At 54.3% G+C, this 62,594-nt stretch overlaps 1 protein-coding gene across 1 annotated transcript; it reads left to right on the forward strand.

Annotated features, from left to right (window-relative positions):
* The first annotated feature begins 25,542 nt into the window (after positions 1 to 25,542).
* RET (ret proto-oncogene) lies at positions 25,543 to 57,163 on the forward strand. The gene is made up of 20 exons (XM_030335203.2): positions 25,543 to 25,797; positions 27,559 to 27,846; positions 29,870 to 30,114; positions 31,332 to 31,527; positions 32,889 to 33,088; positions 35,123 to 35,381; positions 36,117 to 36,242; positions 36,726 to 36,836; positions 37,457 to 37,579; positions 38,451 to 38,707; positions 41,660 to 41,807; positions 43,249 to 43,356; positions 44,346 to 44,560; positions 44,643 to 44,765; positions 47,028 to 47,098; positions 48,403 to 48,540; positions 49,646 to 49,745; positions 51,671 to 51,818; positions 53,161 to 54,331; positions 56,858 to 57,163. Exons 1-19 carry the CDS (start codon positions 25,599 to 25,601, stop codon positions 53,316 to 53,318), a joined length of 3,213 nt encoding a protein of 1,070 aa, XP_030191063.1. The 5' UTR covers positions 25,543 to 25,598; the 3' UTR covers positions 53,319 to 54,331; positions 56,858 to 57,163.
* Positions 57,164 to 62,594: the final 5,431 nt, after the last annotated feature.

Here is a 62,594-nt window from a genome sequence, read left to right on the forward strand (position 1 = left end):
CCCACAACATTGTGGTCTTTTGGGGCAAGGATGCCATGGCCAACTCCTAAACCTGGGCAAGACAATGGCCATGATTTCTTGAGCACCTGCCACTGAGGTCTACCCTCAGGTGTACTCCCTCTTTTTATCCTCACTCTTCCTTCTGAGAGGGGGATGTTTACGGTTGGGGAAACTGAGGCTCAGAGAGAGATGACTAGGGGAAGCCAAGACAGGGAGCAGGAACCTCCTGCAGGCTCTCCCAGGCAAATGTCCCAGGAGCCCCTGGGACAGGAAGTTAAGAGAAGGACTTCCTGGGAAATCACAGCCTGGCCTCTTTGGATTGTACCCCAGTGTGACCTCTGACCTCCCCTTGTGGGTCCTCAGGGAGACCACATCTATTTCCTCTCTGCTGATTGAGGAAGCTCCTTCCTGCTGCTCTGATATTAGGGATCCTGAGCCAATGCCCAGGCCCAGACAGGGCTGAGTCACTCCCTCCCTGCAGTTCTCAGGCTAGCAAGACCAAGCCTTCACCTCTGCCCTCTACTGGATGCCACTCTGGTCAGGTCCCTGGGCATGCAGCGGGAGACGGTAGGAATGTCCATCTATGTGAACACAGGCATATGCACATATGTATAAATGCGTGCATATGCACCTCTGTACAGGAGTTTACATATGAAACCTCCCAGGCCTTTTTCTAAGAAGAGGGCAATGCCCCACCATAGTGTCAGGTGAGGCACTGTGAGGTGGCCCAGGCAGGACCACAGCCTCAGCCCTGAGACAGTCACACAGAGCACAACCAAACATCCAGCCCGTCCAGTGTCAGCTATGGCCTAGCCAGAGTGGTCCCTGGGAGGTGTGGGGGTGAGACTGTTTGAAAGAATGCGCCAGGCCACCCCTCTCCTTCTGCATTCTCCTGCCATGGGAGATTTGTAATGAAGAAGTCCCCCTCAGCCCCTTCCTTCCTGCTCAAGTCCCTTCCCTGGGAGGATGCCTGAGTATACAGCCTTGGCAGTCATTAGCACCAGAAGTAGGGCCTGTCCGCACCCAAGAAAACCCTCCCATGGCAAACTCCAGCCCCGTAAATCCAAGGGCCCCGGGGCTCTGGGTGGGGGGTGTGGCAAGCAACACAAGGTCTGGTGGCCACAGGGTGGCTCTCCTGAGCTGGCAGCACTGTGCCCTGGCCTCCCGCCAGCAGGCTTGCTCTGGACATCTCAGCTGGCAGAGCCCCCAGCCAGCTTCTGTCTTGGCAGCTCCTCCTGCCTGCGAGGGTGACTTCACTTTGACTTCATATCTGCAGAGTGATGTGCGGATCTCTTATTCAGCCCTGAAAGGGGCGGGGCTTTGTGCGCAGCAGGCAGAAGAGACCCTGAAGTAGGGGCGCCCCAGGCCCGGGAACCCTCCCACCCCAAGGCTCCATGGGTTTCTATTCCTCTTCACCTAAGTGGAGACCATTCCTCAAAAGACAGCGAGGAGTGGTAGAACAGTGGACCTTTCCCACAGAGACCTAGAATCCAACAGCAACCTCACTCCAGGACCCCCATGTTAGGGGCCCAGAGTCTCCCCCTTTATGGGATTGGATGTGTTCATGGGTCTCATTTATTTGGGCAAAAATTAAATTACTTTGGGCTCCAGCTCCTTCCTTCTACTTGCTCTCCTACCCCGTCAGTCCACATTCTAAGAGTTCTTCTGTTTGGGAAAGGACACCTGCCCTCCAAACACTCCATTAAGCTGCCAGTGCCAGGCCTCTCTGAAAGGTGTGCCCAGACCCAGTTTCCTGCTCCCATTGGTTGAATCAGTCCTAAAGAGAGGGGGATCACAAACTAGCCCCAGGAAACGTTACCCTATCCCTCAGCGCGACCTCGGACTTTGTAAGCCATACGCCAGGCTCGCTCCAGGAGTGCGCAGAAAGCGCTCAGGTTCCCCTTCCCTTGCCCAGGCTCTTCCCCTCCTCCCGCCGGGCCCCAGGAGAGGCCGCGCTCCCACCGCGCCTCCCCCCTCTGAGAAATGGCGGAGGATGCGCTCCGCGCCGAGAGCCTGGAGGCGGGGCGCCCGCCTCGTCTCCTTGTCGGATCGGGCGCACCCCTACCCAGTCCGCCCTGGCTCCTCATCCCCGCCGGGTTTCCCTGCCCTCAGCCGGCAGGCGGCCGGAAAGAGCGGAGCGCAGGGACCGCAAGCGGGCGCACAGGCTGAAAAGAGTGGCTGTGCGTGCAGAGGTGCGCTCACTGGGGCTGCGGGTGGCAGGCCCGCACCCCGCGTCCAGCACCTCGCTCCTACTCGTACCGGGCCCGGCCAGCATCCCGCGTCCCGCACAGGTTTCCTCTCCGCGCCCGGCGGGATCCCCACCAGGCGCCCGCTGCCGGTACCCCGAGCCCCGCCCTTACCCCCGCACCCCGCCGGCACCCTGGCCCCGCCCGGCCCGCCCCTGGCCCGCCCCCCTCACCGCCCCGCCCCGCCCCTGCCCACTCCTCCGGCGCAGTCCGCGCCCGCCCAGCCTCAGTCCCGCGACCCGAGCCCGGCGCGCAGCATCGTGGAGCAGCCGGAGTCCGCGCCCCGACGCTCTGCGCCCGCAGTGTCCGCCGTGTCCGCCGCGTCCCGGGCGGGCATGGGGCGGCCAGGCTGACCGCCGCACCCCGCCGCCGAGACCCCCAGCCCCAGCCAGCAGCCCTCTTGCTGCGGCCCCGGCGTGCGCGGGCCATGGCGAAGGCGACGGCGACGGCCGGCGCCGCGAGGCTGCGGTTGCTGCTGCTGCTGCCGCTGCTCGGCGAAGGTGAGTCCTGCCGGGGACCGGTGCCCGCAGCGGCCGGGGCGAAGTTGGCGCCCGGCGCCGAGCGGCGGAGTGGACGCGCTCGGAAACGCCTTTCTCTTTGCGGCGGGCAGCGCGCTGCGCAGTTGCCGGCCGCCTGGGCTGGGCCGGGAGCGAGGTGGAGCGGCCGACCCGGCGCCTCGAGGCCCAGACTGGGCGGGTCTCCGGCCAGAACGGGACGTGAGCCGGGCCGGGCGGCCGGGGTCGGTGTGCAGGGCCCGAGCCGCAGCGGCGCGTCCCAGCCTGGTTGCGCCCCGCGCCGCGGCCGCGTCTTGGAGCGACCCGGACGGATCTTGTCGAGGTTTTCGGCGCAGGTGGGGGAGGCCCGGTGAGGTAGCCCCAGAAAGCCCGCGACTTGGCGCGGGGAGTTCTGTCTTTGCAGATTGTTGCGTCCTGGTTTCCTGTCCTCGCTCCACGTCGATGCATTCCTCCTTCAGCTCTGATATCCTGGCCCGCCAAGGGTTGCGGAGGGGATCTGCTCTTTTGTAAAAGGTTGCTTTTCCCTCGTGCGTTTTTGCCGCCCTAGTCTTTAAAAATTCGAAAAGCCCATGGTTTCTGGGAGGCTGCCCTCGAGGGCCCGCTCTGACTGGCCCAGCGCAGCCGACTGAGGCCCCGCCATGGCCAGAGTTCCAACAGGCAGCATTAGAGCCACACGCCGCTGCCAGGCAGGGCCACCTAAGGGAACAGCCTTTGGGACGGAGAGACTGCTCTTGGCCAACCTTTACCAAGCGCTTTTGATCATCCTAGAGTGGGGCAGGGCTATGTGCCGCCAGCCAGCGTAGGGGCTGAAAGGATTAGATGTGGCCTTGCAAAGGCTGGGCACCGCCCCCAATGCCAGACTGACAGAATGAATCCTAAGGCCATAGAATCTTTGATCCCCTTGGCCATACATTTTAGTGTCCCTGGAAGAGTCCTGATTTGATCTCCTCCTTCAATGCTTTTGTATGCACCAAGTTTCTCTCTGACAGGGAAGCCTGCCCGCCCCCACTGCTTACAAAGGACTTTCCCTCCTTGTGGCCTTTGGGAACAGAAGAGGCGGTGGTCCCTTGCCTCTAGCCCCTGGTCTTGCTGACTCTGGGTTCACAGGCCTGCCCCAAGGCTTCATTTGTGTGACTGGATCCTGGGTTCCACTGGTAAATACTGTAGCCAGAATGGGTTCCCAGCCTGCCATGGGGAGGGCAGGGGAGAACCTCTTTCCTTGCCCTGAGGAGGAATGTAGGGGAGGGAGCCTGTGTCCGGTATTGGGACTCTGGGGTCACTGGGTTGCAGGAGGAGGACCCCTAGGAAGCTGCAGTCAGGGCAGAAGTAAACACAAACAGAATGTTCTGAAGACTCTGAGTTGCAACTTTGTACGTGCTCTTCCACAGCCATTAGCTTAACTGGGGTGCCTGGAAAGGCTTCAAGGGCTAGACTGTGGGGCCCAGGTTGCAAGAGTCAACCTGTGGCACTTGGCATGGATGTAGTTGGCTTTTTTACACCTCTGGCCCACGCAATTTGGTGGCCAGACTCTCCAATCCAGGGCAAGTGAGCCTCCCGCCCCGCCCACCTTTCCCTTGGGATGACCAAGGTGCCATGATTGGCTGGTGCTGAGGGTGGAGAAGTGGGCCTGCAGCACCCACAGGAGACATCTGGGACCTTTGGAGAGGCACATGGGCACCCTTCACTTGAAGCAGCACTCCTGGAGCTCATGAGCCTGGCTCTCGTTGAGCTGCACCGGATGAGCCCTGATGCTGCTCCAGGACCCACCCAGGCTGAGAGCAGCTCAGCCTCTGGGCGCCCTCTTGTGGATGCAGCATTCCGGTGACCAGGCCTATGGCTCAGGGGATGTGCTGCGTCTCTAGAGGATGAGACCTTCCCCCTGTGGCCAGACAATTCCCCAAGGCAGGAAGCTCTCTTCTGTGCTGGGAGACGGACAGGATGGGAGCAGGGAGGTGACCCAGATGAAGAGGCAGTGGCCTAAACCAGAGCACAGCGGAAGGAGCCCCACTGCTTCAGGGCTGGCCAAGAAACAGGGGGCGGGGATGCCCGGAGCAAGGCCATGGGACATAATAAACAGACCCCTGAAACTTGTTCCCCTTCCACATGTGCACAGTGTCATTGTGTGTGACCGCATATACCTTAAGAGAAAGGTGCTGACACAGACTCCTCTCTCACATCCTGGTGTCCATGCATGGGTGCACACCCACAGGGTGTCTCTCTCTCTCTCTCTCTCTCTCTCTCTCTCTCTCTCTCTCTCTCACACACACACACACACACACACACACACACACACTCATAATGCTCATCACTAGATACGCTCCTGCCCTTTCTCAAGGATATGTGATCATGACACCTATGGACACACACACACTCCCACAATGAGTGAGGCCTAACCCCACTCGTACTCCACCCTCACCCAGGGAACCCAGCCCCTGTCACTCACACGTACTGGGACCCCACGTATATACATAGGAACCCCTGCCCTTCACCCCCTCATACACTCAGGGACACAGCCCATTGGCCCCAGGGATCCTGGAACCAGAGTTGGGAACTTCCATCTAAGACTTGTTCTTAGGAGAGTCTCTGGCACTTTGCTGCTCAACACAGGTGCAGCCACCCTTGTGGCATGGATGAGCAGTTAAGTCCCAGCCCAGGGCTCTCCCAGCCTGACTCCCCTTGTAGCACCATTTCCCCGACTCTTGGAATTCCTCAGCAGGCCTCACATCTCTCGTCTTTCTGGCCTGTCTCCTTGGGTGCCATTTTGCTGAGCACCTGTGGCGTCAAGGACGGACCTGCCCTCTCTCTACCTGCAGACCCCTGGGACTTTCAGCCCCTGACACCAAAGAAGGAAGAACTTGCCATGACTTGGCATGCTCCCCTCCAGGATGCCAGGCCCAGCCCTCTGTAGTGTGGCCTGGGCAGGCCACTTAGGCCTGGACCAGCAGATGTCAGAGCAGCCATGCTGGGAAGGCTGCCTCACCTACTTCTTACTTTCTTTTGGACCCTCCCTCTTTTGGGCCGGGGACTAGTAAAAGACATGTCCTCCTTCACCAGCTGACCTGGACCCCTGCCTTCTGTCTCTTCCACCCTAGCCTGCGTCCCCACTATGCCTCTCTGACCTCTGGGAGCTGCTTGCATCCCACAATGCCTGCCCTGGGCCCTACCAGGGCCCAGCCTACCCAAGAACACAGGGGATGGGCTAGCTGGTGGGCTCCTAAGGGTGGGGCCTGCAAACAGCAAATGAGGAAGTTTATTGAGCCCATCGCTAAATTGCCTTTATTCTGCAGAATTGCTTTAGGGATGGCTAAGTAAATCGCTGTTTCCTTGATGGTGTGAAGAAAATGGGATGCATTCACCTAATGGGGAGCTAATGGCCTTTTAGCCAGGGGAAGAGAAAACTAATTAAAAATTATGGTATCTGTTAAAATGGAGCCCAGGGTGCCAGGGGGAATGGAAGGCCCCGGAAGCTTCCACTTCCCCTGTGGCCTTACCCCTCTCTGTGACCTGAGGGAGGACTCCTCTGTCCTTGCTCTTAACTGGGTAAGGCTGAAGAGGAGCCACCCCCAGGGAACTCACAGCCTGCTGGTCCTCTGCAGAGCACTGCCTATCTGCCAGCTTCCTGTAACCTCCCGAAACCCTGAGGGACATGGCCTTGGTATCCCATTTCGCAGGTGAGGAAGATGGGCCCCACATCATCTGTGGACTCCAGCCTATGGAGGAGATTTAGTGACTCCTCACCCCTAGTCCTACGCCTTTTGGCAAATGCCTTCTCTGAGCCAGTGGTGGTGGGGACCAGGGATGGGGCTGAGGAGGGCTCCTGGGAAGGGAAAGGAGCCCTGAGCCTGCTCGCCTACCAGTGACTCACCTGCTCGGGGCTCCAGCAGGGAGGGAAGTGGCATGGGAGGGAAGTGTGGCACTGTGCTCGAAACAGAAGATCATCTGGGTCGTGGCAGATTTCTTTGGCTGGACCATTGCTTTAGCTGATGTCTGGGAGTCTCATGGGTCTAGAGACAGCCACCAAGCATGGCCCTGTCATAGCGGCCCCAGGAGAGGGGTGTGTATGCTCTTATGTGGCAGAAGAGGGTCTCTGTGAGGGTGCAGCCTCTGCACCCACCCTCTGCCTGGGGACGCAGTACCTGACCGAAGCTACTGTGCTGAGGTGGGGGGCGGGGGGGTGTGGGGCTTCAGGAGGTGTGGGTACAAATGTGTCTCCATATCCAGGACGGGGCCCTCCTCCCCAGGGCTCCAGGGCTCCAGGGCACACTGGGAGGAGAAAGTGCCCAACCAGTACCCAGGAAAAGCACAGAGTTGGAGAGGCACTCCCCCACTCCCATAGTAGTGCTTCCTTCTGTCCTGTGGAAGTGGCTGCATTTCTGCTGCGGAACCATTTCCCCCTTCCTGTGGGTGTGTGTGGGGGGGTATGTTTCCTGTGTGAAGGCCGTGCTCTGGCTCCTGACCTTGGCAGCACTCAGCTCAGGTCCCCCATGTCTTCTTCCTCCTCCTCATGTCCTCCTCCTCCTGTGGCCCTCCTCTTCCCTGTGTCTTCTTCCTCCCTGTGTCCTCCTCCTCCTCATGTCCTTCTCTCCACATCCTCCTCCTCCCCACATCCTCCTCCCCATGTCCTGCTCCCCATGTCCTCCTCTTCCCCATATCCTTTTCTCCATGCCTTCCTCCTCCCCCCATGTCTTCCTTCTCCTTCCTACAGACTCCTCCTCCTTCCTGTGTTTTCCTCCTCCTCCCTGTGTCCTCCTCCTCCCCACATGCTCCTCCCTGTGTCCTCCTCCTCCCTGTGTCCTTTTCTCCATGCTCTCCTCCTCCTCCCCATGTCCTCCTCCTCCTTCTCACATCCTCCTTCTTCCCACATGCTCCTCCCCATGCCCTCTTCCTCCCTGTGTCCCCCTTCTTCTTGTGTCCTCCTCCCATCCATATCCTTCTCTCCATGCCCTCTTCCTCCCTGTGTCTTCCTCCTCCTCCCCGTGTCCTCCTCCTCCCCGTGTCCTCCTCCTCCCCACATGCTCCTCCCTGTGTCCTCCTCCTCCCTGTCCTTTTCTCCATGCCTTCCTCCTCCTAGTGTCTTCCTCCTCCTTCCTATATACTCCTTCCTGTGTCCTCCTCCTCTCCACATCCTCCTCCTCCCCACATCCACCTCCCCATGTCCTCCTCCTCCCCGTGGCCTCCTCCTCCCTGTGTCCTCCTCCTATCCATGTCCTTTTCTCCATGCCCTCCTCCTCCTCCCCGTGTCCTCCTCCTACCCACATGCTCCTCCCTGTCCTTTTCTCCATGCCTTCCTCCTCCCAGTGTCTTCCTCCTCCTTCCTATATACTCCTTCCTGTGTCCTCCTCCTCCCCACATCCTCCTCCTCCCCACATCCTCCTCCCCATGTCCTCCTCCTCCCGGTGGCCTCCTCCTCCCCGTGTCCTCCTCCTCCCCACATGCTCCTCCCTGTGTCCTCCTCCTCCCTGTCCTTTTCTCCATGCCTTCCTCCTCCCAGTGTCTTCCTCCTCCTTTCTATATACTCCTTCCTGTGTCCTCCTCCTCTCCACATCCTCCTCTTCCCCACATCCTCCTCCCCATGTCCTCCTCCTCCTCCCCATGGCCTCCTCCTCCTTCTCACATCCTCCTTCTTCCCGTGTCCTCCTCCTCCTTCCTGAGTCCTCATGCTCCTCCCCATAACCTCCTCCTCCTCCTGCTGTCCTCTTTTTCCCCAGTGTCCTTCTCTCCATGTCCTCCTCCTCCCCATATCTTCCTCTTCCTCCCAGTGCCCTTCTCTCCATGTCTTCCTCCTCCTCCCCATGTCCTCCTTCTCCTGTCTGTGTTTTCCTCTTCCCCATTCCCTCTCCTTCCTCCTGGTGTCATCCTTTGCCTCATTTCTGCAGTTTCCCCTAGTGAGTGGTTTAATAGTAATAGTAATAGTGATCTACAGACACTCCCTGAGGGACCGCCTGCTGCCTAGAGAGCTTCTCCAGGGCTGGGGATGCCCCTGGGGAGACAACAGAAGGGCTCTTTGACCTCAGAGCTGTCACTGTGCAGGGAGGGACAGGGAGTAAAGGAAGCACTAAGCTGTCACTTACCCCAAAAGCATGTGTGTGATTTCAGAAGTGCTCAGCAGGAGCACCCTGCCCCCTGAAGGGCAGGGGAGGGGGGGGGCACTGGGCTGCCAGGCAGGCAAGTGACCCTCCCAGCTGTGGGCTGCAGTGTGGTTATGACAGCAGGGGATCATGCATCCCTGCTGGGCTCCCTCCTCTTCCCTGCTCCCTCTCCTCAGCTTCCCGTAGGTCTCTGAGGCCTTTCTTCCATGCTCTGTGGGTCGGGGTGCTTCAGCCCCTAGAAGGCTGTGGGGTCAGTATGACTCAGAGAGGGCACACCCAGGGTGGCCCTCTGGTGGCCTGGGGAGGGCGCTCCTGAGAGGCTTGAAGGGGTGGAAATGCCCGGGCCTCCCAGAGCCCACCTGACTTTCCCTTCCCAGCCCCAGAGTGGCAGTCCAGGCCTGGTGTTTGAGGGTTTAAGGGAGACTGTGACTTCTGAGGCAGGGCTCCACCTCACCTCAGAAGACCTTAGAAGACCCCTCTTTGGACCAACACTCCAAGATGCTTGGGAGCCCTGTAGACTGGGCCCTCCTGCCCTCCTGCCCTCCCTCCCCGCCTGATCCTCCTACCATCCACCTTTCCTGAGCTCTGGGACCAGATGAGGGCCTGGGCTCCCATCAAACTCAGACTTCACAGCTGTGTTTTTGTAGGGGCCCCTGGGACCTCCCTTTGTCCCTGAGGCTGGAGGCTATGAAGCCAGTGCACCCCTGCACTGTCCCCTCTGAGACTCTGGGCCAGGAGGGGGTGGGACAAGAGGAGGCAGCAGTGTGCCATTGTTTCCTCAGCTGGAGCTGATGCCCCTAGAAAATGCGGTTGTGGGGGTAGGTGACACTAACAGGACCTTGACGGAGACAGTTTAGGCACCACCTGGGCCCCCAAGGAGAGCAGGTGGCCAGCCGCGAGCAAACACCTCTGTTTGCCTTTGCCTTATGAGTGGCTCCACAAAGTACAGCAGCCCGGGTACCGCTGCGGAGAGGTCACCTGTGCACTTGAACAGATGTGTGCCCACCTGGTGGACTGGCTAGTGCAAGTTGTCCATGACAATCAAAGCCGGGGGGTGGGGGGGTGGGGGAGGGCAAGGCTAGAGTTCTGTGTTGGGCAGGGCTCAGCTCTGGGCCCAACTCAGGGAAGGTGCCGGTACCCCCGTAGGCCTGGGTCCTAGGGCCCCAGCCCTCTTCCCAAGTTCAGGTGCTGGCGGCTGTACCTCATGGCCATCTTGGGCCTTTGCTCCTATGTGACATGGGGTGCTGATGTCTGTGATCTGCAGGGCCCAGGGCTCCAGAAGTGCTTAGAGAGCAGTATGGCCTGGGGGGCCGGGGCGGGGGAGGGGGAGGGAACGCAAAGGTGTCGAAGCTCTGAGCCCTGCCCCAAGCACCAGCCAGATTGGAGAAAGGGTTCTGCTGCTAAAATAAGTTAGAAGGCCCCTGGCAAGGTAGTAGCCACCAAAGCTGGTTCCACTGTCCCATAGGTGGCTGTGTGATCACCAGAAAATTGCAGTGACTCTCACCCTTCCAGAAGGGGGAAAAGAAAAAATGTGATTAATGGCCCCAAATCATTAATGACCTACAAAATCCTGGGGGAAATGTGCACTCTGTGTGCCAGGACCTGGGGGTGGGGTGTGTGAGGGTGTTGACCTGGACCTGTGCAGAGTGATGGGGCCATCCAAGAGTCTAGAGAGTTTGTTCCTTCAATTTCTCTTGCTGGTGAAACCAGCAAAGACACAGAAACAGTGAAATGGTTCAAGACAGAAGCTGGGGCTGCTCCTGGGTGGGTGCGGGTTTCTCCTTGCCTGCTCCCCCGTCCTGCCCTCCCAACACTGGCTGTGGGGCATCTTCTGCGTTCTGTCCTTTCCGGGGAGGAGAAAGGGTGGAGTCAGGGAGCAGGGCACCATTCCAGCAGCCACTTAGTGGGGTAGCCACCCTCCATCTCCTCACTTCTGGAGGCAGGGTTAACATGCACTTAGCCTTGTGGAGATGGGTGTTGCCACCAGAGGGATGACCCATGTCAGGTAGGCAGCCTGCAGGGTGGTCTCTGCAGGAGATTCATCCAGCAGGACCACAGACATGACTCCACAGAGCCTTGAAGGCTCTTGAGTGAGAACCCACTCGAAGATTCTCTGCTTCGCTTCCCAGCCTCCCATCGACTCCTATCTTTGAGGGCAGGTGAGACTGCACTTGGTAACAGAAAGCCCCACAGCCTCAGTGATTCAACACAGTCAGTTTGTCTCCTACTAATGGTCCCTCCTGGTAACCCCTCCATGCCCAGCTGTGTGCTCAAGGAGGGGCACAGAGCCAGGCCTGGAGGGACCCGCAGCACTCTGCCCATGTTCCACAGGCTAGAACCCCATCACATGGCCCCTCTCTCCACAAGAGAGGCCCAGAGTACAAAGGAGGGCATGGCGGGTGGGAGGGCACACACTGGGGCACCTGCCTACACTCTCGGGGACCCCTGCTCCCGACACGGCATCCCTGCTCACGGACTCTTCCATGGCAGTTCTCCTGGTCAGCACAGCCAGGGCCTGTGTCCTGCCCAGCATCTGCGGGAGGGAAGTGTAGCAAATAATTACAATTTGCTTCTTTTTGGTGAGGTAAAATTCACATAACATGAAATCAACCATTTTAAGTGAGCAATGCAGTGGCATTCAGTACGTTCACAATGTTGCATAGGTATCACATCTATGTAGCTCCTAAACGGTCTCATCGAGGCAGAAGGAGACCCCAAACGCATTTAGGCACTGCCGTGTATCCCTGCAGCCCCCAGCCCATGGTAACCACTGCTCCGCATTCTGTCCCTATGGGTTTGTCCACTTCGGATATTTCACATAAATGGAACTTTGTATCCGGCATCTTTCTCTGAGCATGATGTTTTCAAAGTGCACCCACATTGTAGCATGTATCAGTGCTTCATTTCTTTGTAAGGGTAATGTTTCCTTGGATTGTAAATATCATGTTTATTTATCTGCTCATTTCCACCTTTTAGCTATTGTGAATAATGTGCTGTGAATATTCACATACAAATACCTGTTTGAGTCCCTGGTTTCACTTCTCTTAGGTGTGTCCCTGGGAGTTAGAATTGCTGGGCCATATGGTAATTCTGTTTTATTTATTGAGGAATTGCCAAATTGTTTTCCATGGCAGCTACACCATTTTGCATGCCCACCAGAAGCGTGGGAGAGTTCCAATTTCACCACATCTTCAACAACACTTGTTATTTTTTGGATTGTTTTGTTTTGTTTTGTGTTAACTATAGCCAGCATACTGGATACGATGTGGTATCTCATTGTAGTTTTGATTTGCATTTTTCTAATGATTAGCAATGTTGAACATCCTTTTACGTGCTCATTAGCCATTTGTATCTTCTTTGAAGAAATCTCTAATCAGGTCCTTTGCCCATGTTTTAATTGGGTGGGGTGTCTTTTTGTTGTTGGGTTTACCTTGCTTCATCAAATCTCCACCAAGTTTTGCTAAGAAGCTGTTTTGTGTCATTGCATTTCATTGTGTCAGTGGCATTTCTGTTGGTATCTGAGCCCCAGATCCCTTTTGAGGAGGATGTGGGTTCATCTGATGTTCAAGGTGGGAGGCTGAGTCACCATAACCCCACTGGGACCCTGAGGACATTCTTGGAAATCCTGGACCTTGAGGCCACTTTAGGCTCGAATGCCCCAGAGGCAATGGAGTCACAACTTGTGTGTGTGATGCCCACGCCCAGAAATCACCTTGTGAAGGACCAGGGGAAGGAGTGGTGCCAGGAATCAGCAGCCCACCCAGCCCACCTGACAAGCCAGGACTCAGCAGCAGGGGAACCCTGGGCTGCCCTGTCTTGCTAAACCTCAATCCTGACTAAAAATAACCAGGCAGATCCGGTGTAAGTTGATTACCGTAATTGTAGCTCTGTGATGTCATGCTGCCAGTCCCTTGAAGCCATTTTCCTGGGACAGCAGTGTGTACCGAGGCATTGCTCAGCCTTGCAGGAGGGCTGGGCAGTGGCATGGGCATCACAAGGCCTTGACTGAAGAGTGGCTGGAAGGCTTTGTGGGCCCCAGGCAGATCTGATTCCAGACTGGGGAACCAGGAATGCAGAGAGAGAACAGAGGAGAACCGGCTTCAGTCAGCAGGTGCTCTATGCCTGGTCTGTCCCAGCCGTGCTTCCAAAGAGGAGTTCCTGTCCCAGTTCACAGCTGGGAACAGACCCAGAGAGGCAATATGCCAAGCTGGTCACACAACGAGGCAGTCAAGGAGCGTGGGCTTGGGCCCGGCTCTGCCCTTGTCTTTCTGCTTCCTTGTGCTGCACTAAAATCTCTCCTTTGGATCTAGGCCCATGTCTTTTTGCCTTACCATTGGTGGCCTAGGGAGATACCTGTGATCCTAATCCTATTCCATCCCATATCCCACTCCCCTCCCAGAGGCCACCTAGGTCAAAGCCCATCCCAATTTCTAATATGCCCACCATCCTGCCTCCTGGTCCCGGGTCAGGAAGTTCATTCAGTGAATGCTTCTGCACCGACATCACATAGACTCATAGGAGAATCAGAATTTAAAGGAGCCTTAGCATCGGATGCAACCTTATCATTTTATAGATGGGGAAACTGAGGCCCAGAGGGAGCCATGAGTTGTCACACGTGAGAGGCATCAACTGAGGACTTGCCTGCCATGACCCCTTCTCCATACGGCCTTTCCAGCCCTGCAGTTAGGCTCCTTTTTACTCTTGAAGTTGAGGCCTTTGAGGTCTGGTGCTCCAGTGGGCTTGATAACAACAGCCAAATGCAGGTGCATGTGCCCCAGCCCTAGGCTTGTCTGGCCCCAGGTCCATGCTGTGCTGGAACCTGCCTCTCTCAGAGGCTTACCCTCCCAGCAGAGCAGACCCTTAGGCCTGCTTTGAAACCCCACATCCCCAGAGAGAACCCAGCTTTTTCATCGTGGTGGCCTTGCCCCAGGGTCCTGCCTGCTGCTCACTCTGACTGCACCTGCCCTTTCTTACAGCAGGAGTAGGGAGAAGAGGGGGCAGCCCAAAGCCACAGGGAGGGACTGAGGGGGGGCTACCAGTGGGAGCACTGTGACATCCCAAGCCTGCCCCACGTAGGAGGGAGTGCGTGCTGGGGGCAGGAGGGCAAACCTGTTCGCTCAGCCCTTGAGGAAAGGGGCTTCCTTTGAGAGGGCCCTTGGTGTTCCTGTCAGACCTAACAAAGAAGCACGTCCAGACCACAGGATGGCCTTCCGGCCCCCCACTCAGCTGCAGCAGTCCCAGTAGGCCCTGCTCTGACGGACAGGCTGCTGCTGGCTCAAGGAGGTGCCTTTGTCCCAGCCACTCTGTGTAAGTGCTACCTTCCTAGGAACTGCCCCGACCCCTCCCCTCAGGAGGTACAAGTCATGGATCACTGGCCACTTGCAGAAGCCGGACTTTGCTGGTTCCACCTTTTCAAGTATTTGGTGATAATAGGACCCAATGGGGATGGAGGGCAGGATCCCGTAAAAGTCACTTCTGGTCCAGCAGAGATAGACATGTCAGACCCCTGGCATCGGTGGGCCCCTGCCACGTCCTGCCTGTGCATTCAGCAACCATCGCTGTGTCTGTCCCTGTCAGGCAGATAACTGCCTGAGCAGACTCCCACCCAGTCACACTTTCCTGGGCCAATGAAATCCCATTTCATTGAAATGTTAACAAATTTATACCAGGAAACCTCTAGGGGCACCTGCTTTTTAGAAGAGGTAAGGGAGGCATGGATCGTTATTTATGATGGCATCATCGGTCTGGTCTGTAAGCAGGTGGGTGGGTGGTGCAGAGTCCCAGGTCTCAGCGCCCTGGCTTCTCTGCGCATGTGTGCATGGCCGTCACTGAGCAAAAGAGCTTGGTGGCCATGCATACCACCCTACGCAGGACCCTAGCTTCAGTCCTGGCTCACTGTCTGCGTGGCCTTGGGCAAGGTACTTAGCCTCTCTCTGCCTCAGTTTCCTCCTCTGCAAAGACAGGGATCATAATCATCCTGCTTCTGGCAGTTGTGTTAATTCATTGGGACAATGCATGTGAAATACTTCAGAACAGAGACTCTCACAAGGAGTGCACCATAGAAGTCTTGCTGGTTAATGTTGCACAAGAAGAGTGCTGCATGGGGCTGGGGGGGGGGTGGACAAAAATGGACAGGACCATCTCTGTTCAGGGATCTCAAGATAGGTGGCATAACAGGTTTGTTTAAGTCTGAGTCACAGTGCCCTGCTGGGTACACGAGGGACAGCTCCCCAGGCGGAGGCACCAGGGTCAAAGCCGGTAATGTCCTGGCCAGTCACCCCCAGGCCAGAGCCAGCACCCCCGAAGTCAGCTGGGACCTTGCAGCATGAGAGTCCTGGAGCCAAGTGGGCCTGGTGACCCCCACATAGTCATCAGCAGGCCACTTGGGTGGCCAATCTTGTTCCAGCCAGGCCTTGCCCTGGGTAAGAAATTAATTGTAACCTAATTGGCAGTTTCCTTTGCATAGAAGCCGGAAGGAGCTGCCAGTGAAGCTGGTGATTAACTCAGCAGCAGCTGGGAAATCACATTTGGGCAGGAGCATCCATCATCTCAGTGAGGCCACTGCAGCTGGCCTGGATGGGTGTGGAAGTGTGGGTGGTGGCTGCGGGTGCATGTAGGGTGCAGCCTGGGGCCCGGGCCCCTCGGAGCAGAAGGCTGGGGCCTGTGTGCAGAGAGTAAGCCTGGACCGCTGGCTCCCCATGCTGCCTGGGCTGTAGACCTCAGTCATTGACCTCACTTTCCCAAACCTCAACCTCAACCATGCAGAGACCCCTTCCCCACTCTTGGCAGAGGGCTACATGGATGACGTGGGCCGTGTCAGGAGACCTGGGCCCCGATGACACTTCTGTGAGTGTGAGAGGTGAACCCCAGCTTCTGTTTCCCATCATTGAATGGGGGTGGGTGGGTGGCCCAGTGATGTCCCTAGACTACAGCAAGAGCTTAGGCGAGGGGTGCGAGGAAGAGCTTTTCACAAAGGTAGAGGGGTGTGCCTGTGTGTGCAGAGTGGTATCTCTGAGGCAAGGGCTGGCCCCCAGCTCTCTCTTCCTCCATCCAACTGCTCTCCCAAGATGCCGGCCACCTTTCCCAGCCAGGGCCCAAGAGGACAGGTATGTGGGGAGAACACCGCACCCCACGTTGGGTCTCCTGCCCTTCTCTACCGTGAACCACACGGTGAGGGCTTAGGCTGCAGGGATGATGTGGACCTCGAGAGCTGAGCTGGTGCGAAGTCCCTGGCCAGACAGGCAGGCAGGAGCCCTGGGCGTTATGCTAGACAGAACCTTTGGGAACATCGAGAGCCCCAGAGCGCATTATTGAAAGCTCAGGCATCCACTGTGTGTGCCAGGATCCCCATTCGTTCCTCCCTGTGTGCCGGGCCTACCCAGCTTGCCCTTGCTGTATGCCCAGGCACCCCCAGGAAGGCCACTCAGCCTTGTGGCCATAGTGGCATAGGCTGCCTCCCGAGGGCTGCTGGCAGCATTTTGGGAAGAAGGAATGGAAGACTGAAACTGAAGTTGCACTGCCGTGATGTGACTAATGCCCTCATTGGGCACCAGGGAAGTAGCTAGCCCTCCTTCAGTTCCTTCTTAAAAATAATTAAGATGATAAATTGTAGGGGTGCCTGGGTTTCTGTCAGTTAGGCATCCAACTTTGGCTCAGGTCACAATCTCGCAGTTCATGGGTTCAAGCCCCACGTTGGGCCCTGTGTTGACAGCTCAGAGCCCAGAGCCTGCTTCGGATTCTCTCTCTCTCTCTCTCTCTCTCTCTCTCTCTCTCAAAAATAAACATTGAAAAAACAATTTTTTTAAGATGGTAAATTTTATGTGTATTCTACCGTGATTAATTTTAAAAACTGGGATTCCCTTTGTGTGCCTCCCCAGATTTGTTCTTTATAAATTTGATTTGCAATTTGATCCGTACTTTTTTCCTAAAAGCTGAATGACATCACAGTCCCTTGTAAAAGCAGGGCCTCCAGCTGAGACAAAGCACAGTGATTGCAGGGTGACCCTGCCTGTGCACGCACACTTGTGTGCATGTGTGTGTGTGAGTGAGCACACACATCCTGGCCAACACCTACAGTTGGCAGTGCTCCTCAGTCACCAGTAAGTCATTTGCTGAGCTGGGATCAGAGGTTTTGTTCTCAGCCTGGTGGCTGTTGGCTCAGCACCCACCACCGGCCTCACCAAGATGGCCAGTGCACCAGAGGGCCCTCCGCGTCCCTCGTGTGTCTTGTGCATATGACTCTCTCTGGCTCATCCTGCTGCTGACTGTCCCCCTGTCGCTCCCAGGGCCCATCAGACCAAGCCAGAGTATCCTAGCCTAGCCACACCTCCTCTCCCATCCCAAATTTGGACTATTTCCCAAAAACACCCAGCATCCCCTCCCCCATGAAACCATGTGTTTATTGGTTTGTTCATTCCTTGTTGCATTCATTGGTTCACTCATTAGTCTGTTCTTTCAGCTCAGATGTGGTGAGTTGGCTGATCCGACTGGAAGGTGGGTGCCCAGGAGAGTGGGGAGGAGGTGAGTTGGGGCCTCACCCCTGGTGAGGAGCTGTGTTCTATTCTGCAAGCAGCGGACAGTTAATACAGGGCGTCAGGCGGAGGGTGACATGAGCCGACTCACCCTGGTTGCTCTGTACAAGTGGCCTGTGGGGTTGAGAGCGGGCGCAGGAAAGCCACTTGAGCATTATGGCAGTGTCATCCAGGTGAGAGAGGTGTGGGAGCATGCAACTTCGATTGGGGATGCCAGAGGGCGGTCTGTGGGCTGGTGGAAGGGGTGGAAGTCAGACAGGCTCCAGGTGAGCCTGAGGTGTGTGTTGTGAGCAGTGAGGTAGGAGGTGCCCTGGCTGGGGTGGAAAGATGGCAGCAGGCTGGCGGGCGGTAGGTGGGGGGGAGGTCTGTGTCCTCCTCTAAGTGTACTGAGATGTGAGAGGGGCTGGAGCAAGACGGCGGAGATTTGCACCTGGCACCGAGGAGGAGGTCAGTCAGGGCGTGTGAACATGGCAGTTGTCAGCACAAGACTCATGAACCTGGCCACAAATGCTGTGGGACTGACTGCCGTTTGCTAGCAGAGAACAGGGAAAGAGAACGAGGAGCTTCCGACACCCAGAGGGGCGGCGAGGGGGAGGAAACCAGCACAGGAGGTTGGCCACCTGGCTTATTGTAGTGCAACTGGAGAGAACACCAGATAGGAGCCAGAGAGAAGAGGGAATACTAAGGAGTGACAAGTAGAATGAGGATAGAGTTCTCAGCAGCAGCAACAACGGCAAAAGGAAAAAAAAGTCCTCCGAAGGACTGAGAGAAAATAACTGTCCTACAGAATCCTCTACACAGCAGAAGTACCTTCCATGAATGAGGCGGAAGGTTTAAAAAAAAAAAAAGTTTTTTTTAAGGCAAGAGAAACCCAAGACCCAGGTTCATGTTCGAAGTGAGTGGGATGAAGTGGAAGGTGGGGACCGGGGAGGGGCAGGAACATTGCGAAGCATCCAGTAAGGTTGGCCTTGGGCTCGGGGCGGTGGTGGTGGGGGGGGGGGTTATATTTACTTGCAGTGTAAATGTTCTGTATGACGTATTTGTGTATATCAAATATACAATTAGAATAAAGAGAGAATGTGAATGTGATAGAGGAGGGGCCGTGGTGTGGACAGGCCACATCCTGAGAGGGTGACAGTGCCAAGCATGGGTCTTGGGGGCTAAAGAGACCCCCTCCAGGGACAGCTGGCCTGCAGGGGAGGGGCTGCCCCGGGGAGAAGTCAGTGAGGTCTGTTTCCCATTCCCAGCAAAGATGATGGCATTAGGAAATCGTCTGTTAAGGAGATTCTGCTGGGTTATAATAAAACTGTCATCTACACGATCTGGCGCTCATCAAGGGCAGGAGCCAGGGCTGTGTAGAGAGTGGATTCTGCAGGAAGGGCCTGCCCTGCACACAGTGCTAACCCTGCCCAGGTCTTGGACCAAACCGTTTCACTCTTTTTTTCTTTCTTAGGAGCCCTGAGTTCCAACTTTCATGTTGCAGTGCAGCACATTTTTAGTTGTTGGGGGCTCTCTGCACTTCTCTGGTAGGGTGAGTGTGTGCCATGGGGAGTGTGACTCACCAGTGCTCATAGCAGCCAGGAGGACAGGCCCCGAGATGGGGTGAGAGATCAAGGGCACCCGGCCAGGAAGTGCCTGCCCAGATACAGACTGGCATGGCCAGAGGGCGGCACAACCACCACAGAGGGTGGCACCGAAATCTGAGGCACCTCGGGTGAGCTGTGTGTGGCCGTGATGGCCAGGGCTGGCCAGGGCCATGGAGAGCTGGCGAAGGTGAGCCCACAGTCAGGACCGGGCTATACCACACTACCCTAAGTGAGCCACAGGACGTGTGCGTGAATATGTAACCGTGTGTGTGTGAGAGAATGAGTGTGTGCATGAGAGATGTGTGTATGAGTGCAGGCTCACCGAGGATTCAGCACTCACACAGCAGTTGAAACAGGAGAGGTGAACATAACTTATTAATCTGTGTTGAGAGGACAACAGTGGGCATAGGAGAGCTCTGTGGGCTACCTCAGGCTGAGGGCACCCAGGGAAGGACCCTGCTCCCTGGCCGGGGGTCAGAGCCTGCTGGCGGAGCTGGACAGCAGCCCACTGCTCATGGGGAAGTTGGCTGAGTTGCTTGGGCCGGGACTGGCCTGCAGCTTCGAGCTGGCTGGAGACAATCTTCCAAGGCACAGGGGAGCCAAGGCTGTGGACGGGTGGGAGCCAGTCCCTTTCAGGGCCAGGCAGGGTGGGAGCCGATGGGGTCTCTTTGAACATGAGCAGTGACTTCAGCCTTGGGCAGGTGTGCCATGAGCAGTGTGGGAGGGACCCACCTGTGCTGTGTGAGGAAAGGTCAGCTCCTCACCCCTCAGTGTGGTGCCTTGGAACAGGGGCAGCCTGGGCAACCAGACCCACTGTGCAAGGAGGTGCCACCAGAGGGTGATGCTGGCCAACTCTGTCCAGACAGAAATGTTAGACTAGGTGCGGGGGGAGGATTCTGACACCCTGTGGCATTCACAGGTGAGAGGGATGGGTACGGAAGGCTTTGCAAGTTCTGTGTCGACCTGTCCAAAGTGCCAGGTTTGGTCCTCACTGGAGGCCACTCTGAGCCCATAGGCCAGACAGCCCTTCCTGGCAGAAAGTTGCCAGCAGCAAGCCTCTTGGTGGGCTCAGCGTCTGCCTTTATCCCGACTCCCGCTGCCACTTCGTTAGCCCTTGTACCAAATCCCGAGTCTCAGAACCTCCAGCCGAGTGACCTGGGTAAGGCTTCCCACCTCCCAGCTTCAGTGTTCCGAAGTAGATCGCACAGCCCTGTGGAAGTAGACACCAGTGGCCCGTTTCAGGCTCTCCTCATTCACCTGCCAGGATTGGCTACATCATTTGTGGGGCCCCGTGTAGAATGAAGGTGGGGACCCCTCATTCTAGAATTGTGAAGAATTTCAAAACCGTGACATCAGAGCATTAAACCAAGTGTGGGGCCCTTTGGGACTGCCTAGGCTATACCCCCCTGAGGCCGGCCCTGCACCCACCTCCTCAGTTCCCTGCCTTGGACCATGTGTTTTTCCATCTAGAAGTGTCTGTGACACTGAGGAGCATTAAGGGAGCCATGCCCTGCGTCAGAGACCACTTGGGAGGTATTTTAAGTGCATTTAAATCTGTTTCTGCTTAGAATCATCGCCCAACCCACAAATCCCTTCTGGCAGCAATAGATTGGGCCCCACACGGATCCCGTAGGGCTGGGCTCTGTGAGATGAGAGTAGGCAGGCCCCATTTTCTCCCATACATGTGGACTGTGTGGCAGTGACCAGCCTGGAGGAGGGGTGGGAGAGGGCTCTGGGAGCTCGGGCTGTGCTGCCTCCCAGCCCCTGTACCACTGGAAGTATGTGCAGTCAGGGAGGCCCCCTCCCCCCACCGCCCACAGGGTTCTGGAGCTGCTCCCACGTACCTGCGAGGTGGGGTGCTCTGGGTAGAGTAGCTCCCCCAGCAAGACCTGACAAGACCTTCTGCAGCCTCAGGGGTTACCACCCCCAAGAGGCCCTCCCCACAGTGACTCCAAGAACAGCCAGGTTCTACTGGCTTCTACCCTGCTGACCAGGGCCAGGGGTGTGGGTGCTGAGAGAATGTCCAGAAGCTGCTGTATTGAGTCTCATGACGTAAGCTCAGTTGACATGCAGCGGCCCCTCACTGGTACTCTGGAGGCCAGAACGCACACCCCACCTCTCCAGGGAGGGGTCGTGCACCCTAAAGAAAGCTGGTGGCCTGGTGGGCTCTGGAAGACACAGGCTGCCCCGGTCTGTGTCTACGGCCAATCCTGTAGACCCAGCAGTGTTCCCTGGGGGGAGCCCTGGGCGCTCAGGCTCAAGGGCAGCATCTCAGAGCATTAGCGGTTAGCGTGTGCCCTTCTGCCACGGCGTTGAGGAGGTCGGCAGCACTTATCTGGGCTGAGCCCCCTCTTTACCTGGTGTTGGTGTCACAAGCCCAGACTGCCCCTGGCCACCACCCTGTGAGGCCCCTGGGAGTTACAGTCTCCTCTCCTTTCTGTGCCCAGAAGTGCCGAGCTGCCCAGAGACATGGTCTATCATCAGGGTCCACTTCCCCTCTTGAGCTGGTGTTCCTGACTTGCAGTGAGCCCTAGCACCACTGAGGGCTTTGTCGGGGAGCAAAGGCTGTCCCAGCAGGCAGGGCCCCCTGGGTGGGGGGGGGCAGGCCTGGTCAGCTGGGGAGCAAGAGCATGGCAGCTGTGGGGGCCCCCGGAAGCTGAGTGGGCTGGTGAAGGATGTGCCTCTCTGGAAAGACGGCTTTACGAATTCCAGTTTCTTTCTGTCTGTGCGTGTGCCCTTAAGCAAACAAATGACTTTCCTTCTTTCCGCCTCAGTGTCTGTGTTTGCAAAGCAGTGGTCCTGACAGTGCCTCTGTCTGGGGCTGTGGAGAGGATGGAAGGTCAGTGGGTATGCGTGGGGAATTGCCTCCCAGAGCCATCCAGTGCTCTCCCCACACTCCACCTGTGAGAGGCAGCGGGAGGCTGCAGGGGGCCGGCGCCTTCAGAGAATGTCATGGGGGCAGGACACGGTCAGGGGGAAGGGGGAGTCGTTGTTTCTGTCCATGGGGCAGTGAGCATCACTTGCCTCGCCCCCACCTCAGCCCCTCCCCCAGGGCTCTTGCTGGATGCTCTGACTTGGAACCTTCATGGAATGTTGGAGGATAAGGAAGCTTGGCTGCTGCTCATGATTCAGGCCCTTGTCATGGAGCAGCCATGCTGTGCCGGGCTCTGATCCCCCTTCTGAGCCTGCCTTCCGGGACGTGGCCATGCTGGCGCTGGGGCAGGATGCTGCCATGGGTTGGGAGCCCCCATAATGCCAGATTCCTGTGGAGGGAGGCCGGATGGCCCCGCAAGGGAAAGCAGGCCAGGGGTTCCCCTGCCAGGTAGCACAGAGGGGGCTCCTGCACGCTCCTAGTGGGAGGTGGCCGCCAACCCCCATTGGGAACTCCTCCACCACTGTCCCCATCCCTGTGGGTGAGGAGACACCCACAGGGAGCTTTCCTGTCTTTGCGTCATGACTTGAGTGGTTGCTAGGGTCCTCTTTGGGCCCCCACACTGTGGGGAGAGTGAGTGCCCCTTCTGGGAAACGCAAGCCTCTGGAGTGAATCCCAGCTGTGCGGGGACCCTCGGAGGACCTGACAGCCATGGCCCATCACTCAGCTCAGCTCTCTGCTGGTACCATGAGTTGACCCTTCAGCAGGAGCAGCAAGAGGCCAGTTTTGTGGCCCTTTGGGGCCAACACAGCCCTCTGAGCTGCCCTCCTGTCCCTGCTGGCATCAGCGGCTAAATCCCAAGGAGGTCAGCCCTGAGTGCCTCTGAGAACCTGTGACCTCCTGGACCATGCTCTCTGCCAGCGAGACCGCAGGGTGGGGGGAGTGTGGTCTCAGCACTCCCTCCCCGGAATTCCCCAGTGTGGCTTCTTCATGGTACTCCACTAGCTGTCTCCCCCTTGAATGGCAGCCCATGTGGCACTCTGGAGCGGATCCTTCCCCTGGGAAACTTCAGCTCAGAGCAAAAGGCGGGCTCCTTGGAGGTCCTAGCCTGCTCCTCCTGCCTGAACTTCACCCACAGGGACTGAGTAATTCTAGGTCCCACCCCAGGGACACCTCTCCTGGAGAGGGGCTTTCCAAAGGTCTGAAAGACCACATTATGGGTGTTGTCTTCATCCCCCAACCCCCACCCCCACGTCCCCCCATCACGGTGTTTAGTTGGGGTGTGCAGGGCCAGGCCTTCGGCTCTGACGAAACCATCTCTCTCGCCCTCCTCCCCCCTTTCCTGTTACCCCCTTCTCTCTCTCCTTCTCTCCCCCTCTCCCACCCCTTCCCTCTTGCTCCTTCCCAGCCCAGGCCTGTCTGACATGGCAGCACCCACACTGGAGCAGGCAGGGCCAAGGGTCTCCTCTGCTGGTGCAGACTGGCCTGGCTGCTCACCCCGGCAGCTGCGAAAAAAGTGGGGTCTGGGTGGAAACAAGCTGATTGAAAGGAGAAGTTGGCGGGGCACCTGGGTGCCTCAGTCGGCTAAGCATCTGACTTCGGCTCAGGTCACGATCTCATGGTTAGAGCCCTGCATCGCATCGTATTGGGCTCTCTCCTGTCAGCACGGAGCCCGCTTCGGATCCTCTGTCTCTCCCCACCCAAAATAAACATTTAAAAAAGAGAGAGAGAAAGAAATTGGCTACAAGTGCATGAATAGTCCTAAAGTTTGCGTTGTGTGCTGGGTAGTTCCTATGCATTATATTTTCAGGACTTTTGTGGTTTTTAAGCATCGTTTGCCTATTTATCCACCTCCTTGAAAATTCTTACTATTTTGGGGCGCCTGGGTGGCTCAGTTGGTTGAGCGTCCGACTTCAGCTCAGGTCATGATCTCACGGTCTGTGAGTTCCAGTCCCACGTCGGGCTCTGTGTTGACAGCTCAGAGCCTAGAGCCTGGAGCCTGCTTCCGATTCTGTGTCTCCCTCTCTCTCTGCCCCTCCCCCACTCGCACTCTGTCTCTCTCTCTCAAAAATAAAATAAAAACATTAAAAAAAAGTAAAAAAAAAAGAAAATTCTTACTATTTTAAAAAACTTTTTATTATGAAAGATGTTGAACACACACAAAGTCAGCAGAGGAGTGAGCTCCTACGTGGGCTTACCCAGTGAGGCCATGGTCAACATCCTCTTCTCGTGGCAACCACAGCTCTACCCACAGTGCCTTGGTGATCAGGTTTGTAGGGAAACTTTACAGAAGTTGAAATACACAGCCCTCAGCTGTACATTGGCAGCAAATGTATGTGCCCATGTGACCCACACTGCTGTCAGGGTGTGGAACCATTACATCCCCCAGAATGTTCCTTCCTGCCCCTCCCAGGCTTGTGTCTCCTCCCACCCCAGGTAGCCAGGCTACTTTCCATCACCTGAAATTAGCCTAGAATCCTGCCATGTATATTCTTTTGTGCCTGGCTTCTTCCTCTTGGCATGGTGTCTGTGAGAGCTCTCCAGGCTGTGATGTGTATCCATAGTTCATCCCTTCTTGTCGCTGCATAGGATTCCGTGGTGTGAAAACCACTTTTTGCTTATCCACTCACCTGCTGAAGGGCTTCTGGGATGTTTCCAGTTCTTGGCTGCATGAATAACCCTGCCACTTGTGAATAAGTCATTTGATGGACGTGTGTTTTCATTTCTCCTGGATAAATTTAGTAGGATTTCTGGGTCCAAAGGTAGGAGTATGTTTAACTTTAGAAAAGGTTTGTTTCTCTTATAAAAAGTGCCCAGGTTCATTTTTGGTGACTACTGCCAGCCCTGCTTATCTGACATCATCTTGTTCACTTGAAAACTCTGGATCCAGGGGCACTGGGTCTCTCAGTCAGATAAGCATCCGACTTTGGCTCAGTTCATGATCTCACAGTTTGTGGGTTCAAGCCCCGCATCAGGCTCTGTGCTGACCGCTTGCTCGGAGCCTAGAGCCTGCTTCAGATTCTGTGTCTCCCTCTCTCTCTCTCTCTGCCCCTCCCCTGCTCACGCTCTGTCTCTCTCTCTCTCTCTCTCTCTCTCTCTCTCTCTCTCAAAAATGAATAAACGTTAAAAAAATTTTTTGAAAGAAAGAAAACTCCGGATCCAGATGATTTGCTGAGAAGCCTGTGTGAACTCCCAGCTCTGTGCAATTCACGTACTTAACAAACTTGGGTAATTGAGAATGATTTTGCAGTTGTCTTACACTGCCTCTTCCTCCTCTCTTTTCTTTTTCTGTTTTAAGGCAGTCCGTTTTCAGCTTGTGTTTAGCTACACAGATAGTTGTGTGCTGATGTTATTAGGACTACAGGTGAGAAAGTCCTACTAGGATCAGAATTTTCTTATTTATCTATTTATTTATTTGTTTCTGTATGAAAGACTTTAATCCTATAAATTATGGAGGATGATATCTCTTCTAATTTAAGAATGAGGAGACTTAACACTTGCATCTGATTTTGCTTGCAAACTATTCCTTACGCTAGGTTGGAATTCTAAATTAGGAAGCTTTTTGGTCCACAAAGAAGCTTTTATCAAGGTGTGAAATAAAGCTGCTGGGGAATGCTGGTCTGCCTGGGAGGCTTGCTCTGGACATCATCCTCACCCCTCCCTCCCTCACACACTTCCCTCCCTTCTCCAGCTCCGCTGGGACTCTACTTCGCCAGGGATGCTTACTGGGAGAAACTCTACGTGGACCAGCCAGCTGGCATGCCCCTGCTCTACGTCCATGCCCTGCGGGACATGCCGGAGGAGGTGCCCACCTTCCGCCTGGGCCAGCACCTCTACGGCATCGCCTACCGTGCAAGGCTGCATGAGAACGACTGGATTCGCATCGAGGAGGACACTGGCCTTCTCTACCTTAACCGGAGCCTGGATCACAGCACCTGGGACAAGCTCAGCATCCGCAGTAAGGGAGCTGCCTACCCGCAGCCTGTCTCCTTCTCCTCCCACAGCCCACCTCATGCCTCTCCTCCTCTCACAGCCGCACGGAGGCTCAAGAGGGTGGTTGCTATGCATTTCCTGTTGTGTCAGAGCAAAGAGTGAGGCGAGGCTGGCCTGCCTCTGTGTCCAGCCAGGCCAGGGCACAGATGAGTTTGGGGGCTGCTGATGATCCTTGGGCCTCCTAAGTCTGTTGGGATTTTGGAGAACCCCTGGGAAGGATTGGGTGCTCTCTCTGTGCTGGACTCAGATGCCTTTTCCAGTTGGGCGACCAGGATTTGGGGTTATAAGAGGGGTTAAAAGGGGCTAGAAAAATCAGAAGGTTTTTGATTTAGCAAATGATCTGGAACTTCCCGGGGAAGGAGCAGTTCTGCAGAAAGCTTGTCTTCCCATCCGCAACAGGCTGCCCTTGGTCCCTGGTGGGGACTCCAGCCTGGTGCTGGGGAGGAAGGTGGTGTGGAAGGAGGGCCTGGCCAGCTCCTCAGAGTCGGGGACAGAGCAGAACAGAGGCCACATGTGACCCTGGTCCTGGGGGGGTGCAGCAGCTTTGCCTGGTGGTGCAAAATGGTGTTCACATACCCAGTAGCTCCCCACCTCCAAGCATCTCCTCCAAAGACATGGTCTCACTGCCTGCTCCCACCAGCCCTGAGCCCCCTCATACGGGCAAGAGGCAGGTGGCATGCCTATGCATGCAGAGTGGGCGGCACTGCCCAGCAGGACGGAGTGATTGCACCCCCGTCTGCCAGGTAAAGCCAGGGTCACATGACGGAGCCCCCCACCGGGTACCCCCAGTTCTGGAGGAGGTGGCATCTGAGATGGATCTCGGTTCCGTGCACACTTAACCGCTGCCGTCTTCATCCCAAGCCCCTGTGGGGATCTTGAACTAGGGCTCCAGGGGCAGAGGCCAGAGTGGAATTTGCCAAGGTGCCCCTTTTCATAGGAGGCCTGTTCTGTGCGTGATTGCACCTGTTAAGTCCAGTCAGGAGAGAAACCACACGGTAACTTGAACAGGGCAAGTTTGTATAGAGAATGGTTAACTACAGCCCGGGATTGAAGCAACAAAGGACAGGCTGGTAAGAAGCAAAGAGAACTCTAATGAATATGGGAGGAGGAGATGTGGGGGAGCAGCCACTACCCTAGGGCTGAGAGAGAGGGCCCAGGAAGCGTCCCTGTCACTGTGGCAGAGATCCAGACCTTGTTGGAGAAAGAGCCTCCATGATGGAATTTGCTGGAAATTCCCCCTCCAGGTGCTGGGGAAGTCTGTGGAGAGGTGGCTCCACAATGAAAGCCCTTGGGGAGGGTGTGGAAGGGAGCGGCCTGCTGATCACCACGTGCAGTAGGAACCAGCCTGGGGAGTTGGACCCAGGGCTCAGGGCACCCCTCTGCAGGGGACGATGATGTGGGGAGAATTAGGGGGAACAATAGACCCCAGTGCTCAGGGCACCTGAGGAATCAGTATTTGAGCTGAGACCTGAATGACAAGAGAGGCGGGCCTGCCGGGTACCTCCAGGCAGAGGGAGCAGAACCATGGGACCCTGAAGCACAGACACGCCCCAGGTCCAGGGAAGTCGGTGGTGGGGTGCAGAGAGCCCAGTGGAACCCTGTGGACAACCGTGAGGACTGGGCTTTACACTAGCCCTGCAGCCAGCTCCTGTCCCTTCCCCATGCTGTTCCCTACCACCTGTAGATGTGGCTGATGCCCCACCAGACCTGACTTCTTTCTCTGCAGATGGCGGCTTCCCTGTGCTCACCATCTACCTCCAGGTCTTCCTGTCACCTACATCCCTGCGTGAGGGCGAGTGCCAATGGCCCGGCTGTGCCCGTGTGTACTTCTCCTTTGTCAACACCTCCTTCCCGGCTTGTGGTTCCCTCAAACCCCGGGAGCTCTGCTTTCCTGAGACAGGTGTCTCCTTCCGCATCAGAGAGAATAGGCCTCCTGGCACTTTCCACCAGTTCCGCCTGCTGCCTGTGCAGTTCCTCTGCCCCAACATCAGCGTGGCCTACAGGCTCCTAGAAGGTGAGTGCCGGCCTTGTAGGGCCATCCTCAATGCCTGCTATGTGCCGAGCACAGGACCACCAGCCCTTGATATGAGCCGTCTGGTTTATTCTCCACCACCACACCACCCGCTCATGTAGTATTCCAGAAATATTTCTTGTCATGGACGATGGCCTGTCAGGGACTAGGTACTGTTCTAGGGGCTAAGGATGTGACAGTGAACTAAACAAGTCAAAATCCTGCCTGCCCACAGCCTCCATTTCCCTGGGAGATGGAGACCATGCACATGCCAAGGAAATGGGGTGGCTTCTGGAAGGTGCTATGTGGGAAGTAAAGCTCCAAGGATATAGAGGGGTGGAGACTGCGGTCTTAAATCTCGTGGCTGGGGAAGGGAGAGCTGGAGCAGAGGTGGGAGGGCCCCAGGCAAGCTGGGCTGGCCCCTTTGAGATCCCTGCAGTGGAGCCCCTGTATAGCTGGAGTGGAGTGAGCGACAGGGGGCAGTGGAGGTGCATGAGAACAGAGAAATTCTTGAGGGTTTCCCCTTGAGGGACTGGGGAGTCATGGAAGGCTTGTCGGGAAGGGGGGCTTGGCCAGACCTGACTTACCTCTAAAGGATTATTCTGGCTGCTGTGCTAGGAATGATTTGGTACGGGGCAGCGTAGGGTGGAAGTGGGGAAACGGTTAGGAGGCTACCTGAGAAATCCCTGAGCAAGAGGATAGAGACCGGAAGAAGGGTGAAAGGCCACAGGGACATGAAAAGCAGGCAGCTTCTGGGCATGTTATGAAGGAAGACCCAGCAGGATTTCTTGAGGAGTTGGGTGTGGGTGTTGAGGGGAAGGGGGAGCCAGTGTGGCTCCAGGATTCTGCCTAAGCAGCTGCAAGGGCAGCAGACTTTGCCACAAGATGGCCCTGGGGAGGCCGGCCAAGGTGGGGATGGGGGGGGAGTCCCAGTGGAGGTGAGAGGGGGCACCTGAGCAGACCTCCGATGGGAGGCACCATTAAAATACTCAAAAGCAAAGAACTGGGACCCAGAAGGTAGACTGCTAGTAGTAAGAGGAACCTGGCTTCACAGCAGGTTTACCGTTCACACCGTAATGAGGTAATCATGTTACAGAAAATCTCAGGAAGATAAGAAAAGTAGCCACCCACTCCTCCAGCGTCCTCACACTGCCCCACAGCAGGGATGGGTGTCTTTGTGCAGGATTGTTAGCCAAACGTAAGGCTGAGCATGCTGCCCTTCCTCATAAAGGTTACATCATTAAATTTTGTTGAGCGTGTTTTTTGTAGTCATAAACATCAGAGAGAAACATTATATCATAAGCATTTCCCACATGTAAATCCACATGTAATATGTGGCTTTGAGGAGAGGGAAGGGACTTTTGATTTCCCACCGAATGGAGCTGGCCTAACCCTTCCTGGCTGGCCGTGGGGGCAGTCAGTGTTGACCTTCAAGCCTTCAGCGTTTCCCCTTTTCCGAGTTATTCCTGGAGGATGAATTTCAGGACAGGATTGGGCTGAAGAGTGTACCATGGTGACTGGCCCTCCCCTCAGCGGGTAGCGGGAAGGTACATAAGTCACTGACCACGTAGCAGCGCCTGGTCAGGAGCAGGCATGTTAGCCTTCATCATCCCATCTCTTGGTGAGCAAACTGAGGCACAGAGAGGCGGAACGACCAGTCTGGGATCACACAGCCAGAGACACAGCTGTCCCCGCCCCCCAGAGAGGCAAGGTTGGAGGTTGGGCGAGTAGTGTGAGCAGGCTTCCCTAGGTTATCAGGGTGAGGACTTGATGCAGGCCTCCTGGTTCCTGCGCGTCCCCAGCAGCACGAGTGAAGGTGGCAGGCACAGGACAGCCGGTTAGTGCACGGTCATCACTGCAAACCCGTGCCTGAAGTTCCACACCCACCTCCGCCAGAGCCGAAGAGGAGTAGTTCAGGGCGTGGCCAGCATGCTCCGCAACTCTGACCCACTGACAGGGCCCCTGAAAAAGGCAGCTCGCCCTGCCCCGGAGTCATGTTGGGGTTCCTGGTCTGCTTGGTGCATAGGTGAGAACCTGCCCTTCCACTGCGCCCCGGACAGCCTGGAGGTGAGCACGCGCTGGCCCCTGGATCGCGAGCTGCGGGAGAAGTACGAGCTGGTGGCTGCTTGCACGGTGCGCGTCGGCGCACGCAAGGAGGAGGTGGTGATGGTGCCCTTCCCCGTGACCGTGTATGATGAGGACGACTCGGCGCCCACCTTCCTCGGGGGCATCGACACCGCCAGCGCTGTGGTGGAGTTCAAGAGGAAGGAGGTGCCTGTCTGCCGCCCTTGGGCTTGTCTGTTTTCTGTCGTCCATCTGTTGGGTGTCTGCCATTCTGTCCACCATTTATTCCTGAGTCTGTTCAGCTGTCCATCTAGCCATCCAGCCGTGTGGCTGACCATCCGTCTAGCTATTCGTCTTTTATTGGTCCATCCAACTGTCTGTTGGGTCTTTCTTCCTGTCTTGGGGGTAGCTGAGGAGGAGAGGGGAGGTCAGCCTAGCTGTCCTCTGATGAATGTCCAGGCACCCTGAATGCCTAGCATGTGTCTGACCAGGCTGTCAAAGCCAAGGGCAGGTATTCGTGTCAGGGGTGTACCTGTGCCTCTGCCCGTGGGCACAGCGGTGCTGCCCTGAGGGGGGAGAGGACAGCTGCCAGAAGGGCACTCCCTTCCACCGTGTCAGCTGTCACTAGAGGGCGGTAGAGGCTCATGGAGGGTGGCCAGGGAGTGCATCAGACTGGCAAGTGCCGCTCCCAGCACAGCACGGCCCACCCACCTCCCTGCAGGCAGATCGTGACTGCCACCTGCTGGGCATTGGGCCGTCCTGCAGCCGGCTGGCCAAGGGCACAATGGGAAATGTGTTGTCCGTCACTTGCCTCTCTAGGCACCCCAAGTGGTAGGTGGGCAGATGGGAGGAAAGCACGTCTCGCTGGTAAAGGTCGCATGAGCTTGGAAGGGCTGCCTTGGGGTGACAGCAAGGAGTCTGGTTAGCAGTGGAAGCAGAGATGCCCTGTGACCGCTCAGAGCTCTCCTCATGATTCCCTCCAGCCTGGTATATAGAAGGTTCTTGGAGGAGGACATTTTGATGTACACCTGGGCTTGGATCTGGCTCTGCCATCTATCACTATGTGACAGTGAGCTAACTCCTCCACCCTGTGGGGCCTGGCTTACTGTGCTCCATGGAGACCTGGGTGAAGCCTATCAGCAAAGCACCTGGGCATCTGCTCTCATCCATTCTTAGGGGAAATTTGTAGATGTCTGTCACACCTGTTGCACAAGTGAGGCACAGTGGCCCAGGGAGGGTGACTGAGCCAGATTGGCAAGGGACCCTCTGGGAACTTGAATCCAGGCCAGTGTGTCCTTAGAACTGGCTCTGAGTGTGCACATTTGCCCCGCCTTTGGTGCACGTGCCCTCCTGAAGTCTCAGGCTACAGGGTCTCTGAGGGGTCCCTCTCACCAGCTCTGACTGGCACCCCCTACTTTCTGCAGGGCACTGTGGTGGCCAAAATACGTGTCTTCGATGCAGACGTGGTGCCAGCATCCGGGGAGCTCCTGAAGCGATACACAAACACACTACTCTCTGGGGATGCCTGGGTCCTCCAGACATTCCGTATCGAGCACTCCCCCAACGAGACCTTGGCCCAGGCCAACGGCAGCTTTGTGCGGGCAACTGTGCATGACTACAGTAAGAGGGACCAGGCGTGGCCTGGCTGGGCCCCCTAGGGAATCCCACCCTTGTAGCATCCTACAAACACAGATACTTGTCCTTGCTCTCTGAGCCCTAGAATGAAGATCCTTCCACTCCACCCAGCCCTTCCTCGTCTTCCACTGGTCTCACCTTGGCCACCTTGGTGGGTTTTTACCGGCTTTGTTCTCTCACTGAACTGCCTCGTGGCAGGCCTTGGCGGGACCCTCCCACATTTCCCCATGCTTACCATGCCAGGGTTCATTGCCCGCTACAAACAAATACATCGTTTCCTGAGGCCTTCCTCTGGCTCCTGGCATCTGCTTTGCTGCCTCCGAGGTGGCCAAGTACCTGGGGATTATTTTTCCCTAGTCCCCATAGCTCTCTACTCACAGAGGTTAGTACCCGGTAGCATCTCTGTGTGCTTGAGCCAGAGGCTCCTGCAAAGATTGTCCTGTCTGGCTCCCACAGGGCTAAGCTCCAGGGGCCTGCTGTGCTCCCTTGCAGGATGGGGCATCTTCATCAGCTGCCTTGCCTCCCCCCCCCCCCCCCGCCTCCTGCCCATGTTTTCTGGGATTATCCTTCCAAATACCCTAGTTGCACTTGAATCCTTGTTTTGGGACCTGCTTCTGGGGGAACCCAGAATCGCTGGTACCTTTACCCTTTTCTGCCTGGCCTGATCCTTTTTGTTTCTCATCTTCCTCACACACTCTGAGCCGTTGAAGGTCTCCTGCCCTGTACAAGGGGAAATGTCATCCTTGCCCGGGCTCATTCACTCTAAACACCCTGTGTACCAAAACCTCCTGACCCTCATCCTCCTGTCTCTGTGAAACTAGAACCACAGCCACGCCATTCAGCAGGTGCACACAAGTGTGCAGGCTCCGAGCACTGGGGGCCTGTGGAGTCCAGGACTCCACTGGAGGCTGCTGCTGTTGGGAGGAGTTCTCTGGGGGAATGGAGGCCAGTATAGTTTTCCCAGGACCTCGGTGGTGGTACATCTTTACCCCGTGTACACCCACACATACATGCTCCACACGTACACATTCCACAGGCATACCCAGTACCTACCACATATACATACATATACCCTATACACAACACACAGACACCCCATAACACGTACCACACACACATACAGGTTACCTCCCAGCTAAGAAGGATTTTCTCAGCTTCCAGCTCAGCACAACGGTTAACATTTAAACAGTGGTTCTGACTTAGCCACATCTGTTATCCATGCACCATATGTGTGAAAATCTGTGTTTGCACCCATGTGTATATGTGCCGGGGACATGGCTGGGAGGAGGCACGCGGTGGCACGGGGCAGTGGGCCCAGGCAGTCATCACCGTGCCCCCACCCACAGGGCTGGTTCTCAACCGGAGCCTCCCCATCTCGGAGAACCGCTCCCTGCAGCTGACCGTGCTGGTCAATGACTCGGACTTCCAGGGCCCCGGGGAGGGCACCCTCTTCCTCCACTTCAACGTGTCCGTGCTGCCTGTCAGCTTGCACTTGCCCAGCACCTACACCTTCACTGTGAGCAGGCGGGCCCGCCGCTTTGCCCAGGTGAGCCCACAGCCCAGTGCCTACCTGGGGAGGGGCATGGAGGGACCGAGGACCCCCAGGGTGGGGCACTCTATTTTACAGATTGCAAGCAGGGCTGGTGTTGAGAGACACTCCCTCCCTGGCCTAACGTGTACACAGAGTGGCCCAGGGGAAGCCACGGGCACGGGGCCAGGGAGGCTGGGGCCATGACAGAGTTGACAGAGTCACAAAGGTAGGGCTAGTGGGCACCATGGACCTCTTTGTGGCCGTCTTCCTTTGTATTTTTAAAACATATTTTGTCCAACTGTAAAAGCAATGCCAGCTAAATCTACGTAGGCTGACATGGAAAGATGCTCCTGGTGGATTGTTAAGTGAAAAATGATTTGTAAAAATACTGGCCTCCCATGACTCCGTATGTTCAAAAACAAATTTTCATTGATGGAATTTGCAAGCTTGCGAATGCAGGCAGCAAGTAACAGTGGCGCCCTCTGCTGGGAAAGGTGGGGAGCACTTCCACTTTGCCTTCTGCATGTGCGTTTACTAGAGCTTATCTTTCATTTGTCATTGAAAAATAACAGAAGTGAAAAAAAAAAACATAAAGTAGTAAGTATCCGTTAAAAAAGATGCAGGACAGGGAGGAGAGATCCCTTCTCTCCCTATCAACTAGTATTTAGCATTTTAGTACAGTTCTTTCTAGAATGTTTCTCTTAAGGATTTTTGTAGTTTTACTTGGCATTACAGCATGCATATGACTTCACATACCGCTCTTTCCTAATGGAGCAGCTTCGGATACACCTCTTCAGAATGTCACGTTTAAGGCCATCTCCAGTTGTCCCTGTTTCTGTTGTTGGTTCCCATGCACCCTCCACTCCTGACAGCCACCCAGGTCCAGCACACAAAGGACCCCACCCTTCGGACATATCCAAGCTCCCTGACCTGCCACCCAACCCCAGACCTTTCATGGAAGCAGAGATCAAGGGTGGTGGGAGGTAACAAAGCAGAGGGGTCCGAGGGGTCTCTGAGGGGGTGCCAAATGGAAGCAAATACCGTAAGAGGTGTGTCACCTGTGCTCCAGCAGACTTGAGATCAGAGGGACTTGAGTCCCAATACGGCCTCACACTCACTGTGATCTTTCACCCCCCTCCCTGGTCTTTGGTATTGTAAGTTGAGGATAGTGACCTTGGGCAATTTTGAGGACCGTATGGGAGAGTGGAAGTAAGCACATTTTATATGGGAATGTGCTGGGAGATCTAGGAGGTAGTAGTTTTATTGTGGTGTCTGGCCTGTGTGTGGAGGAACCTGGCTGTGCCCTGGGCCTGAGCAGGGCTGAGCGAATGCCTGCTAAGTGGCTGCAGGCCAGGCCCCACCCTGCCCTCTGCCCCCCGGCCTTGACTAGTCAGAGCTCCTGGTTTTAAGCCACTAAAACCAGTGTCTAATTTGAACTTCAGTGGCCAAGGGGTAAGGAGAGTTCCGGGCCCCAGCAATGGCACTGCCTGCCTAGCATCCCCCAGAGAAGCATCCCCTCTTTTCCCAGAGGTTCCAGCCAGAGTGCCAGGAAGGCCCCTGGGTCTCGTGTGGGACAGGCAGAATCATGTGGCCTGGGCACGGTGCTCTGACTGACCAGGCAGGTGACCTGGAGCAACCGGGCCACATGCACTGAGGATGGCAGTCAGTGGTCCCCATAACAAAACCGGCCTGGCCGGAAGTCGGGGAGGGGAGGAGGGGGGACCCAATCGGCCTTCGTGCCTCAAGGAGCCGGTGAGTAAAGAATGAGCCGGGAGAGTGGGCACCTGCCTGGAGGCAGGGCCCTGAGTTCTTCCACCTCTGGCCCCCAGGAGGTAGGCGGTGGTGTGATGGGCAGGGCAGGGGAGGGCCAGGCATCTGGATGGGTCTGCAGGTTCCAGGGGCATGGAGGACGGGGACTTGAGGGGGGTCTGTCATACCTGGAGCCCGTAGGGGACTGTTCCAGGACTCAGGCCGGCCAGGGGCCCCTCCAGCCACCATCACAAGCCAGTGCCGCACCCAGCTGAGGCATTTCCTGTGCCCCATGCCTAGATTGGGAAAGTCTGTGTGGAAAACTGCCAGGAGTTCAGTGGCATCCACGTGCAGTACAGGCTGCAGCTCTCCAGCACCAACTGCAGTGTCCTGGGGGTGGTCACCTCAGCCGAGGACACCACAGGGAACCTTTTCGTGAACGACACAGAAGCCCTGCAGCGGCCCGATTGCTCTCAACTCCGGTACACGGTAGTGGCTGCCGACCGGCCAACCCGCAAGCAGACCCAGGCCCTGCTGGTTGTCACCGTGGAGGGGACATGTGAGTGCCGGGGCCGTGTGGAGGATGGAGATGGGCAGGGTATGGTAGAGCCATCGGCTTCCCTCATAGAAGTGGCCTGGGCCTGCCCCCTTCACCCAATGGCAGTGCCCCTGGGCGGGAGTCTCCTTCCCTGCAAAATGAGACTTAAGAGTGCCCGCTGCATAGCCAAGCGGGAAGGGTGACAAGGAGAAAGTATAAAATAGCTTAGCCCAGAGTGACTGAGTAGTGAAAGGTCACTATTCCCCGTCACCACTGCCAGTGCATTCTATACACGCCCTTGCTATAGGACTGCCAGATAAAATACAGGACCCTGGTTAAATTTAAATTTCAGGTAAGCAACAAGCAATTCTTGTTGTAAGTATGTCCCACACAACATTTGCAGACTTCCAAGTGTGTCGATGCAGTGTTAGGGATGTACTTACACAAAACAAGCATTCAGTGTTCTCTCTGAAATTCAGGTGTAACCGTGCATGTGTATCTTTGGCTGAGTGTAGCCCTGTCACATCCTCCCTCCATGCTTAGCCCAGTAGCTGCCCCACCCCTTGCTGTGACCGTGGTACCACCCTACTTCCTCAGTGGGCCCCATCACTGCCCTGTGCCCTGATGCAGAAGCACCCCCACCCCTCTAGCTTCACCCATGAGAGAAGCTTGGCCAGTGCTTCCCTCTGCCCCTGGATGCTGGCTGGACACCGGGCCCAGGCCAGCCCTCTGTGACCAGCTTTCTGCCACCCCCAGATGTGGCTGAGGAGCCAGGCTGCCCCCTGTCCTGTGCAGTCAGCAAGAGACGCCCTGAATGTGAGGAGTGCGGTGGCCTGGGCTCTCTGACGGGCAGGTGCGAGTGGAGACAGGGAGATGGCAAAGGTAGGCCCCACGCAGAGCCAGGGGCCTGCGGCCAGGCGGGGGAGAGGGGTAATAGTGGCTGAGTGGAAATGGGGTCCATGTAGGCCCTGCCGGCCACTGTGATGGCCCTCCCCTCTCCACATGTGTTCTCCAGAACTTTGTCCCCGTTTGTAGTTCCTGATGTCAGGAGAGGGTGAGCATGAACACAGATCACGGGCGGCACAAGGACGTGCAGTCTTCTCATCGCCATGGGACCACAGGTCCTCTTGGGTTTTGGAAGGTCTGGGCCAAAGTTGAGGTGTGGCCCCGGGCAGTAGGGCTTGGGTGTAGATGGCAGCAAATTCTGAACTGTGCCCACCACCCCATGGATCCCACTCAGGGATTCTCTGCTTGGGCCTCAGTTTGCTCCTTTAGGGGGTACAGGCCTGGGAGGCCCTGGGATGCCACCCTTCTGGCTCTGGCCATCTGACCTTGTGGTAGTGACCAGCCTGCCGTGTGTCGTAGGAATCACCAGGAACTTCTCCACCTGCTCCCCCAGCATCAAGACCTGCCCCGACGGCCACTGTGATGCCGTGGAGAGCAGAAATGTCAACATCTGCCCCCAGGACTGCCTCCGTAAGCAACCACTGGGCCTGCAAGTTCAAGGGCCCCGGGTGGGTGGGAGTCGCCAGCGGGAGGGAGAGGCTTGGACTCCCACCTGCACTTCAGCCAGACAAGCCTCATGCCTGGATTTTTTTGCCAAGACTTTTTCTAACATTTCATTTGAACAAAGGGCTTTGCACCACCTCCCGCAAAAAAAAAAAAAAAAAAAAAAAAAAAAAAAAACCCTCTGGAGACTGGTGCCTGGACCAACACTCCCCAGTGTCTCCCTGGGAAGCTCACATGGGTACAGCTCCCAACCCCTGATTGTCCTGGCTTCCTGCCGCCTCTTGTCTGCTTCTGAAAAGTAACTATGTGTGGACCTCAGCGAGGGCCCTGGACAGCCTGTGGGGGCCTTCTTCTACCAGCTGGGGCCACTGGTTTGGGGGCAGACTGTGCTGATTCCTGCCCAGGTGACCCAGACTTCAGAGCTCACTACCCTTCCCACCCCCACCTACCCCCATGTCTCCCACCCACCCCACCCCCTGGCCTAATATGGTGACATCATGTGCAGAGGGACTTCTCATGCTTCTTCCTGGGTGGTCCTGGTTGGTTTGGTCACACCAGGAGGCTTAGTGGGCTACATCTGTCACCAGGGGGCGGCAGCATCATTGGTGGGCATGAGCCAGGGGAGCGCTGGGGGATTAAAGCTGGCTTCGGTATCTGCAACTGTTTCCCAGAGGAGAAGAAGTGCTTCTGCGAACCTGAAGACAGCCAGGGTGAGTGGGTGGGGGACACTGCGGGGGCCATATGCAGGGCAGGGCTCCCCACACCTCCCTGAGCCCCAGCGAGCCAGGGAGGAAATTGCAGGAAGGCAAGTGAAACCCTGGGAGACCCTCCTCCTTCCCTCTGGGCCTCGGTTCCCTCATCTGTGCAGAGGCATCTAGGTCAGGGCCTCCACAGAGTAAGTTTTCTGCCCTGAAGTTTTATGGTAAAAGGTTGGGCTGGAAAATTCTTCCACCTAGTAACTCCACATCTATTCAGTTTGTCCTTGTGCAGGGCCTTCTCTGGGCCCATGGCACCATCTGACTGGAACCCCACTTTCCCAGCCATAGCCTCCAGGTGCTCCTGGGCCAGCAGGTGCGGGTAGGTGGCATGGGTCTGAGCACACGGGAAGCTTTCCTGCCTGGGCCCAGGGATGTTTTTCTTGTATTTGAGTTGTTGCGGCATGGCACTAGGCCCTGAGCTGCTTTCCTTCCCTCTCCCAGTTTTACAAAGGAAATACACTGGGAACACAGCAGAGGAACCCTTCCTGCCTGCCTGCCAGCCCCCCGGCTGCCAGCATCCCAGGGCTAGCACAGTGCATACACTGCCTCTGCTGGGTGGCCTCGGGCAGGCTGCTTAAACCCCCTGTGCCTCCTGGCCCTTCCGTAGGAGGGTGATAGCAGTCTCCGCAGGGAAAGCGACCTGCCAAGCGGTCGGTGCCCTGTGAGTGTCTGCGTTATGCTCACGACTTCATGCTCCACACTTGCCGGGCCGCCCGGCTTGTCACAGCAGTCCTCCCGCTGCTGCAGTCATGCCACGCTGGTGCCCATTGGTATCGGGGCACCCTCGCAGAGCGCTGTCCCTCACGGCCGCCCCTGCCTGCAGAGCCGCTGTGTGACGAGCTCTGCCGCACGGTGATCGCAGCCGCTGTGCTCTTCTCCTTCGTCGTCTCCATGCTGCTCTCCACCTTCTGCATCCACCGCTACCACAAGAACGCCCACAAGCCACCCATTGCCTCTGCTGAGATGACCTTCCGCCGGCCTGCCCAGGCCTTCCCGGTCAGCTACTCCTCGTCCGGCGCCCGCCGGCCCTCTATGGACTCCATGGAGAACCAGGTCTCTGTGGACGCCTTCAAGATCCCGGTGAGGCTCCGCGCAGGACCTCCGCCTGGGAGGCAGCCCTCCTGGAGGCACTGTGGGTGACAGACACCCCAGCCTGGGGAAGCTAGGAGGTGCGGGGAGGGGCACGCGGGGTTTCCTGGTGCCACGTCCTGTAGCCCACAAGTGGCTAATGCATCCTCACTCACCAGGAAGACATCACAAGCAAGGCCCCAGCCTCCGCGGAGCTGCCTTCCAAGGAGGGCAGAGGACATGGAGGCAGTTTAGCAGAGTGGAGAGTGATGGGTGCTCATTTAGGTGGACTGAGATTTGGGAGGGTGGGCCATGTCATACCTGATAGGCAACTGTCCTCCAGATGCCCCAAGGGCTGCGGGCTCCTCCCTGAGGAGGAATGTGGATTTTATTCCCAGAGGGTGGGGCCCTGGGGGTTGGGGGTTCAGCAGAGGAGGCCCATATTCTGCCTTCATTTCTGCAGGCTCCTCTGTTGGGGAGTCTCCGGGGTGGGTGCAGAAGTAGGAGCCCTGTGGGGCACCTGGATGGCTCAGTGGGTTGAGCATCTGACCGACTCAGGTCATGATCTCACAGATGGTGTGTTCAAGCCCTGCTTTGGGCTCTGTGCTGACAGCTCAGAGCCTGGAGCCTGCTTCAGATTCTGTGCCTCCCTCTCTCTCTGCAGCTCCCTGGCTTGTGCTCTTTCTCTCTCAAAAGTAAATAAACGCTAAAAAAAAAAAAAAAGAAGAAGAAGTTAGGAGCCCTGTGATTAGGCACTGTCCTCAGCTAGGCGAGTGATGGCAGTAGGCAGGGGCTGGGCCAGGGTGGCAGCAGTAGGGAGGGGAGTTCATCTGTGGAGTGGAAGAGGGGGTGCCATGGGCCTCTGGGCCAGCTGTGGAGGAGGCAGGCCTGAGAGGACCCTAACTGGCTGGCTGATGGAGAGTGCCACCCAGAGCCGGCAGCCTCCCGATCCCCTTTCTCCATGGGAGGTCCTGGGCCTGCAGTCACTATGTGCTCCTGAGAGCCCCCGTCCTGGCCAGGCCTCCCCTCAACCTGCCACGCTTCTTCTGTATGCCTGCTGGCAGGTGCCACGGAGCTGGAAGCCAGGTTCTAAGAGGACCTGAGAAGAACACTCAGCGCCGAGGGTGCATGTGAACAGAGGCTCCCCACCCACGGCCTGGCAGCAAGCATCACAGAGTGTGCACCTTGACAGGGGTCACCGAGTAGGGAGCTCAGGAGTCACGGGGCCTTTGGCAGTGCCCAAGCAGGGCCGGGAGGTGGCTGGGGTTTGCAGGGGGCGCTACTCAAGGGTACTCCCCCTTAGTGAGGGTCTGGGCCACGGACACCATCCCCAGCTGTGGCAGATACTGCGGCCTCCGTCCTGGCTTTCCAAGTTGTAGTCGCTCAGCAGACAGGGGGTCTGTGACCCCTGTCCCAGGAAGCGTCTCAGCCTCGACAGGAGGCCTGTGGGATGAGCCACTTGAATCCTTTGTAAACCCAGGCAGTTTATGGTGAGGTGCACAGGAAGGGCAGTGCCTGTGGGCGCTTGTGCAAGTGGACACACACCAATCTCAACCCACGTCCGCTTGGGCCCACGGCACAGAGAAGCCAGAGCCCAGCCTGAGGACCCTGACCAGCTCTACGGACGTATTACGCAACTGCTGGACCTTACTTGTCTCTTGTATAAAGTGGGAAGAAACGTTAATGTCTTTTAAGAGGATCAAGTCAGTGCTGTCTACGCATGCTTAGTGCAGTTTCCGTGTGCAGTGAAAACTTCTCCAGTGCAGTGTGGGTTGAGGACACCAGGGTAACAGTGATGACATTGTCAACCCTGACCCTGACTGTGGGTTCCTGGGGAACTTGAGGCAACACCAGCACGCCTGGCAGCTGGCCAGCAGGGACCCTGGATGTGGTGCCGAGGGGAGGCTGCCTCTGCCCATGAAGAGCACGCACACCTGTACATGGGTGTTGGAAACCATGGTCCTGCTCAGCAGGGCATTGGGGCCCAGTGGTGTCATCTGTGTGGGTCAGATGAGTCTGGCAGGTCACATCATAGCAGCGCCCCCAGGCCACACCCATACCCAGCTGCAGGGAGAGCTGGGGCAACAGACACCCATAGTGGCCCAGGAGGGAAGGTTCCTGATAGGCTTTGGCATCCCCAGGCAGAGTTCAAGGATGCAGAGCCAGGCTGGGGTCTGGGATGGTGTCCCAGAGTAATCTGAGTTGGGTTTCAGTGGGAAGGCAGGGTGGGTAGAGGGGAGCGTGAGAAGCGTGGGGAACAGGTAGAGGCAGGTCCAGGGAAATGGCCAGTCCCATGGGAGGAGCAGCGTCTTCCACAGAGGAGGACGGAGGTTCCCAAGTAGCACGGTGGTACCTTTTCTGGAGCACCACACAGGGAAGTTGCCCTGGACGCTTCCATCCATAACTGTGGGTCCTTGGCCAGGAGGCAGCTTGGGCCACTGGTGCCAATTCAGTCCTCTTGGGGGTCCAGGGGTTCTCTAGAGAGGACAGATTGGGACCTGGTCTGTGGGATGTCAGTGGCTTATGGGCCTGGTGTCCAAAGCAGAGGCAGCACTGGGAGGCTTGGGCTTAACTCCCAGGGAAGAGGCCACACTCCCATGTGAGTACCCCCTGGGTGCTAGGCTAGCCCTGAACCCCTTGTTTGAGAGACAAGGACATGGGCCTGGGAGGCTCCAAGGCATGTTCAGTAGACCAGGGATAAGCAAGGGTCCAGGCATCCAGAGTCCAGGCTATTCTGTGTCAGCACCTATCTTCCCATAAGGTGTGAGATCCTGCCCAGCTGGGGTCCTGCCCTCAGTGCAGGTGGGTGCCCATTGTCCGCAGGTTCAGGTGACCGTTGTTTACACACTGGTGCTTGCCCACGGTGGGGGGGGGGGGGGCTCACTTATGGGCCTTGCCGTCCTCTTTTCCTCCTACCCTCACCAGCTTTCTCCCTTCTCTTCTTCTTCCTTCAACCCCACATAGGAGGATCCAAAGTGGGAATTCCCTCGAAAGAACTTGGTTCTTGGGAAAACCCTGGGAGAAGGCGAATTTGGAAAAGTGGTTAAGGCGACAGCCTTCCGGCTGAAAGGCAAAGCAGGGTACACAACCGTGGCCGTGAAGATGCTGAAAGGTACCTGTCTATGCACTGTGCACAGGTGGCTCTGCAGGAACCCCGAGGGCTGGACGAAGCCCCCCTGACAACCAGGGTGCTGGCAGCCCGCCGGGAGCCTTCTCCAGAGCCCCCCATTGCTATTCTTGAGGGGCTGCATTCTGGAGACCCCCGTCACGGATGAAATGGGCCAGGGTGGGCCCTGGAGAAACAGGGCAAGAGGACTTTCCTCGCTTGGAAGGCTCTAGAGTGGTATTGCTTTTGCATCAATATTGGGTAAAGATCTGAGTTTTTAAAAAATTAAAAGCCCTTTTTGTCTTGAACTGACAGCTCTCCCTCCCCAGTCTGCCCCATTCATTCCTCTCAGCCCCTGGGGTCCTGGTGAAGAAGCCACCTGTAGGGACTGGCCCCTGCCCCCTGGGGCCCTGCCTGGCCTGTCCCTGTGGCCCTCAGCAAGGGCCCTGTGACCAGTCATGCCACAAGTTTGCCTCTAAGTGGGTATATGCTCACGTACCCATACGCAAACACTGGTGTCCACCCAGAGACTGGGTGGACAGTCCAGTGGCCCAAGGGCCCAGTGGCCTTGCAGTGGGTGCAAGCAGGCAGATGTACATGAGAATTCTAGTGCCGCAGGTGGGGCTACACCGTGACAACCATTACCTGAACCAGTGGGTGCTTCTGAATGCTTACCTAGGCCCTCAGACTGGGGTCTCCCCATGCCCCCCTGAGGCTCCAGGAACCAAGGGGCCATACTGAGACCAGCCCAGGCCGCCACATGTGGGTCCTGACACCCTATCTCCCAGCCGCCCTCTCACTTCCAGTGTTCAGCCAGAGGACGCAATGTGGCACAGCTGCCCCAGGAGGCCTGTTGAGCCCCAGCTTCTGACTCCACATCCCTCCCCTCGAGATTAGCCTCCTGCGGGGAGCCCAAGCACAGCTCTGCCCACCCTCAGGACACACGTGCTCAGCATGGTGAGAGGCCACCTCTGTGAAGCCTCATCGTCTTCAGCTTTCTCCAGGGCCTCACCCTCCTGTTGCGTGCTTGGTCGGCAGGTGTTTTAGGACACGGGACACGTGTCTTACCTTCCCGGGATTTATGAGGACGGTCTCTGTGCCCCACTGTCCTTGAAAGATGACAACTGCAGGGAAATGCAGCCACTTCCACACACAGCCTGGTCCCAGGAGGGTTTCCATGGAAAGAGCCTGCCGATAAGGAAGTTTGCTCCTCAGGGTTGTTATTCCCCAGAAGCAGATGAGGCAGCTGTTGACCCTCTTACAGGCTGAGAGAAGCCCTGAATAGCAGGGCCTTTGGGGGCCTTGTCTAAACCTAGGTAGGCTGTCTGGGAAGGAGATAACCAGGGTCTGTGCAGACCCGTGATATGGGTCAGTGACCCAGGGTGGTCACAGAGGGGGCTTCCAGAAGGGATTGGTTTGCAGCCTGCTCTGTTTACGTGCATTTCAGAGAACGCTTCCCCAAGTGAGCTGCGGGACCTGCTGTCAGAGTTCAACCTCCTGAAGCAGGTCAACCACCCACATGTCATCAAGCTGTACGGGGCCTGCAGCCAGGACGGTAAGGCCGGCCAAGGGACAGGCAGCTGCCCAGTGCAGGCTGGGGGCTCTGGGCTGCTTCGTTCTTCCTCCTTCCCCTTCCTTGTCCTCTCTGGCTCTGGCCCCACCCGAAGCCTGCATCCTCCCTCGTCAGTGAGAGGATCAGGAAGGGCTGCTGCAGCGGTGTTTGCATGAGGCTCCTGCCCCCAGGCCTGCTGCAGCTGCACAGAGGTCTGTGGTGACATCCTGGTCTGTCAGCACCCTGCTCCAGGCAGAGCTCCAGGGCAGGGAGCCCTAGAAACAGATGGTATGTCCTGGGCACCTACTGGGGACTAGGAGTGCCGTGACCTCCAGGTGACCCCAAGCCCAGCCCTGCACGGTGAAGGCATCGTCACCATCTCTCACATAAGGACACAGGAGATTGGCCTGGTCTGTGCTGCTCGAGGGCCTCTCACTGTGTGTCCTCGTACACGCAGATGTGCGTGCTGGGGGAACGAGAGGGCAGGGTCCCCCAGGGAGAGGGCAGCAAGGACACTGATGGACACCAGCAGGACTCGAGGCTGGGCTTGGGACAAGACTGCAGCCTACGAGCTGCTGAGAACAGGGAGCAGGTGCCACACGAGGCTCCAGGTCCTCTGCGTCCGTCAGCCGTCCCCAGCCTGTGCCGCAGCAGGGCCGAGGATGTAGAAAGACGTGACGTCCTGGCAGCAGGGGGCTGGCTCCCGGGGCAGCACTAGTAAGGCAGCCGCCTGCCTTGGGCACCCCAGAAGAAGGCTGAGCTCGGCCGCCCAGGGAGCCTCTTTGGCATGGCCGGCACAAAGAGGAGAGCAAGCCGTGCGAGAGTGAGCCGGAACTGAAATACGCGCTGCGTGGCGCCCAGGCCACTGGCCAGAGAGGGCTGTGTCCTTGTGCCCACTTACTGGTGGGGGCAGAGCCTGCCTAGGGACCCTGCAGCCTCCTCCCGGCCCAGGCTCTGCAGGTAGCCAGCTCACAGCCCCCCTCTGCCCCCAGGCCCGCTCTTCCTCATTGTGGAGTATGCCAAGTACGGTTCCCTGCGGGGCTTCCTCCGAGAGAGCCGCAAGGCGGGGCCCGGCTACGTGGGCAGCGGAGGCAGTCGCAGCTCCAGCTACCTGGACAACCCCGAGGAACGGGCCCTGACCATGGGCGACCTCATCTCCTTCGCCTGGCAGATCTCTCGGGGGATGCGGTACCTGGCTGAGATGAAGGTGTGTGCCTTGCCAGCCCGGGCCCCCACCACTTGCGCTGGGACCCGGGCTTCAGGTGTCCCTGCTGCTGTCTTCCTCGCAGCTTGTCCATCGGGACTTGGCAGCCAGAAATGTCCTGGTAGCTGAGGGGCGGAAGATGAAGATTTCAGATTTTGGCCTGTCCCGAGACGTTTATGAAGAGGATTCCTATGTGAAGAGGAGCAAGGTACCGGGTCCCCAGGGGTGTGGCCCAGGGCTCCCAGAGAGGTTGGAGGGTGGTGGGGGGTGGGAGGGGGGTGGGGGGGGCAGGGTTCCCGCAGTAGGCCTGGGCAGAGCCCTTAGAGCACCTGGGGAGGAGAGAGCAGATCGTTTTAGAGTATAAACTTCTAGCTGTCGTTGTCAAATCCCTCCCTAATCGTGGGTCCCCAGAGACCCAGCTCAGGACTCGTCCCTGTGTCTGTTCCTTCTCTTCCTGAGGGCCATACCCGCCCTTTCAGAGCACCCCTGGGAAGCTGGGCCTGCAGCTTCTTTTGCTTTTCATCACCTTTGAAGGTCAGCTAGCGCTGCAGAAATGACAGTTCTCTTCTCCGCAGTTGTTCCCCTCCCTTCTACAGGATGAAAGGTCCCTTGTTTCCTCTGTGTAACTTAGCTCTTCGTTCAAAGGAGACTGAAGTCAATAAGCCTCACTGTGGCAGTCATTCTGGGCAGAAAGGAATGAACTGCGTTACAGGTGGGGGTTCCCCTGGAACAGGGACCTGGGAACCCCTGGCTGGGTGACTTTGGAAGGCTCACAGGGAGGCCCTGGAGAGGGAGTCCGGAGACGCAATGTAGGATTCTTAGACGCTTTCTCCAAACCACTGGAATAGGTGGTTGGGGGCCCTTCTGGGGAAATTTGTGTCCCTGTATTGTCCAGTGCCCTGTGGCAGTTCCAAGTGATGTATAAGTGTGGGTGTTGCCTTCCTGGGGTCAAGGTTACATGCATGGGGCACCACGATGCCCATCTGGGCAGCCTGGCAGGGGGACATAGTTCCACTGCCTTCTCAGCCCCTTTCCTGTTGCCTCCTGGTGACCAGACAGGATCACTCCTGGGGCCTTTCAAGAGCCATGCCTACCGGCTTTCAGAACAGACACTGCTCAAAAAAGAAAAGCGCAGAAAGTGACCACATACACTTCAGATTTGTTCTAAGGGATTAGGAGAAGCCCCGTGTCGCCACAGACTGTGAGGATGATGTTTCATTTTTTTCTGGGGTTTCTGTGGTTCTGTTCTGTTGTTTAAGCTTATTTATTTTGAGAGAGAGAGAGAGATCATGGGCTGGGGAGGGGCAGAAAGAGAGAGAGAATCCCAAACAGGTTCCGTGCTGTCAGCATAGAGCCCGACATGGGGCTTGAACTCACAAACTATGAGATCGTGACCCGAGCTGACATCAAGAGTTGGTCACTTAAGGGACTTAATGGCACCCCAGGCGTCTCTGGGGTTTCTGTTGTGACAGCATATCTCAGAACTGCTGAAGGGGAAGTGGAGAGGGGCCGCTTCCCCTATGGAGGGGTGTGGACACAGCCTTTCTGTAGATGCACTGATCCCCCCAAAATGGCCTGTGTCAGGGAGCAGAGAAGTACAGACATCCAAGCACAAGGCCTCCTAGAGAGCACAGGCAGCAGGCAGTGTTGTTACGAACACTCACACCTCAGAAAGTCACACTTCATGAAGGTTGGAAATCGTGAAGAATGCTTTCAAGAAAAAGAAACCGCAGTAAATTTTGCATTAAAATCGATCAACCACATTTTTGGTTGATTCTTGTCCTAAGACTTACCTACTAACTTGTTTCTCAAGTTGCACTGGAAAGCATTTGTTAGGTCTGACCCCAACAACTCTGCAGTGGGCGCAGTTTCTCAGAGGCGCAGTTTCTCAGCCTTGTTAGCACAGGGCTGTGGGATAAAATGATAGGGAAAAAAGAAGCCCCAAGACATGGAAACAGATTTCTTCTCTCAGGGCTTCTCAGAAAAGCCTTTAGTGTGTTGGTTTGCCTCAGAAGTCCCCAAGATGGAAACACTGGAAGTTGGTTTCCTGAACTCATTCACCCTCAGAAATCAGGAGGTCTTGCTGGATGGTGTTGTTGGCCCACACATTGGGCATCACCACCCAGGGCACCCCAGAGCCCTTCGGACCTGGCCCTAGGGAAACCTGGCTTGGGTGTGGTCTTGATTCCTTGGATTTCTTCTCAGCAGGGATGTGATGCATGACGAGCACCCCCTATGTAGCTGTGGGCAGGCCAGCTGACTCCCTCCAGCATCTCAACTGTGCCTGGGAGACCAGAGTTCCAGCCCCTCTGAGGCTCTGCCGCCAGTTCTGTGCTTGGGATCACTCTGGACATTGCTCCTCAGCATCCTTCCAGAGCTGGAAATGCACGGGACATGGCCCCACACTCCCCACCCCCAGTTCCCAGGGTGTCAGAACCATGTTAATGTCTTTCCGTCATTCCCTTTTTAGGGTCGGATTCCAGTCAAATGGATGGCAATTGAGTCTCTTTTTGATCATATCTACACCACCCAAAGTGATGTGTAAGTATAGGTGTTGCCTTCCTGGGGTCAAGGTTATAATTCATAGGGTGCCACGATGCCCATCTGGGCAGCTTGGCTGGGGGGGTCAACACTGGCCCCAACACTGGCTCATACCAACCATCTGCAATGACCACCCCCCTGCCAAGTTGAGGGGCCTTCATGTATTCATTCAGCAAACAGCAGGGGCCCACGCAGTGGTTCTGAGAGTCACAGTGGAATGCGTGAGAACAGTGAATGGGTAACTGGAAATTTCCCTCACCATCTTCCTTGCCAGCCCCTCCCTCTCCTCCCTGGGCATCTTAGTGCCACGCAGGCCCAGCTGAACCGTTCCCCTCTGTGGGCCTGAGCATGGGCTGGGCTCAGACAAGTCCTACCATAGGTAGGGTGGCCTTGGGTGAGTTGCTGGGTTGGCATGTCCCAATCTGCTTGAAGAAAGGAACCAACACTCAGCCTTACAGGTCAAATCATAAGACCTGATAGTTTTCAAAAACACAGCAGACTTGTTTCTGAGTGTTCTTCCATCAACGCACATGCATTTCTTGAATCATGTGGGCTGAGAAAAGGCAGTTCCTAAACAGTTTTAAGCAGCTGTGTTCGGATTATGTAAAGCTGACTGTAGACAGTTGGAAAAGGCAAAGGCAAAGGGTAATGAAGACACTGCAAGTCAGTTGGGTCGCATGGCCCCTGAGTAGCTCCTGAAGGTCCTGGCCTACAAGACCATCTAGTGTTTTCCATGGTGTGCAGGCATATGCTTCTTATCTCTGTAAGTGGGCTCATGTGATGATGCTATTTTACAATGTGATTTTGGTCCCGCTTCACGGTAAGTTCTCCCTCACAGTTAAATAATTTTCTGTGGCAGTGCTGTTTTTCTTTGAAGATTTTACGTTTCCAAGCCCACAGAAGAGGTGAAGGAATTGTACAGGCAGCCCCGTGGCCTCAGTCCCCGCCTCACATGTCGGTGTACCTGCCCGGCTGCTCCGTGCTGTCTCTGGTGCTTTGGCGCATCTCCACAGGGCCAGCCAAGTACCCCTTGTAGCTGTGGGGGCCGAGCTCTGGCGGCGGCCTGGTGGGCCTTGTGCACGGCAGGCATGAGAGCAGGGCAGGCAGCCGGCTCATCCCTACCTCCATTCCACATCCATCCACGCAGTCAGGCCCAGGCTGAAATCCGTGAGCACTTGGCTGGCTCTTTGCACTGGGGGCGCTGATGAGGTCAGCAACAGCTGGGGGGATGGACGTCTGGTCTGCTGAGAAGGGGACGCCGCTGGCCCAGTGCAGCCGCCCACTGGTTGTCTCACTCCCCTTAGGTGGTCCTTTGGTGTCCTGCTGTGGGAGATTGTGACTCTGGGGGGCAACCCCTACCCTGGGATCCCTCCGGAGCGGCTTTTCAACCTCCTGAAGACAGGCTACCGGATGGAGAGGCCTGACAACTGCAGTGAGGAGATGTGAGCAGGCTTTGCTTTGGCCCAGCCTCCCTCAGACACAGACAATGCACTCATTCCCTCGCTGTTCCTGAGCAGCCCTGGGCACGAGCCCACGGTGAACCAGGGAGTAGATAGTAAGAGGGCAGAGCACACCAAGGCAGAAGGCTGAGAACCACCACTGGGCACAATGGCAGGTGCTGGGGACCCTGACTCTGCTGGGAGCTGAGTGGGTTTCCTGTGGGTGGAGGCTTACATGGATGAGGGGGAGTAAGGCCAAGGAGAGGTGGTGGAAAGGATAAAAGGGTGCTTCAGACCCAGAGAGCAGCTTGAGCCCAAGGCCTGTCCCTGCCGGACACCTGGGGAGGGGCAGATAATTCAGAATGACCCTAAGAGTGCACACTGGGGAGGGCCCACATGGAGGCACAGAGGCCGGCAGGTGGCAGGCAGGAAGAGCCTTCCCCACAGCCCAAGAGTGCTGGAGTCTCCACATGGTAGTTCCAGCAGATGATTCTTAGAGGCCAGGCTGAGAACACATGGGAAAGTCACCACCATGGGCAGAAACAGGCCGGTCCATTCATTCAACAAAACCTGTTGTGTGCCTGCCACGGGCCTGGCTCAGGGCTAGATGAGGGAGTGCAGGGGTGAGTAGGTGCCACGTCCCTGGGCGGCTCAGGGCACACCCACGTGGCAGCCCTGGAGGCCCTGCAGCCAAGCCCGGGCCCCAGGGAAATGAGGAAGTGAGGACGGCCCAAGGCAGAGGTGTGGTTGGCAGAAGCTTTTGTTGTTTCCATAACCAGTTCACACTTGATAAGAGTTTAAGGACTAGCCCCCGTAGTGAGCATGGCATCCTGTCAGCTGTTTACCAACATCTTTGAAAAGGAAGGGAAAACAAATCTCTTTCAAGGGCAAGGAGACCCACAGGATGCTGGACCACAGCACCAGGCACCCTGACCCCCTAACGACCCTCGGATCTTGGCTCAGCTCAGCGAAGGATGTCCAGTGATGCAGAAACAGCTTTGGGGTTTGAGAACAGAGCCCTGTGGGCCCAGGGCACCGTGCTGGGTATGGCGGCTGTGATTGGGCAGTCCTTGCTGGGTCATAACTGCTCATCTGTGCTTCCCGCCAGGTACGGTCTCATGCTGCAGTGTTGGAAGCAGGAACCAGACAAGAGGCCAGTGTTTGCTGACATCAGCAAAGACCTGGAAAAGATGATGGTTAAGAACAGAGTGAGTACCTGGAGCTAATTCCTGGCGTTGCCCACCTGTAGGCGGAACATGGCAGTGGGGGGACTCCAGCCTCCCCCTGTTCTGTGGAGTTCCCAGTGCAGGGTCAGAGCAAGTCCGTACGAAGGGAGATGGTCGTGCCATCCCCTGAAGGCAGCCAGCACCTGAACCCTTCTCCTTGAGCCAGGCCCCTTCTCAAATCATAAGAAACCAAGATTCTTCCCTTTATGCTTAGAGCTGTCCACAGACAGGTGTGAGAAGCAAATATTCCAAAGTCAAACAACATCATTTTCAGTAAAGAACAAGTCATCAGAGTAGAGCTGCGAGGGGCCCCGCGGGGGGTTGGAAGCGGCTACAGAGTGGTGGGGACTGCGGCCAACAGGAGCACGCCAGCCCCTCTAAAGGACCTCTCGTTGTAGCCACACATAATCTATAGGAATATGAGTACCAGAGTGCCTAGTCTTCTGAATTTAAAGAATATTTATGTAAAGTTTTCCAGTTTTTTTAATGCTTATTTATTTTTGAGAGAGAGAGACAGAGCTTGATCAGGGGAGGGCCCAGAGAGAGGGGGAAACACAGAATCTGAAGCAGGCTGTAGGCAAGCTGTCAGCACACAGCCCGATGCAGGGTCTGAACTCACAAACCATGAGATCAGGACCTGAGCCAAAGTTGGATGCTTAACCCGCCAGCCACCAGGCACCCCTGAAGCTTTCCAATTTTAATGTTAGTAACTCATTTAAATTTCCAACAGCTGGGGCGCCTGGGTGGCTCACTTGATTAAGCTTGAAACTCTTGATTGCGACTCAAGCCATGATCTCACAATCGAAATCATGCCCCGGGTCAGACACTCTGCCCCTCCCCCGCTTGTGCTCTTTGCATTCTCCCTCTCTCTCTCTTTCAAAATAAATAAATAAATACTTCCAAAAGCTCAGTCTGGTCCAAATAAACCATATCTGGGAGACTAAGTTCAGCCCATATGCCTCTGGGTTACAACTCTGTAGGTAAACGAGACAGCCGACAAGTTTCAATTAATATTTATTGAGCAACTGCTATGTACCATTTTCTGTCTCAGATGCTGGGGATACAAGTAAACGATACAGACACAGATCTTACCTTCAGGGTTTCAGGGTTTCATCTTTACCTTGGCACATTTACTAAAAGTTAGCATTTCTTCAAACACAAAAACAAATGTGCCAGGTGTAGGCCGCTTGTAATAAAAACCTAACATCAGGGTACCATTTGGGCCAAGCCTCCAAATCCTGTGAACGCAGGATTACCTTAAATAAAAATAACAGGTGATGCCAAGAGAGAGCCAACCTTCCTAGAGAAGCATCCAGGAAATGCTACAACTGTTCTTTACACATTTAACCAGGGCAGTGGAAGTGGCAGGCACTGAGAAATCATCATGCTTGGGAGCTAAAGCCCAGAACATCCTCCTATGCAAAACCCACGTCAATGACTTCAGATTTCTGAGTCCTGATGCTCTGTTCTAGATGGGAGTCCTCAGAGGAAAGCTGAAAAATGTTAGCAGGTCAGAGATGCTTCTTGGCACTCGCACATGAGTAATGGGGCTGCAGTGAGCTCTCCCAGATCCTTGGGTTTGGTAAAGGGCCGGTTCCCCAGTGCTGATGTAGTAACCCACCCCCTTCCCGCATGTTGCAGAGGTAAGACTAGGCAATGAAGGAGCACATTTCTGTCCCAGGCAGGTGACTTTCTAGAGGGAGCAATGAGGGCTGTGGAGCAAGGCCAGCCAAGGAGAGGCTGGGAGGGCTCAGTGCTGGCTTGTCTGGCAAGGGGCTCAGGTCGTGAGGAGAGGCTAGTAGGCCAGCATGAGGTGGGACTCAGCCAGTGAGTCTGCCTTTGGGAGGAGAGGAGCAGGGGCCATGTGGTGACCCACGCTGGGATGACCAACTATCTCTGTCTTCCAGGACTACTTGGACCTGGCTGCCTCCACCCCATCCGACTCCCTGCTTTATGACGACGGCCTCTCGGAGGAGGAGACGCCCCTGGTGGACTGTAATAATGCTCCCCTCCCTCGAGCCCTCCCCTCCACGTGGATTGAAAACAAACTCTATGGTAGAATTTCACATGCATTTACTAGATTCTAGCAACATCGTTCCTCTCTGCACTATCCTTACTCTCTGTATGCTTTTTAAGAGTGTTTCTGGTCTGAATGAAACCAAAGTTCTCTCTGAACCTTTTTATTTGTAAATGTCTGACTTTGCATCCGTTTACATTCAGGCATTTTTGAAACTGTGGTGTGTTTTTTTTTTTTTTAAAGGATGTGAAAATAGTATACTTACCACACTGCCTAGCACTTATGATAATAGAAAAGAAAGAGCTGGGCAGAATTCTCAGGGGATATTGAGAAAATGATAAATAAGTCATTTCTGGGTGGGTATGCATCAGGTCATAGTACTTCTAATTTAACTACTGGGATAAATTTACCCAATCTGGGGAGGCATTTCATTCAGACAGGAGGAGCCGGCACCACCCTGCCTGCACTGAGGGCACAGCCTGTGGTCACTCCCAGAACCCTTCTGGGTGGGCAGGTGGCTCTTGGGAGGCCACTCCGTACTAGAGAGCTCAGCCCAGCCCACATGCCCACCATCAGGGAGGACACGTGAAGACTGCTGTTTTCACATCCTTTGCGTTACACACCGTCATGACAGTTGTCACTTATGAAGTCAGTGCTACAAGCTGGAGCAAATGCTTTTGAAAGAACATAGTCTGTGGTGCTGTGGTCTTGCAATGGACAGTAAATACGGTTCTTGCCAAAACTCCTTCTTTTGTCTTTGATTAAATACTTGAAAATTTTTTCTGTTTCCTAACTTGATCATTGATTGCTTTTAAATCTTGGAGTGTCAAGCAGTTTTCAGCCGAGATTGTTCCTTTTGCATGCCTCCTGAGTCACTGATTCCTTGCTGGCTTTGGGTCTGGTGCCACACACCATTGTCTTGTCGACGCTGTGGGGCTCGCCCGTGCACACCCTTGATTTGGAAGATTCTCTCCTCCGTGGTGGGTTTGGATGGAAGACGAGTAGGCTTCTTTACATTAGAAAACTTTTTATAGAAGCTTCCCACTGCAGTGAGCCCTTTAATTCAGCAATGCTTTATGCTGCCTTAGAAAAAGACTTAAGCAGGTCAACAAATATTTATATCAGATTTGGGAGTTCGAAGCTTATAAAAGTCAAAATTGGGAGTTTCTGTTAAGTTACAGTTACCAAGAGAGCACGTGATATTTCCCCCCAAATATGACAATGTTTTGGAAACCCGGAGCACGAAACCATTCATGTAATTGGCACAGAAAACCAGAAAGTTTGGTTTGAACCTCAAAGGGAGTTTTGCCAAGGCCTTACTGTCTGCACATGAAGTTTTGGTTCTTCAGTGCAGAGCAAATGATCTGTTTTCATTTTTAGGCATGTCAGACCCGAACTGGCCTGAAGAGAGTCCTGTACCACTCACGAGAGCTGATGGCACTAACACTGTGTGTCCAAGATATGCAAATGATAGTGTATATGCTAACTGGATGGTTTCACCCTCAGCGGCACAATTAATGGACGCATTTGATAGTTAACATTTCTTTGTGAAAGGTAATGGACTCACAAGGGGAAGAAACATGCCGAGAACAGAAAGTCTGCCGGCCCCTCCTTTGTGCACTTCACACTGGCTGGTGATTTTCCCTCCTGGCAGACGTAGCGTGCTGGACCAGAGTTCTGAGTCCAGCCTTTAGGTATTCCTTCCTCTCCAGCCCTTGGCAGTGCTCTGTGTTGGTCTGTGTTCATCAGTGACCACCACACCCTGTGCTCAGACGTGTGGGTCCCTCACTCACTACCTGAGCGGTTTGATTTTTCTTGTTGCCAGCAAACAAGGCAACACGATTTAAACATGAAGCACACACACCAAAAAAGGCAGCAGGAAAAAAAAAAAAAAAAAACTGGCCCAAATGACACATCCTTGTTCAGAACAAGAAGCCCAGCAAGGCCCTATCGTGGTATCGAACCCTTGGCCAGGGCTGGAGGGGACAAGGGGACCTTGGGACAGGCCTCAGCTCAGCATTTGAGATCCTGGGAGCGGTTTGTTTTTTGGTTTTTGTTTTTAAATCGTGTAACCTTTTCTTAGGAAGACATTTGATTTTTATCATGAGTTAAATGGATTCTTCAATTTAGCACAATAGATTTGATGCCATATTTGCTATGTAGATAGGCAGTGTGAGAGGACAGGGCTCACTGGACACTTCACTGTTGTTCCCATCACTGAGTGATCACTACCTTCTGGCAAGAACAGAATGAAGAAGAGGGGCGTCTGAGTGGAGTGGCCTCCCGTCCCGGGATTGCTAACAGCCGAGACTCGGCTGCCATGAATCCCACCCCTGCCAGCCCCCAGGGTGCCGCATCCGTCCAGTGCCAGAAAGCGGTGCCTCATCTTGCACATTAGGAGTGGGTGGGGTTAGTGAGCAGTTTAAAAGGGACAGTTCAGCTAGTTCTGTTAGAAGTAACGTTGACAGTGACCGAGGATTGCTACCCTTCTGATCACAGTTCTGATGTGGAAAAGACAATGTTTTGGCTCTCATAGAGCTTGTGTGAAAAGGTACGTGTATCCATTCATTCTGTGTTTGTAACTCAATGCTGCTATATAGCAAGACGTTTTTGTTTATTAGATTCTGACCATGACTCATAAGCTTCTTGTCATTCTTCACTGCTTGTTTGTGGTCACAGACACTCAGTGCCCCTCCCATCTTGTGGAGGCGGCTTTCGGGAAGTCCCGGACAGCTCTTCTGTCTGTAACTTTGCAGGAGAGGGTCGGTTACCAACACACTGCCTGGTCTTCAGACTTAAAGCACTGTGAAAGATTGACAGTAGCCTCATCCAAATACTGTATCCTACAGGCATTTCACAAAAGCAATGAAATGGGGGCATTTTTGTGGCCAAGAAGGCTTGGATGAGTATGTATCAGAGCCTCGTGATGTGTGTGTATGTGTATGTGTGTGTACACACACCCAGAGAGAGCGCTGGAAAAACACTTACTGGAGATGGAACATGGCTTTAGTTTAGGCCGTTTTTTAGATGCACTGTGATGAATTCTGTTACAAATATCTAGTTGTGGTACACTTTCGGTTTTCAGATGTGCTTAATGATAGTCTTAGCAATGCAAAAATAAGGAGAAACTCTCTCACCTAATTAAAAATACCTTCCCAATAAGTGCGAGTTGCCACAGTAGGTTTGTTCTTGGCAGGGTGAGAACTCCAGGTCAAACTGGCTGACCCAGTGATGGGGAATTAACTCTTGACCAATAATCTAATTGTCTATTCCTGAGTTTTAACAGCATTCATATTTACTGGTCCTATCAGACAATTTTCATATACATATACACAGAAGTTACTAAGTATTAAATATTACTGGCTGTAAGTAGCAATCTGTCAGTTATTAAAGTTTGTAAAATCTATTTATGAAAGGTTATTAAACCATACCATGTTAATTTGCTTTTGTAATCAAGGTGACTAAGAACATAATTTCAGTTATGTAAATAAAATTGTGTGTCATAAAATGTGTAAACTTCTTTTCTCTTTTTAACTTCCCAGTTGGAAACCTCAGGTTTCTGATTTTGAAGTTTCAATATAAGGATTGAAGTATCACAGGGAAATCTGTTGTATTTATTGACTTGTCTCACCCATTATGTATGTGATGAGGCCCGTTTATGGCAACAGTTAAAACTCCTCTAACTCTGCCATTCAGGAAATTCCTTCCTTTATGTTTCCTTCCCTAAAATAGAGTAGCAGCCAGTCTAGTTCAGGTATTTGTGGCTTTCTGGCAGTTTTTCTATGGCTTATTTCTTGAAACTGCAGTTGGGCAGTTGTAGGAGAGAGGATGTAAAATGCATAGCCATAAGTGAAGGTCCATTAGTCAGAGGGAAAAATTTGTCCTGAACCACCATGAAGCTTTAAACACTAAGTGCTTCTGTTTATGTCTTCCTGTTGGGTCGTGGAGGCATGCTCTGAGCTCCTCCTCCAAGGCCTGGCAAGGAGCAGGCGGGTCAGTTGATAATCACATGTTGTTACCAACATAAATCTGATTTCTGGTTGTATCGTGTGCTAGATGGCGAGGGCCTGTGTCATTTCCCTTGTGTGTGTGCACATGTGCGCATACACAGGCTGTCCCTGGCCCTCGGAGCTGTAGCTCCTGGCCCTCGGCACCCATGTCTACTCTTGGTGTCCTCCTTGAATCTGGCCACAGGGCTTGGAAATAAATATAATTTCTAGGGTCAGTTATTTGCTACAGCCTTTCTCTCTGAATGTTTAGAAACGTATGCTGAGAAAATCTCATACTAAAAATACTAAAAACCCCTTTTTCAAGAGCATTGAACTTCCATCAGGAGTGTTTGTGTGTGTGTGTTTGGTTTATTTGTCTTTAAAAGTCCCATTTCTCCACTGTCTTCCACAAAGGATGCTTTCCCATCACAAGGCCAGCTTATTTGGGTGGAAATTTAGCTGAATATAATGTCTGAGAATGGGGTCCGGACAAATACTTCACATATAAAAGAAAATTCTAAGGTAAAACATAATTTCCCCCAGTAGAAATAAAGCATTTTTTCTCCAGTGAATGGTTTCCTCTCCTCCTTTGAGCATATTGACTTGTAGGATACTTAGCAGGTGGTATTTAGGGTAGTTCTAGGAGGTGCCTGAGAAGCCCTTACCTCTGTGGCCCCGGAAAGACATAGTGTGGGTCTGAAGGGCATGTGCAGCGGTAGGGGGTGCTGGGAATGCCTCATATCTTCAGTGTGGAGATAGGCACAGAACTTATCCCCTGCTGTCGCCCTCATGTGTACAGAAAACACCCCTTTCTGCTGAGGCCACCTGCTGTGTCCTCGTCTCTTCCCAGGCAGCAGCCTCAATGGCCTTGTTAGAACCGTGTTAGGGATTCACGTGAAGCATTCTTAGCAGACATTGTGAAAAAACCAGAACCTGTATGTAGAGAGTTTTTCAGTTTGGGGCAGGTCTGAAGCTGAGGCTGGATGGGTGGCAGTGTGACAGCAGGAAGAATAAGCATCACATCCAGAGTTAAAGAGGAACACACTATCGATGCCCAAAAGACATCACGGTTAATCTTTGCAACTCAGGTTTTGATTGCTGTGTCAAGCGAGGAGATATTTTTTGCAGAGGTTTCTGGGATGTGCTAAATCACAGGACCTGGCCAAGCAACATCTCTCAGCGGGAGCCCGGGCCCAGAGTCGCGACAGGGAAGCCATCTGCAGGAACGTGTGGCTGCAGGAACATCAGTGTCACGGGGAACTGGGCCAGGCAGCGCCGAAGGAGTCACGACCCGAGACCACCACAGCCACTGTGACCCCAGGAGGTACCATAATCCTGCATCCTTTCAGAGGATACTGAGCAATTCAAGTTCAAAGTTAGCATGAGCAGGCAAGGTAAGGACAGTAAGTGCATTCTAAAACTAAAAAAATATTTTTTGAGAAAGAAATCATTTTGATATTTCATACACAGATAATACCATGAAAACTGTCAATTGCTTGAATAAAAACGTGAGGCTTCATTTTAAGCATCCCTGTTTTTATTTATCTTGGTCAACTTTGTAAACAATACCAGAGTAAACCATATGCTTTTTGGCTTCTCGGGAGAAGGATGAATATGAGGCTGCCTCTTACTACCCGAGGCAAAGGACTTTGCCCGGAGGACACACAGTGCCTGTATCACAGCCCTGTCCTCAGAGGCTTCGCTCACCAAGAGCCTATGACTTGCTTCATAGTTTGTGCCTCTTGAGGGTTTTAAAGAGCTTGAGGGCACCTGGGTGGCTCCAATCGGTTAAGCATCTGACTCTTGGTTTTGGCTCAGGTTATGATCACAGATTCGTGAGTTCAAGCCCGTGTCGGCCTCTGCACTGTCAGCACAGAGCTAGCTTGGGATTCTCTCTCTCTCCTTGCTCTCTGCCCCGCCCCCCCCCACACTGTCACTATCTCTCTCAAAATAAATAAATAAACTTAAATATATAAATAAGTAAATAAATAAATAGCTTCAAAATGTTCCTGGAGGCTCTGTGGCCACAGCGGGCCAGGAGCATGCCAAGGGTTTGAGGGGCTTTGTAAGCATGTGGAAAGGAAAGATCATCAGATGTGATTTTTAGGAAAAGGAGCGACACACAGGTTGCCAGGATTCTGGTGTGTCATAAGATAGTGATTGAAAATTGTATTTTTTAAGAGAAGTCTAATTATCTATAATCTTTAGTTTTGTAGAAATAAGTAAAGACCATCCAAATGAGAACAAGCAGAGGTTATTTATTCTGAACTTGCTATATAGTAAGGGAGTCAACCACCAGCACTAGCTTTTGACAGAAACTCAAAGGCAGGCAGAGGAGGGAAAAGCTTTATAGTAGAAAAGGGGGTGATGGAGAGAGGCCTCAGGCGTGTCGTGATTGGAGGTTGTTGGCATGGGAAAACTGGAGGTAGGCTATCTGGAAGCCAGGAATCTCATGTGATTCGTTTTGGGAACATAACTGGCCTTCTCTGGTTGGTCCTGATTCAGAAATAGGAGCAAAAGATAGGGAAACGGGCAGTCATTGACCAAGCCCTGACCATTCCGGGCTGGTTGCTGCACAGGTGTGGGTCAGAGTTTCTCAGTTTACATGTGGTCTGATCATTGTCTGCATGTTCAGTCTCTCCGTCTGCCTCTCTGGTCATTTTCTTGCTTGTGAGAGGTTGACCAATTTAGGGAAGCCTAGAAATCCAGATCTTCACCGCTTTGAGACTGATCGTCCAGACATCTCCATGGCCAACTGTACCATGAGGTCTTCTTGGCCTTTCTGTTGTACATGATGGGTTCCATCATACTGTTCCATCTGACGAGGAAGTGTCTGTGCAGAAGCATTTCAGGCCCTGGATAGAATGCAGTGGACCAGTATCACGACCACTATGACAAAAACAAGAACAATCAATAACCCCTGTAAGATGCTTTGAATCCACAACCCTAGTCCAGGCCAAGAATAAATCCCACACAGGTCATGAGAGTCAACCTTACAGAGCAAGTAGCTTTTGCTCTTTAAGGCATTGTATAGCCTATCCCACCTTCCCTGTGTCATTGATCCAAGTACAGTACTAGGAATGGCACACACCATGACGAACCTACATGAAATTTAGAACAATGCCACTCTCTCTTTACAGTTTCTCCTCCAGTGTTGATGTAAGGTAGTAATCCATTTGTGCCCTATGAGTGGTTTCAGGGAGAAATGTAGCTGTTTGGTATCATGATCTGCTATAGCATTTTCTTTAGCTTCAACATTCTCTTTTTTTGCCTCATTCTCAGACTTCATAATAGCCACCTCTGTGGTAAGTAGAGTGTATCTAAAAGTTGCTTAATTTGCTCTCCATTTTTGTGGAGGTTCTAGCAACCCAAAGTCATGTAGCACTCCAAAAGCATATTTCCTATCTGTATATATGTTCACTCCCTAGTCATTGGCTAGTTAACAAGCTCTAGTAAATGCAATAAGTTCTGCCATTTAGACTGATTTTACCTCAGGTAGAGGACTATATTCTAAAGGAGACCTTTGATTAATGATGGTGTATGCTGCTTGATAACGTCTAGCGTTGAGAATGATCTATCAACAAACAGGATTAGCTCAGGGTTCTCAACATGAGACTGTAGTAAATCTGAGGGAGGTGCAGAGTGCTCCCAAATTATCTGAGGCAAAATCATCACAAGGCTCCCCTTCTTCTGAGAAGAAGGAGAGTGCCAGGATTTGGGGGGTTGTAGTGGTGAGTAGTACCTGAGAGGGAGAGAGTAATAGAATTTCATAAGAGGTTAATCGGCTGCCTGAAAAGTGCTGTGTTCTCAGTCAATAGTAATGGCTTTACTTCAGGAAGAATCATGAGGTCAAGCGAAGAGCCTGGAACTAGCTCAGCAGAAGCATCAGCAAATTTTGCAGCGGAACACTTGTCCTAACACTAGGGAGAGACATCTTTACAGCGTGTCAAGGGAAGGCTATAGTAAGTGATGGCTTTTGGATAGTTCCCATGAAACTCCAAGAGCTTGTCCAAATTGCTCATGCACAAATAGACAAAAGGGCTTTCTGTTATTTGGGATGTCTAGGAAAGGAGGCCATTGGGGAACTACCTTCAGGTTCCAGAAAGCCTGTCCATGTTTGGGCTCCCAGAAGAGAGACTCTCTTACTAAGAACATATAGTTCCTTAAAAAGTGTCAAAATTACAGAAAAAATCAGCACCGATAGTCTGCAAAATCTAGTTAAACCTTTAAATCCTCCCAAATGCCATTTTGTCAGGGATCTACCATTGATTTGAATAGTTTTTAGTCTATCACAAGAGAATGGTTTCCTCCTTCTACATGGATCATGCCCTAAACAACAGACTGCATTCTGGAAAAATGGTCATTTATCTTTTGAAATTTTTTTTCTAAATATTATTTATTGTCAAGTTAGCTAACATACAGTGTACAGAGTGTGCTCTTGGTTTTGGGAGTAGATTCCCATGATTCATCACTTACATACAGCACCCAGTGCTCCTCCCAACAAGTGCCCTCCTCAGTGCCCATCACCCATTTCCCCCTGCCCTTTCATCCTCCCTTCAACCCTCAGTTTGTTCTCTGTATTTAAGAGTCTCTCATGCCATCTGCCTGAGGGGCTAGTCAATGATTGGCACCCTTCTAGGAAGAGAGAAATTTGGACATAAGGAAGGCACACAAGGAAGAACATAAAGGTGGATGCTGGTCTGGTGAGAACCCCAACCTCAGGTCTGAGAAGCCAGCCAGAGAAACAGGATTCTAGAGCCTGTGTCAGTGTCCTACCCCACTACTCTCCATATGACAGACAACACTCTTAGGACACAAAATAGTAACACAAAAGACGGCAAAAAGGGATGAAAGGAACGGACTGATTCCATCAAAGATGCCAAACAAATGGAAATCAGTAACAAAAACCAGATTGCCACACTGAGAATAAATAGCCAAAGAACTCCGTGCAAAGCAAAGCAAAGCAAAGCAAAGCAAGCAGAGGTCAGACCCAATGCCAATTTACCATATCCTTGTAGACTTGATAAACCAAGAAACACAAGGCGCAAGGAGCTTCTGTGGATACCACACTTGATGGAAGGCAACAAGCAGTGAAGACCATACCTTGGTGGGGCCACTAGGAAAACTGGAAACAAAGATGGCCCAAATGAAAACAGGAAAAGGCTATCGAGAGTTTGCTACAGCAAAGGAGTCAGCCTCCATCACTCTCACTTGGCAGGAGCTCAAAAGCAGGCTTAGTGGAGTGGGAAAGCTTTATAGTTAAAAAAGAAGCCTCAGATCGGATATTTGGGGGAGGGACATTATATTCTTCTGATATTAATATACCACAACCGTACTTTAGTATTTTTCTCAATGGAACTACTTATTTTATGCGGCTCAGTAGATCACCCATTATCTGCCAAAGAATTTGAATTATGCATTATTTTCTCTCCAAATTTAAATTAGACACATTTAATATCTGATGTAGCAATTAAAAAAATAATAAAACACTAACAATTTAAATCCATTGATGGCAGAATCTCAATTATTTTAAAAATAACTGTTCTAATGCAGGATTCAAATAACAGTTTACAAGAAGTGACAACTAGTTAACCCTAACCCCATTGCTTCCATTTCATGTCAGGTCCTGTGCTGGAAGAGCCTCTGCAGTTTCCTCTCGGAGTTTCTGTCTTCTCCGTGGTAAACTGAGGACCATAACCTACTCCACAAGGATGTCAAGAGGATTTGAGGGATTAAAATGGAGGGAGCAGTGGGAAAACCACCCGCTGCTGAGTGCACCCTCAGCCTGCGCCAGACGTGGCTACACAGCATGATCAGTAAGGAAAGTATAGGATAAAAGAAGAAAAACAAATGCTATAAAAAAGAAAGGCCACACTTATAAGGCTAGTGGAAGTAGACAAAGAATGGAAGGTTTAACATGGAGGGGAGTGGTTTTACTGTGCATTGCAGCACATTAGGAAATGAGCCTGTTTTGCATCTGGTGAGTGAAAGTATAGACTTCCCTTGCTGTTACTTTGACACCCAGTAGAGGCAAGTTAGAGCTGTAGATTTTACTATTATTCATTCATTCATTCATTCATTCATTCACATATCCGTGGGTATGCAGTGAGCACCTATAATGGGGTCAGGCCCCTTGCCTGGCTTAGGGGTGCTGTCCCTGCCCTAGGAGACAGATAGTCTTGGCCAATTTAAAGTGTCTAGGGACAACATAAGGAACAGCCTAAGCATTTGCCATTACTGGATATGAGGCTAGAGTACAAGGTCCAGATACTCCTTTTTCTGTGGAATGCCTAAGGGCCATCAGCAGGAATTTCAAGTACAGGCTGATTATAGCATCTTAACTAAGAACATGTAGTGAACTTGGATTGAGAACTTCAAAGCTGCCAGCCTGGGAACATAATCCCCTGACCATTCAGTGGCCTGACATTTATGTTTACTTGAAGTAACACCTTAAGCATTTAAAGAATTTCTGTCTTATCCTCTTAAATCCACCAATGCTGTGGATCCACTCTCTAATTCTCCCAAGACAGAATACTTTGCCTTTGCATTCACACTCCCAAGTTGGGTCCTCAGACTTACAGGACAAACGCTCATGGCAGGTTTAAACACTAGATAACTAATTTACACTAAGTAGACTCCCACAAGGCTGATTGCCATACTAGAGCATAACTAGGCATCCAGACAGAAATCTTAATTTCATGACAGCAAAGTTAATCATTCGTGCCACCTGCCGGAAGGGCTAGTCAAGTGGCAGAGATTCCGGATAAGGGAGAGATCCTTGTGTGTTCTTATTTTAATCAATTCAATTCACATTTATTGAACATT

This window comes from Lynx canadensis, chromosome D2 (assembly GCF_007474595.2).
Source record: "Lynx canadensis isolate LIC74 chromosome D2, mLynCan4.pri.v2, whole genome shotgun sequence".
Lineage (NCBI taxonomy): Eukaryota > Metazoa > Chordata > Mammalia > Carnivora > Felidae > Lynx > Lynx canadensis.

What these genes read in the sequence shown, in the direction of transcription:
- RET (XM_030335203.2), top strand. Translation starts at nt 25,599, where the DNA reads ATGCCCCTGCTCTACGTCCATGCCCTGCGGGACATGCCGGAGGAGGTG. An exon ending in GGACAAGCTCAGCATCCGCA is followed by an intron (nt 25,798 to 27,558) that starts GTAAGGGAGCTG and finishes CTTTCTCTGCAG; the next exon opens with ATGGCGGCTTCCCTGTGCTC. An exon ending in GAGACAGGGAGATGGCAAAG is followed by an intron (nt 36,243 to 36,725) that starts GTAGGCCCCACG and finishes CGTGTGTCGTAG; the next exon opens with GAATCACCAGGAACTTCTCC.